The sequence below is a fragment of the Phascolarctos cinereus genome, unplaced genomic scaffold (genome assembly GCF_003287225.1).
Source record: "Phascolarctos cinereus isolate Bilbo 61053 unplaced genomic scaffold, phaCin_HiC Scaffold_726;HRSCAF=1367, whole genome shotgun sequence".
Lineage (NCBI taxonomy): Eukaryota > Metazoa > Chordata > Mammalia > Diprotodontia > Phascolarctidae > Phascolarctos > Phascolarctos cinereus.
The window spans coordinates 71,846,919-71,919,007 of record NW_027556098.1 but is presented as its reverse complement, the minus strand read 5'-3'; the positions used below and the strand labels follow the sequence as shown (position 1 = coordinate 71,919,007).

Sequence of the window (72,089 nt, the reverse complement as noted above, 5' to 3'; positions counted from 1 at the left end):
CTCAGTGCTTCTCCTGTGTGTGAGGTTGAAGACACCTTGTCCTGGTCAGTGAACCATTAAAAGGAGGCACAATCAAAAGTAATTGCCAAAATTTGACTTCTCTCTGTGTGTGAGAGAGCATGGTCTCCAGAGACCAAACTGAGTAAAGCAATATGTAAAGACAGTCAGTGGCATTTAGCTAAATTGTACCAAAGATATTCTTGATCAGAAGAGATAAATTATCAGATGAATTATTCAATTATTCAAAAGGTTAGTAACTACAGCTTTCCCAGGAAAAAAAATACTGGGACCACTGACTCTCACAGTTGTCTGTCAGTGTGTGTGTATCTAAAATGGTGTTTGTATGTGGTGTGTCTGTGCCATTTTATTAAGCTTGCTTTTAGGATATTGTGTACATGAAACTTAGAAGAAAAAAATACCTCTCTGCAGCTTGTGATCTAATTTTTCTATAGTTCTTTAAGCTTCAGAACAAGTCTTTCTTTACATGCCCCAAACTCTGAAGAAGCTTTGTTGGGAGTGCAAGGGTAAAGCTGTTTTACAGCCAAGAAAAGGTCATTTTTCTGATTAGAGGGTATCATCAGGTTTTATTGCAGTTCCATAACTAGCCATTGTCGACAGGCAAATGTAGCTAATTTGTATGTTCTCTATTCCCACCTAACAGTAAGTCAAACAAATATTTGCTCTTATATCAAGCAAGCAATAGTTTACTTTATATAATAATAATATTTCTTTAAGCACAAAGGGAAATGTTTCCCTGATCTCGTTCAGTAATAATGATAAGTACCATCAGTCAAATGCTCATCGCCAGCAACTGTGTATTCCAACTAGCATGAGAGGGTGCTCTGGGAGATAGCCAACCTCTCCATGGCTCTCAGGGAGTAGATTCTTCTTTTCCTAAATCCACCTCAATTTTTGTGTGTGTAGATGTATTCTTCTGAGTTATTTATAGTTTAGTCCTCACAGATTAGAAAACCTCTCATATACATCTATACATCCATCTGTGTGTGTGTGTGTGTGTGTGTGTGTATGTGTGTAAACAGAGACAGGGGGAGTGAGACAAAGTCCAATTATGATATTATAAAATGAATAAACTTAAATTAATTTATCACTTAATACTCAGTGTTGTCTGGGACCCCATAGCTCCTTCCCAGACCAATAAATCTTTCAAAGTCCCATTTAACTTGCAGGTAAGGAAAAAACTCACATACAAAATGAAATATTTCCTGCTTTCAGAGAGCTTACAAGCTTCTGGGGTAGGTGGGGGGAGGATACAATATACATATAAAGATATAAATACAAAATGCAATCATCAATAAATATTTGATGCCCATGATCCAGAATTCTGATAATCGTCTCTCACACCATAACTTCTAATCTTCCTATCATTCTCTCTACCTTTGTTAACCTATTCTTTGTTCTGTTGTGACCTTCAGTCAGTCACCCCCCTCTTGTCCCTTTTCCCAGTTCAACATGCCTACTCTGGACTAATTTTCTTCTTTGAAATCTTGACTCTGTACTTAACCAGCCCTTGCAATCAGGGTACCATAGAATCTCAAGTATATGAACAAGGCATAGGAATTAGGCAAAAGTCATCCTGGCCCAGTGGTCTAGACACGTTGAAGGACCAGTTGTGGCTCTGGACCAGTATTTTGGGCCTGATTATTAGGACCAGATGATGGCCTAGCTATAGGAGTAACCTGGAGGCTTTCTAAATATATAGCCCTTGATCTTTGGTCTTGAATGTAAAGAAATTTAGGCCACATCTAATTCATCATCCTCTGTGGTGGTCATGTACTAGTGAAGCTATTCCCTAGACAAGTAGTAAGAATGTAATGTCTTCAAAATTTTAGCTTTGACCCAGTGGTCCACTTCTGATGTTGTACCTCTGTAACTGTAGACCAGTAGTATGGATAAGATAATGAGGCAAATATGTTTCTTTCCTATTAGTATCCTGACAGGGAAACTGTAGTCTTGGCCTATCCCTGTCCTTTGTTGAAGGCACAACCGGATGCCTGAGATCCGTTAATGGCGTAGTTATGGGCTAAGGGTTGGTTTTGAGTCCTATGTTTCCTGGCATCTAGCCCACTCTTCTTTTTGCCAGGTTACTCTGTCTTCCCAAGATTTCACATTCTTGTGAACATTCTTGAATGATATATCTATGGGATTTAGCAGATGTGTAGACCTCTCAACAGGATCAAGTTGAAGGAAATATAGTCCACTGGGGTCCCTAGACAGGTTTGTAACCACCAAAGAATGTGACAGTTGGTAGCTGGGTTCTGTGACTGTTGGAGTCTAGAGAAATGCATAGATTCTCTTTGGAGACAGACAACCAGAAGAAAAGTGAGCTCTCATTCTCTATTATTACATTTCCAAGTCTGCTAAAATTAAAAAGAAGAAAAAGAAGAGAACCAAAGGGCCAGTTTTTTGTGTTATACCTTCCAGGAATTCACTTGAGGAAAGGTTACTAATTACAAATTTTAAAGGTGGCTATAGGGAAAGACAAGGAAGGGGAAGAAATACAGATTAACATCCTTGACTAGAAACAAAGTACATTAGGCTCTAGTAAAGGATTTTACTTTTGTTCTGGATTCAAAATCTCATGTATCTCCCTTCATAGAAATGCAATACCTGCTCCTCAAGAGAATTTCCTCTTCTTTTGGAGTGTGTTTTAAACACTCCTAATGGTTCTGACTAGATTCAGGAGTTTACAATATTTAGCCTTTCTAATTCTAGGACATACATACAGCTTCAGATCAGGCCCATACGCACAACACCCAGCACCCACCCCTCATCTTTGTCACCCAACTACCACTGAACCCAGATTGTATCTCCTATACCAGGAACTCTTTCTCTGATTGTGATTTTTCCCCACGTCTACGCAATTAAGTGGCTACTATTTTCACTACATTGTGTTATCTTTTTTTTTTTTAACTTTCAGTGGACAAGGGGGGATGTGTGGCAGAAATTATCATCCCATGTTGAGGGCTTCCTTTTTTCCTTCCTTTAAAAAAAATTCCTTCATCAAATCATCTACCTTTAAGTGAGCGACTTTGTTGGCTCTGAATTGTTTACACCAGTGGGATTTTCTCTTCCATTCTATCAAGTGAATGAACCCCATCCTATTTATATACCTGAGCTAGAAATACTGAAATATATTCTGTTGAAATGTGATCCATGATGCGAAATGCTTGCATGAGGAGTTTATTATCTGAAATTTGTGATTTGACAGAGATAACAAACTATTAATAGTGATTCTTCAGATTCCCTCCCCCAATGCCACCCTTTCTGATATAATCAACAGTTCATCTTTTTACAAATATATATATATATATATATATATATATATATATATATATAAAAAGATAATTATAAGTTGTTGAGTTGTTTGTCTTTTGTTTTCAAAGAGGACCAATGACATCACAGGGTGATATCTTGCGTGTGAATTGGATTTAAGTGAGGCAGAGTTGCACAGTTAACAATCTCACTCTCTCTTCCAGTCATCAAAGTCCAGTGGCAAGACAAAAGTCAGGATGACTAGTCGTTGTCTTGGGATGCGGTAGATGACCTTGGCATCTTGGATGTCTGACCAAGCTTTAAGTGCTTCATAGCACCTGCTTCAGCCACCTTCATGGCCATTGGAACAAATTGTTCCTATCCACCCATTCTGGTAGGGGAAGTCTTTGCATGTTTGGGATAGATATCCCCCTTATTCACCAATGGGTTTGTGACCCATCAGTTCCTCTCAACCTGGTTTAGCCCATCTGCTGAGATGGTTTACCAGGGTGTGAGCATTGCACATGCTCCAGTTTTTTGGAGTCACAGGTGAGAGTTGAGTGCCAGATGGACATCAAAGGTAGATGAGCAGCCCTGTGAAACTACCATGAGGAAATTGCCATTAGGAATACAAAGCTAACAAAGTTATTGTAGCCCCTTAACCTATAGGAGATAAGAATTTGAAGTCAGCGTACTCTACTTCAATTCCATTTCTTTCTCTTTCAACCCTTTTGCTCATTGGGAAGTCATCCTTGCCTTCAATTCCCCTCTTTTCTTAAATGAGTGGAGTGGATTAGCAGGTGCTAATGTACCTTCCAGGTCAGGATCTTCTGAATCAGTCTAGAAAGAGAAAATACACGGACATAAATTACTATCATGTGTCATTATGTGACATGGGCCATGTGAGGTAAAAGAGTTACAAGGAATTTTTAGGAGGCACCTGTACCACACTGCACTGGTTTTAAGTGCCAAAATAAAGATTCTTGGCAGTATCTGGTACAGAAAGAATTGAAGTTCTTTGTGTTACAGAGTGGAAATTATCATTATCATTATTTAATTATCATTAAATCTTCTGAAGATTTAGATAATGGCCACTTGTAGGACAGACTAAATAAGAAGATCCTAGCATAGGAAAGTGAAATCCTTTAAGTGGGAAGTAATATCTAGCCTAGGGTTTGGGTAGTGAGAGGAAGGGTTAATTAAGGAATTGGCATTAACAGAAATGGCTAATTACCAATATTATAGGAGGACAGGGATGGGGTAAGGAGATCAGGATGATATTCTGACCTTTCCAACCTTAGAGAATGATGACAGCACTACAATAAATGGAGAAATCATGAGGCTGATTGTTTTGGGAGAAAAAATATGTTCAATGTCTATTTTGTTTGTGAGCTATCAGCAGGATGTCTTGGTGGAATGTCCTCCAGGCAGCTAGAAATGCAGGCCTGGACTCCTGTAGAGGAAACTAGAATAGAGCTGGAAATTTATAAATCTTTTTTTTTTTGGAGGGATAGGGGATGCAGGAGTGATAGTTGAAGTCCTGAAAATAGAATTGTGAATTGTTTTTGAGAGGTCAACTAGGAAGCTTTGGTACGGAATTCCTCATCTCCGTCAGAAGCCTCCTATTCTAGCCTTCCAATAAAAAAGAGAAAGGTAGACTTCTAGTTAAGATGGTGATGTGATCGGACCTACAGAAATCCAGTCCTTCATTAATTCTCCATCAAAATTCTAAAAATTCACTAGAAAACACAATGATAAAGAAAATTCATGAGAAATGATAAGAAAAACAAAAACTCTTCTATCCAGTGTAGAATTACACAAGAAGACTGCCAGAAGCTTATTAATGATCTAAGTGGAGACAAGTTAAGAGATGCAGAATGCACAGCCTAGAGCCACAAGTAGGAGTCAGAATTAGATCACTGTCCTCTCTGTGTAGTTACCAGGTAGCATATCACAAGAGGAGAAGAGGCAAACCAGTGTACAGGTAGTGCAAAGCCCACATTAAAGAACACTATAGGTTGAAAGAATCCTTACAGGTAAAACCAAAAGGGAGTAGCTTCACATCAAGTTCAAATAGAATTTCACACACACACACACACACACAAATGGTCATAAGGACTATGAAAGTATGCAGAAGAAATAAAGCAAGAATTAAAAAGAAAGAAATTAAAGGAGGGAGGAAGGACAGAAGAAAAAATAGAAAAAAAGAAAGGAAGGAAGGAAGGAAAAATTTGGAAAGAAAGTAAATAGCGCAGAAGATTTAGTTCACAAAAATAAAAGAAATCCTGAAATATAAAGTGGAGCAGTCAAACTCAATAATCACAAGAAACATCAAGAAATATAAAAGTCAGAGATTGGAAAAGATAGAAGAAAATGTTAGGTCTATCCTATTTTTTTTACAAAGTGCCCTGAAAGAAAGGTTAAGGAGTGATAAGCTAAGAATCATCAGCCTCCCTAAATACCTTGATCCCCTCACCTCTACCAAAAATAATCTGGATGCCATATTTCATGAACTCATAAATGAAAACTCATCAGATTATTAGAACCAGAAGCAAAATAAAAATAGAAAGAATTTACCAGTCACTTCCTGAAAGAAAATGCCCAGTAATGTTAGAGTTTATATCCAGAAATTTTAGGTCAAAGAAAAATTACTGCAAGTAGCCAGAAGGATAAAATTCAAGCAGCAAGGAACCAAAATCAGGGAATCCACAAGCCTATGGTGCAACTTCTGTATAAAAGAAAATTTTAGAATATGATATTCTAAAGGCAAAAGATAAAGTGTTGCAATCAAGCAGAATTTGCTCAAAATATCTGAAAATGACCTAAAAAGGGAAAAAAGAGACTTTGACAAGGGAACCTTTCAACGTCGTTAAAGAGCAGAGATGCAACATGGCAGACAAGAGAAACCTTGAAAGCTAAATACATTTGAGCATTGAGAAGGGGATAAATGATGATAACATTATTCCATGCTAATTGAGAAGAAGAGATACATGTCTCTTGAGACTCCCACTGGGTTCTAGGGTCACAGGGGGAGTAAAGAATGACAAATTGTTGGTAATAAGAAAGGAAAGGAAAGGGGAGGTAAGAGATACACTAGTGGTGAAGTAGGAAAAGGAGGAAGAATTTGTTATTTCTCATCATTGGAATGTCCAGAAGAATATACAAATATGGAATATGTGAAAACTAAGGAAGGGCAGCTCATGAACTTTATTCTTATCTAAACTGGGCAGAAGTAGGTTGAAAATACATGCACAAACAGCTTGGCAGGAAATATATTAAAATAAATAGGCAGGGGGTTAAGCAATAGAAAAAGCAGAGTAAAGGAAGAGGGTAAAATTAGAAACAAAATAGTCACAATTAAAAAATAATTCCAGAGTGTAGATCATAAAAGAGGTTGAGAAGCAGAGAAAGAAAATGTAAGAACCAGTTACCAGAATCTGGGCTAGGTGAAGAGTGGGATGGAATCAGACCATTTCAATTACAGATTACTAATACTGATCACACATCTTTTCACTCATCATTTTCTTCATCATAAAAAACGATTTGTGAAAGTTGAGGGAGAGAAAAGTATAAGAGGATAAAATGGAAGAGAAAATACAATTATAGCTATGAATGTGAATGGGATGAGCTCACTCATCTAAGAAGATTACCAGAATGGATTGGAAAGCAGAATTCAACAATATATTGTTTACAAGAAACACACCTGAAACATAAAAATGTCCACAGAGTGAAAATGAGAGGTTTGCAGAATTTATTGCTGTTCAAGCAAGTTCACAAAAACAAGACTGACAATAACAACAGAGAAGTTAACAGTAAAAATTGACATTGTTAAAAAAAAAGTGGAGAAACAACGTTATGCTTAAAATCACAACATGTAATGCCTTTTAAAAGAAAAATGAATTTAATTGTAGAGGGAAATGAGCAATAAAACTATAATAGTTGGAGATCCCTCCAGATCTAGAACACTTTAATAAATAAACAACAACAAAAAAAGAATTTAAAGACACAGTTAGAATTTTAAGAAGGTCAGATATGGTGGCTGTCTGGTGGTTACTAAATGGGAATCAAAGGAGTAACATCTTTCACCTACATATGCACTTTTACAAAAATTAACCATTTGGTAGAGCATAAAAAAATTATAAACATGTTTAGAATAGCAGAAGCATTAAACACATCCTTGTTTACTATAGCACAAAAATTACTATCAATAAAAGGACTTTGAGGAAAGTATTTGAACATAAGTGGAGACTTAAGTACTTAAATCCTAAGAAATCAATGGGTCAAAGAACAAATCATAGAAACAGTAGATAATATCTTTAGAGAAGATAACAATGAGACAACTTACCAAAATTTTGGTTATGTAGTTAAAGCTGCCCTTAGGGAAAATTAATATTTATGAACACTTTCAACAATAAAAGATAAAACCAATGTGAATCAAATACATAATTTAAAAAGACCTAGAAAAACCTCCAAATTTGAAAATCAAGAGAATAAATTATAATGGAAAACAAAAAAAAATTGATAAATAAAATCAGTGGTTTTGGAGGAGCCAATAAAATTTAAAAACATTAGCTAATTTTTTTTGAAGAAAAATAAATTTCTAAAATCAAAATTGCAAAAAACAACTCAAAACATATGAAAAGGAAGCAAGGAAAATTACTAAAAACCATCTTCTCCAACATAAGGCAAAAAAACTGAAAACTTAAGTGAAATGTATGAATATGTATAAAAATATAAAACACCCAAGTTACCAAAACCGAACATCAGAAAAAAAAAAAGTTTGAACAGGTCACAAATGAACTTTCAAAGAATAAAACCCTAGGAACACATGCATTTACAGGTGAATTCTTTTTAAAAATTTTTTGAAGAATAATTAATTCTATTTTACTTAAATTGTTCATAAGAATAGAGAAAGGTAGAATTCTACTCAATTCTTTCTATGAGAAATATAGTCCCAATTCCTAAACCTTGGAGAGATGTAAGAGAAAGAAAACTATAAGCCAATACCTTTAATGAATATTGATACAAATTGAGGGAAAATGACAGGTATCAAACCCATCAGTGAGTGAGGGGGATATCTATTCACATATGTGAAGATTTCCCCCAGTGGAATGAACAGATGAGAGCAATGTGTTCCAAGGGCCATGAAAGCAGCTGAAACAGGTGCTTTGGAATACTTAGAACTTGGTCAGACAGGGAAGATACCAAGGTAATCCACTGCATCCTCGGCCATTGCCAGTCTTCCTGACTTTTGTCTTACCACTGGACCTCAGTGATAGTAAGGATGACAATTTGTGCATCTGCCTCACTTAAATTCAATTCATGTACAAGTCAATACATCACTCCTTGACATCACTGGTCCTCTTCAAAAATGAAGGATGAATGACAACATTGATACAAATGTGTTGAATAAGATAACAGTAAAGAGGCTACAGCAATATATTAAAAAGATAACACATTGCATACATAAGATTGGATTTACATGAGAAATGTAGATTGGTCCAATATCAGGAAAACTGTAAACATAATAGGCCACATGCTATTAAAATCAATAAAATAGCATAATTACATTGAGATGCTGAAAAGGCTTTTGATGAAATGACACTGTCAGTACCAATATCCCACAAAGTTGTCATTTTAGGAGATGGACCTAGGTGAGCTGAACTTAAGATTCCAGGCTTGAAGAGAAAAATTTATTATAGACATAGATTATAAACATGGGTGCCCCAGTTTCCAAGTATTACTGCTCAATTATATATCATACAACCAGTGAGAGAACACATTCTTTTATAAATCATAATTAATTTACCTTTCGTATATAATACTATAAAACTCTTATATCAATGAATATAATAATTGTGAATTCTTAACCAGAATGTGATTTGTTAATATACAATTAAGAGTTTATCTGTCATAAACATTTCAATATTCATATCCTTAGATGAAGAGAACTCTCTTCTGGTTTCTAAGTACAAAATTCTACAGGGAAAGTCATCCTGAAGAGAGAGAGTAAACTCCCAAAGATGAAATTTTGAAGTAGTGGGAAAATTCCAATGAGAAAAAAAGGGAGAAATAAGCACAAGGAACTTATGAACTAACTTAGTTTTTTTTTTAAGACATGAACAGAAGCCAGAAACAAAGACAGATACTGAGGATAAACACCAAATGATGATATAAAAATGTGATCAGGAGGGCTAAAACTGAAAACGAACTGAAGTTGTTGAGAAAAGCCATAGATAACGAAAATGTGTGGGGATTTGTTATAAGCAATATAGAGAAAAAGAGTATCAATAAGAGATCAGACAGCTGCCCTGTGTGGATGAGACAATAATAACAGATGATAGTGAAAAGCCAGTGCTGCTTCACTCTGCTTTTATTTTCTTTCACAAGGAGAATTATCCATGATCTAGAAAGGAAAGAACGAAAACAGCTAATGAAGAATTAAAACCTATGATTAGTAGGGAGACAGTAAGCAAGCACCAATAGATGCCCTTGAGCTCAAATCACTATCAGGAAAAGAAGGACTATATCCCAGGGTGCTGCAACACCTAGTGGGTGAGACTGCTGAGCTGCTATTAGTGATCTCGGAAAGATTATAGAGAAAAAGATAGGAATCTTGAACGTGGAAGAAATGTTCTAATTTTCAAAGCAGGAAAGAAAATCTAATCTGTGTTGGAACACTTAAGCTTGACATTAAATCCTGGCAAAAATCTGGAACATACTATAAATGGAATAATAAGCAATGACCACAAAGAGGCAGCAGAGTTTCATGAAGAACAAGCTATTCAAATCAAGCCTCATTTTCTTTTTTAATAGCTTTATGAGGCTAGTAGTCATGCAATAGATATATTTTACCTAGATTTTAACGAACACTAGACAAATTCTCTCTTGCTAATCTTGTGGACATGATGAAGATAGGTGAACCAGACAGAAGTATAGTTTAGATGCTTTAGTGATATAATGTCCAGAACTAGGAAAATAATAGCTAGCATTTATATAGCTTTTTAAGGTTTGCAAAGCATTTTACATGTTTTAACTCATTTTGATCCTCACAGCAACCCCTTGAGGTAAATGCTGTTTTCTCTCCATTTTATAGATGAGGAAACTGGGGTACAGAAAGCTTAAGTGACTTTCTCAGGATCACACAGCTAATAGGTGTCTGAGGTAGGATTTGAACTTGAGTATCCTAACTCCCAACTCCCATGCTCAAACCACTGCACTGGATGTAGGATGAGAGTCTTTCTGTGCTCTGCTGTGGAGTCCATCAGTTCTGGACTCTGTACTTTAAGAAGGAGATGAGACAACATTCTGAGGAGGACCACAAGAATTGTGAGAGATCTCTAGCTTGTGCTATCCTGGGATCATTAGAAGGAACTGGGAACAGATGTTTAGTTCTGGGACAGGATAATTGTCATCAAATACTTGAAGGAAATGCAATTGGATGGAAAAAGGATTAGTTTTGTTCTTTGCCCCAGAGGGACAGTGAGTGGAAGTTGCAAAGAGACAATCTTAGACTTTAAGTAAGGAAAAACTTTCTAGTAGTTACAGCTATCCAAAATTGAAAAATTCTGCCTTGGGAGGTAACAATTCTTCACTAGAAGTCAAAAAAGGGTTGTATAACAACTACTTCTTGAGGGTCTTGTTGAAAGATTTTCACTAAAGTGTGGATAGGTTATACAACTTTAGAGGTTCTTTCTGAAACTGAAATTCTGTGATTCTCTGTGATAGACGTATACTAAATCAAAATTAGGCATTCCATTTATGTGTATCTTGCTGTTCTATCTTATAACATAGATTGATAATACTGCTTATGGTTATTATGTTGAGCTGTTTTGAATTCTGTTTGGGGGGAAAAACATAAGGCAGAAAATTCTACTCCCTCTGTTAATGAAGCACATATATGGAAATTCTCATCGATCAGATCATGAGAACATAACCAAAACGTTGCTGCCTTGATTTAAGAATATCCTAATCACAAATAGGTTCCTTAGGAAGAAATAAGATGCCCTGTACAAAGTGCAATCTAAATTTGTGATTGAGAGCACCATGGTATATGATGGTATCAGAGCAAGGATTCTCAGTGCTCTACACTCTACTTCTTTCTGTCTCTGTCTCTGTCCCTTTACAGGTACCTCTAACTTAAGACAGGATGGACAACTTTTCCCTTTAAAAAAACAAGCTCTGAATTTCAATTTCTGTCCTAGGATCTATTCTCTGACTTATTATCCCTTTTGTTCCCCATCAGAGATGTGCTAGTCAAGTGAGTGCACAACTATATTTAATTTGACTTTGCAAAGGCCTTTATGGCATGGCATACTTGGAAGAACTGATTTGCATCAGTCCATTCAATTTACTCTGTTTGTCAAACCACATTAGAGAGTTTTATCAAAATATCCCCAGAGACCGTTTCTCTTAATACCTCTTCAATCTACCATGGCCATCTCTGCCATCAGTCCTGAATCACACTACATTTCTATAGCTTCTCTTCCATTTATGGTCATGATGCCTCCGTCCCATTTAGGCCCCAGATTCACCTGCAGGTTTTCGGGTTAAATCTATGTTGTTGTTATAATGTGAAGACTGGCTTATTGTTAGATCCTAGCTGACAGAAGTAACTTCATGTTTGACCACGGATTGACCTGTTTATGTGTTGGGAAATTTGTATGTACCCAATAAGTGATTTGGTCAGCTATATTTAGGGCTAATGATGTAAGTTATCAAACTTCATCTAATCCATGTATGCAAAGTTAGAAAACTTTCCTAAGCCCAATGACCTTTAGATTAATAAGGGGGCTTGGGATCCAGATCACTGGCTGATTGACCTAAAGGACCCCTTCCCACTCAGTTCCTGTGAATCTGCCTAACAATAATCAGTAAAAAGGTCAGAGACTCAGATGACATATGTTCTCCATTGGAGTACACATCCTACCATATACCTCAGTCACTATCTGTGTTTTCATGGGCTGTTGTTCAGTCATTACGTAGAAAGAATGATAAACATAAAAGTACAGGAACAAAGAAGTGTTTTATATACAGGCACATATAGTGTATAGATATGTATGTGTATATTCTTGTTATTCAGTTGTTTTCAGTCATGTCTGACTCTTTGTGACCCCATTTGAGATTTTCTTGGCCAAGATACCAGAGTGCTTAGCTATTTCCATCTCCAGTTTATTTTACAGGTGAGGAAACTAAGGTAAGTGACAAACAGAGTTAAGTGACTTACCTAGGTCACAAAGCTAGTAAGCATCTGAGGCCAGATTTGAACTCAGAAAGAGGATTCCACTTCAGGCACCACACTCTATCCACTACTGTTCCAGGGCTAAGGAGCTGCACACTTGCATGTTGATGAGTAATAAATTGACTCATGATCCTTTGAGTGTTTATGTTCTTTCATGACATCTTCCTCCATGCTCTCACAAAAAATCTCCACCTTCACTTTGGAGGATTTTTCCTCTCAGTCCTAAGGGAAACATTGTTTTCTCCTGTTATTTCTGTCCTTTATTGCTTGTGACTCAGGATTCGTAGCCTCTTAATGCTTCTTGCATTTTCTGTTTTGCCTTCTGTCAATCAACAGGAATTTTAAAGCACTTTCTACGTGAGGATACAAAGACAAAACTGAAAGTCATGAGCCTCAAGAATCTTATTTTTCTACCAGAAGAAGCAGCAGTACACATATAAGTAAATGGAAAATATAAGCTAAGCAAAATGCAAAAGAGGCACTGGCGGCTATCTTTGGTCTGTCTAATCTAGGTAGCTGTGTCCCCTTCCCCAGCTGGATTACAAACTCCAAAAACGCCAGCAGCTGGTGTGGTGTAAGACAGAGCAGTGAAAGAAAAAGGGGAAGGGGAACTGGAGAAAGAAAAGTTGGGCTAGGTGAGTCTGACACTAATGCTCATAAGACTAGTTTATTTCAGGTGTTACATGATTATATACTATAGAAAACAGCTTTGTACCTTGAGAAATGATGTACAAGTGCTAATTAATAACATAAACAATCTAAGCAGCTAAAGATCCTCATTTTCTCATGAGAAAGTAGTTTTAATACCAAAATTCATATCTCTTGTTTCCCTGCCCAGTTCTTAGCATCGTCTACCCGAGTCAGCCACCTGGCCTCAAGGCTAAGCATGAGTAAGAACTTAGAATTAACAAACCATAACAAACAGAGTGAGGGCAAGAGTGATGGGAGCATTTATTCCGAGGCAAGCCTCTATACGTACTGACCTCTAAAGTCTATAAGGACTTAGAGATTTTCCATAAGGACTCGGCCCCCTACACAAAAACCCAAAATTTATTCTTTTTTTATTTTTATTTTTTTCTCTTTTTTTTTAGTTGTCAGCATTCACTTTTATAAGATTTTGAGTTCCAAATTTTTCCCCTTCCCTTCCTTCCTTCCTCCCCAAGATAGCATGCAATCTGATATAGGCTATACATGTATAATCATATTAAATGTATCTCCACATTAGTCATGTTGTAAAAGAAGAATCAGAACAAAAGGGAAAAACCACGAGAAAGAAAAGACAAGAAAAAAAAGGGAGAGAGAGAAAATAGTATGCTTCGATCTGCATTCAGACTCCATAGTTCTTTCTCTGGATGTGAATAGCATTTTCAAACATGAGTCTTTTGGAATTGTCTTAGAATCCCTTAAGGACGTTTGTTCTGTTCAGTTTGGATTTAGTCAAAGGGCCGCACTTGAGGACCTAGATGGCCACATGTGGCTTTAAGGCCATAGGTTCCTCACCCCTGGCAGATCATTATATTGCTGAGAAGAGCTGTGTATCAAATTGGCCATCACATCATGTTGCTGTTACTGTGTACAATGTTCTCCTGGTTTGGCTTATTTCACTCAGCATCAGTTCATGTAAGTCTTTCTAGGTTTTTCTGAAATCTGCCTGCTCATCATTTCTTATACAACAATAGTATTCTATGACATTCATATACTACAACTTGTTCAGGCAATCCCCGATTGACGTGTATCCCCTCAATTTCCAGTTCTTTGCCACTACAAAAAGAGCTGCTATAAATATTTTTGTACATGTGGGTACTTTTCCCTTTTTTATGATCTCTTTGGTATGCAGACCTGGTCGTGTTATTGCTAGATCAAAGGGCATGCACAGTTTTATAGCCCTTTGGGCATAGTTCAAATTGCTCTCCAGAATGGTTTGATCAGGTCACAATTCCACCAAAAATGCATTGGTGGTCCAATTTGCCCACATCTTCGCCAACATTTATCATTGTCCTTTTCTGTCATATTGGCCAATCTGATGGGTGAAAGGTGGTACCTTAGAGTTGTTTTAATTTGCATTTCTCTAATCAATAGTGATTTAGAGCATTTTTTCATTTGACTATAGATAGCTTTTTTTTTTCATCTGAAAACTGCCTATTCATATCCTTTGACCATTTATCAATCAGGGAATGACTGGTATTCTTATAAATTTAACTCAGTTCTCTATATACTTGAGAAATTAGGCTTTTATCAGAGACACTGGCTATAAAAATTGTTTCCTACCTCTCTGATTCCCTTCTAATCTTGGTTGCATTGGCTTTAATTTAATGTAATCAAATTTATTTGATTTTTAAAATGTAATTTAATCAAATAATAATTTTTAATTTAGTGTAATTGAAATTATCCATTTTGAATTTCATAATGTTCTGTGTCTCTTGTTTGGTCATAATCCTTCCCTTCTACATAGATCTGACAAGTAAACTATTCCTTGCTCTTCTACTATGCTTATGGTATCCCTAAGTCTAAATCATGTACCCATTTTGACCTTATCTTGGTATAGGGGTAAGATATTGGTCTATGCCTAGTTTCTGCCATACTATTTTCTAGTTTTACTAGTAGTTTTTGTCAAATAGTGAGTTCTTATCCCACAAGCTGGAGTCCTTAGGATTATCTAGCAATAGATTACTATAGTCATTGACTACTATGTTTTTTGCACCTACCCTATTCCACTGATCCACCACTCTATTTCTTAACCAGTACCAAGAAGTTTTGATGATTGCTGCTTTATAATACAGTTTAAGATCTGGTTTGGCTAGGCCACCTTCCCTTGCATTTTTTTTTCATTAATCCCCTTGATATTCTTGGCATTTTGTTCTCCCAGATGAATTTTGTTATTATTGTTTTCTAGCTCTACAAAATATTTTTTTTGTAGTTTGATTGGGGTGGCATTGAATAGGTAAATTAATGTAGGTAGAATTGTCATTTTTATTATATTAGCTCAGCCTACCCATGAGCAATTGATATTTTTCCAATTATTTGGATCTGCCTTTATTTGTATGAAAAGTATTTTGTAATTGTGTTCACATAGTGCCTGAGTTTGTCTTGGCAATATTTTATATTTTCCACAGTAACTTTAAATGGAATTTCTCTTTTTATCTCTTGCTGCTGGGCTTTGTTAGTAATATATAGAAATGCCAATGATTTACGTGGATTTATTTTATAGTCTGCAACTTTGCTAAAGTCGTTAAATATTTCAAGTAGTTTTTTAGTTGTCTCTCTAATATTCTCTAAGTATACCATCATATTATCTGCAAAGAGCTATAGATTTGTTCCTTTGTTGTCTACTCTAATCCCTTAATTTCTTTTCCTTCTCTTATAGCTAAAGCTAACATTTCTAACACCATATTGAATAACATTGGTGATAATGGACATCTTTGTTTCACCCCTGATATTATTGGAAATGCTTCTAGCTTATCCCCATTATATATAATGCTTGCTGATGGTTTTAGATAGATGCTACTTATCATTTTAAGGAAAACCCCATTTATTCCTATGCTCTCTAGTGTTTTTAATAGGAATGGGTGTTGTATTTTGTTAAAAGCTTTTTCTGAATCTATTGAGATAATCATATGATTTCTGTCAATTTTGTTATAGATGTGGTCAATTACGCTGTTTTCCTAATATTGAACCAGCCCTGCATTCCAAGTAGAAAGCCCACCTAATCATAGTGTATTATCTTTGTGATAAGTTGCTATAATCTATTTGCTAATATTTTATTTAAAACAAAATTTATTCTCTTAATAACAGGTTAAACCAATAAGCAGAGTTCAGCCTGTAGTGGAGAAGGCTTTGAGTGCAATAGCTGCCTTTGAGTTTCTGAAGTCCCCTTCATACGTCCAGAGTTAAGAGTAATAATAAGTTACAAATGCAGAAATTAACTAATTTTAGAGGAGATTAAAGCTGCTCAGAATGGAGTGGGGTCTATAAAATATTGTACCTCGCTTGTCAATGAACGTCATCATCATCATCATCATCAGCATCACACCCCCACCACCATCACCATTATCATAATATTCATATAGCATTTTAATGTTTGCAAAGAAATTCAGGTATGTTATCTCATTTGAGCCTCAAAACAATCCTGTGAGGTTCTAATGTCCCCATTATGTAAATTGTAATATGTAATATTACTATTATAATATCCCCATTTTATAGGGGAACTGAAGCTGAGGTGAAATGACTTGCCCAGGATCACATAGCTAGGATCTACCTAAGGCACAATTTGAACTCAGATGTCCTTGACTTTAAGTCAAATACTCTCTAAACTGTGCTACCTAGCAAAAGGTGTACAACCACTAATCTGAGTTGCTGCAGAGGGCATTTCTGTTCAGGTATATATGGGACAAGATGACCTCTGAGTTGGCTTCCAGCTTCAAGGTCCTATAATTTTGGTAAGTCTCTAAAACAGTGATCTGAAGACAAGAATCAATAACTATTTGCTAAATTAAATACTGGTAGGAACAAGAAAATTAGTGGAGCCTTGATGGTGGAGAAAAGGCAAGGACTCCCCTGCGCTCTCCCCAAAACTCCTCTGAACACCTTTAACTTATGCCCTAAAGCAAATCTAGAGTGGCAGAACTCACAAAAGCACAAGGTAAGACAATCTTCCAGCCCATGATAACTTAGAAAGTCACCAGGAAAGATCTGTTATACCCAGATGAGAGTGGAGTGCAGTCCAGTATAGGTCATGCCAGTGTAGACTGGACCTCCCTCCCACATAAATCAGGAACAGACCTTGGGAGTGACTGAATAAGCAGCAGCAGAGGCTGCTTCCAATGCTTTCAGCCCACAGAGGGTGAGAGGGTTGAACAACAGGTCAGAAGGAGATCACAGGGCTCTCTTTGCTGGCCACAGTCAGGATAACACAAGATTTGGTGGCTTCCACATTAAAGAAGCAAAGGGCTTGGAACATGATATTCCTGTGGGCAAAAGAGCTAGGATTGCAACCAAGAATCACCTACTCAGAAAACAGTACAATCCTTCAGGGGGAAAATGGGTATTCAGTGAAATAGAGGACTTTTGTGTATTCCTGATGAAAAACCAGAGCTGAGTAGAAAATTTGACCTTCAAATACAAGACTTAAGAGAAGCATAAAAAGGTGAACAGGAAAGGGAAATCAGAAGGGACTTGATATAGTAAAACTATTTACGTTCCTACGTGGAACTTGTAGGAACTTGTCCTACTTGTAACTTAGAAGAACTTTCTCATTATCAGGGCAGTTAGAAGCCGTTTATAAAGACAGAGGACACAGGTGTGAATTGAATATGATGGGATGATAACTAAAAAAATAAAATTAAGGGAGAAAGAGGAATGCACTGGGAGAAAGGAAAAGGGAGAGGTAGAATGGGATAAATTAATCTCACGTGAAAGAGTCAAGAAAACATTTTTACAGCAGAGGGAAAGGTTGGGGAGGTTGGGGGGAGTTGTGAGTGTATCTTACTTTGATCAGAATTGGTTCAAAGAGGGAATAACATACTCAATTGGGTATAGAAATCTATCTTACCCTACAGGAAAGTAGGAGGGGAAGGGAATAAAAGAATGGGAGATGGAGTTAAAGAAGGGAGGACAGATTGGAGGAGGAAGTAGAAGTAAAACACTTTTGAAGAGAGACAGGGTGAAAGGAGAGAGAATAGAATAAGTAGGGGGGAAATAAGATGAAGGGAAATACAGTAATCATAACTGTGAAAAAAAAATTGAAGCAAGTTTCTTTGATAAAGGCTTCATTTCCCAAATACATAGAGAACTGAGTCAAAATTATAAAAGAGCCATTCCCCAATTGATAACTGGTCAAAGGATATGAACAGTCTTTCAGATGAAGTAATTAAAGCTATTTATAGCCATATTAAAAAAAACGTTCTAAATGACTATTTATTGGATAAATGCAAATTAAAACAATTCTGAGGTACTAATTCACACCTATCAGATTGGCTAATAGGATAGAAAAGAAAAATGACAAATGTTGGAGGGAATGTGGGAAAATTGAGACACTAATGCATTGTTGGTGGAGTTGTGAACTGATTCAACATTATGTAGAGCAATTTGGAATTATTCCCAAAGAGTTATAAAACTGTGACCCAGCAATTGATCCAACAATACCATTACTAGGTCACTATCCCAAAAGGGATAAAAAAAAGGAAAAGGACCCATATGTACAAAGATATTTTTGCATCTCTTTTCTGGTGGCAAATAATTGGAAACTAAGGGGATGTCCATCACTTGGAGGATGGCTGAATAAGTTGTGGTATATGATTGTGATGGAGTACTATTGTGCTATAAGAACTGATGAGCAGGATGCTCTCAGAAAAACTTGGAAAGACATACATGCACTGATACAAAGTGAAAAGAATAGAACCAGGAGTACATTGTACATAGTAACAGCAATATTGTAAGATGATAAACTATGAATGACTTAACTATTCTCGGCAATACAATGATCCAAGACAACTCTGAAGGACTTATGATGAAAAATGCTATTGATCCCCAGAAAAAAGAACTGATGTGGTATGAATACAGATTGAAGCATACTTTTTAATTTTATTTTTCTTGTTTTTTGGGGGGCAGGGGGTCTATGTTTTACAACATGACTAATACGGAAATATGTTTTGTGTGACTATGTATGTATAACCTGTATCAAATTGCTTGCCTTCTCAATGAGGCAGGGGGAGAGAGGGAGAGAATTTCCAACTCAAAATTTTAAAATGAATGTCAAAATGTTTTTATATGCAATTGGGGAAAATAAAATACTAAATAAATTTTTAAAAGAATAAGAAAATTATACTAAACCAACTTAAAACATTCATGAATAAAGGCACGATCATATTCAGGCCTGCCTAAAATTACTGTCTTTTTGAAAGTAAATCAAAGATGTAAGTTGTGAGGTAAAGATATTTTCCTCTACTTTAGGAGTCAGAAACTGCTCACTTGATTAGGACTAAGGTCCATTCCCCTTAAGAGAGAAAGCATATAGGGCTCTCATCTTGGCAACTTACAAATCATTAGCTCTATGCCTGAGGGAAGTCTTGACTGTATAAGATGGAAGGCATCTCCCATTTTGAAATAATTATCCAATGGGAAAGTAGTGTTATTACTGCAGTAACATCTGGACTTACGCTGGTTTCACTCTCTGCTTCTCACAGTTCATCCTGACCATAGTGCATGGCTATGGTCAAGTGATTGTCTAATTAAACAGACAAAAAAACCAAACCCAACCTTTCAGCCACTCTTCTTGCCTACCAAATGTCAAACCTCAAGGTCAACCACAACTTGACTTCGACCTGGCTTTTCACCCTTAACCCACACTAGTCCCTTTTCCATATTCTATGCTATGGCTAACACAGATTATTCCTCTATATTGACTCACTCTGTGCCTTCCTACCTATGTATTTACTCCTATTGTTCCTTTAACCTAGAATGCCCTACTATCCATCTGCTCCTGTTGAAATCTTGAAGAAAATGCTTATCACAGTATCTGGCACATAGCAGGTGTTTAATAAAAGATTGTTTCCTTCCCTTTTCACCCTACTTATTTTTCAAGACTTAATCAAAATATACTTTGTTTTTGAAGCCTTCTCTGAGCCTGATGAAAGTGACCCATTTTTCCTTTGACCTAACACTGTGTGCATTCTCTGACACTTAACACATTTTATACATTGTGTTATACTTATTTGACTCTGCATCCCATTTTTTCTATTAGATTATAAAATTCTTGTGAGTAGGGAGAGTCCCTCATTTTGTATCTTTCTCATAACCCACCAAATTGCCTATACTATAGTCAGAATTCTCAGAGTAATTCACTTTTATTCCTCCTATTTTATGGATGTAATTCTTGTTAATTTAATTTTAAAAGCCTTTGTTGAGTGCCTAATGTGAATTTTCTTTCACACTAACCAAATGACAAATAGAATTGTTATATGTTTTCGTACTCTTAAGTATTAATCCTGCTTTCTTTGATGAGGCAGCTGGTTTGCAATGGACAGAGGGCAGGGCTTGGAGTCAGGAAGATCTGAGCTCGATTCTGGCCTCAGACACTAGCTGAATACCCTAGCCAAGTCACTTAACCTCAAATGTAAAAGGGGATAATAACAGGACCTCCCTCACTTTGTTGTTGTGAAGATCAAATGAAACAATATTTAAAAAGTACTTAGCACAGTTCCTGGTATGTAGTTGGCACTATATAAATGGTTGTTATTCCTTTCTCCCTTTGATAGGAGTGTGGGTACATCTAGGAACTTGAGTTGTTACACTGTTTCTTCCAACCTCATGAAATTCTTTCTGAAGGGACTGAAATCCTACTATTAGAAATTTCCTCTTTTAAGAGTCCCTAATACAGTGTAAATGCTCCCTGGGAAGGGATAATACCGTAAGTTCTCATCAAGTACCACGGGGAGATCAGAGTAACTCTGAATGTGAGATCCAACTAGAGGTGCTCCAAACTCTGTAAATTTATTTGAAACTCATTATTGCTAAACTAAAGGAGGTCATGGGTCCACCCCCTTCATTTTATAGATAAGCAAACTGAGGCTCCAGGAGGTTAAGTTGACATAACAGGTCCTACAAATAGTAAGCATCAAAAAGCAGGATTTGAATCTAGGTTCTCTCTCAGTATTCTTTTCAAAAAATATTTATTTTATTTTTTCCACTTAACACTATTTTATTTTTTCCAATGACATGTAAAGATAGTTTCCCACATTTACTCTTACAAGATTTAGAGTTCCAAATTCTTTTCTCTCTCCCTCCCTCCTTCTCCCGCCCCCCCCAATTTGGCAAGCAATCTGATATAGGCTATACATGTACAATCATATTAAAGATATTTCTGTGTCATGTTGTGAAAGAGGAATCAGAACAAAAGGGGAAAACCACAGGAAAGAAAAAAAAACAAAAAAGAGAAAATAGTATGCTTCAATCTGCATTCAAACTCCATAGTTCTTTCTTTGGATGTTCCATCATAAGTCTTTTGGAATTGTCTTAGATCATTGTACTGCTGAGAAGAGATAAGTTTGTCAAAGTTGGTGATCACACAGTGTTGCTGTTACTGTGTACAACAGTCTCTTGGTTCTGCTCACTTCATTCAGCATTAGTTCATGTAAGTCTTTGCAAGGTTTTCTGAAATTCATCTGCTCGTCATTTCTTAGAGCACAATATCATTACATTCATATACCATAACTTGTTCAGCCAATCCCCAATTGATGGGCATTCCCTCCATGTCCAATTTTTTGCTGCTAAAAAAGAGCTTCTACAAATGTTTTTGTACATGTAGGTCCTTTTCCCTTTTTTTGTGATCTCTTTGGAATACAGACTTAGCAGTGGTATCGTTGGCTCAAATGATATGCACAGTTTTATAGCCCTTTGGGCATAATTCCAAACTGCTCTCCAGAATGGTTGGATCCATTCACAACTTCACCAACAATGCATTAGTGTTCCAATTTTCCTACATCTTCTCCAACAGTTATCATTATCCTTTTTTCGTCATATTGACCAATCTGATAGGTATAATGTGGTACCTCACAGTTGTTTTAATTTGCATTTCTCTAATCAATTGTGACTTAGAGCATTTCTTTTTATGAGTACAGATAGCTTTAATTTCTTCATCTGAAAACTGCCTGTTCATATCCTTTGTCAGTGCTTTTTCCACTGTAACATGCAGTAATGTGCCTCAAGCTCTTCTTTGAGGTAGGGAGATCTGGAACCTCTTTGTATTTTGAAGAAGTCGTCTTTTCTCTCAGAAGCTCAAATTTTTGTTTTTACATTCCCTTCTAGGTATGGCCACACTCAAGCCCCAGAGCCATCTCAGAGAAGCTGTGGATCAAATGGAACTCCCAAACAATGACCTACCCAGCAATGAACCTATACAAGAAATGTTCAATCTTTTGTTTTCTGTAGACTGCAAAGTTCCAGTTTCTACACAAAGTACTTATCAGTTCCTCAATTGTTAGTGCTTCCAGGCTCCTGAAATTACTCTGCACTTACTAGGTGTGTAATTTGTATTTACTTATCAGTGAACATGTTGCTACCGAAAACATAAGCTCCTCTAAGGCAGACTTTTCCCCCCTGTCTTCCCTGAACCTAGCACAGTGCCTGATAGTAGACATTGAATCATTGGTTGCTGAATGGAATGGAAAATAAGGGTAGGTGATTTTTTTAAATGGCATCCTCTCTTATTTCCAGTTTAGGTCCAAGGTTTTGATTAGGTCAGCTGCACTTGGGCAGGTAAGCCTGTTTTCACCAAATAAGAAAAGCAGTGACAGAGATAGACATAAGTGGGAAAAATAAAGTTTAGCTTCAGAGAAAAGTAGGAAAACCTAAGAGGGGCATGGTGGCAAAGGAAAGGGGAAAAACAGATTAAATTCTAGAAATTTCCCCATCAGTATAAATGTTTTGTTTTGTTTTGCAAGTGAGTTCTGTTGAGAAGATGCAAAGATTCTATTACTTCTCGTATGTAGATCTCCTCTAAAATTACTGGGGATAGTTGGGGTCTACCCAGTTTGACTTAGAACCCCATCTCTCTTCCCCCCCCCTTTGCTTTTGAGGCATATAAAAGAAAATGAAGAAAAATAATTATTATTACACTCAAAACAAAACTACCCCCCCTTTCCCCACCAATAGCCCATCCATGCCACTTATCAAGCCTGGGATTCACTATTTATTATTATGCTGGAATGGCTGAAAAAAGAACATATTCTTATACAATCAATTCTCCTCCAACATCCCAAACAAACTAAGTATCTATCAAAAATACATTGTAATCTCATATGCCTTTCCTTTCTTGAAACTTCAGATCTACCTCAAGGCTGATTCACAACACACTAGGATTAGGATCCTACTTGGTCTTTGGGTATTACTGGAGCAGTCTGTCTTAAAGCCAAACTGTATGTGATGAAGTTGAATCATCTCCTATTTGAAAAGTAAATAGGTAAGTAAACAAACAGATAAATAGTTAAATGAATGAATGAATAGATAGATCAATCAATAAATGAAGGGGGGGAAACAAGCACCAAAATACTGGCAGTTCAACAGAAGTAAATATAGATCAATTCTACCCCTACCCCTAATGGAACAAGAGTCAAACTAACTATCTGTCAGAAGAACAAAAGTCATGCTCAATGCCTTAAAACACAACAAGCAAGCTAGGAAAGGAGGCCCAGAAGATAGCACATTATGATACCGCTTCCTTAACTTGGAATTTCTACCACTGTCCTCCCTGATCCTTGATGTCTGGGCCTGCACCTGCAGCTCTGCTTGGTTGGAATTCCACCGAGCATGATGCCTCCCCCAGGAGAAGCTGATCACCTGAAGTCGCCTCATTATCCTGCTAATTCAGCTTTGGATAAGTAACATCTTCCCAACCCCCTCAGCCTCCTCTACCTTCAGATTGGAGGGGTGGAGGGTAGACTCCTCCCACGGCTTTCCTTTATAGACAGTGAGGTCCTGGACTTTCCAGCTTTCTGCTTTCCATCTGCAGTTTTGCTTGATTTGAACTCCATAGAACTATTGCCCCCTCCACCTCTACAATGGGTACCCCCTGGTGGCAACCCCTTCCAGTGTCCTGTTGTCTTTCCTCCATTTGATTATAAGCTCTGTGAGGGCAGGGACTGTGTTGTTGTTGTTATGTATTCCCAGCACTTAGCACAGTACTTAATTTACTGTATGTAAAATACTATTTAATGTATTGGATTGGATTAGATTGTTCTTTGACTCCCTGCTTTTCCTCAACTACCACATCCCTATTTAAGACTATCTTTAACTCTTCTCTACTGCAGTAGATATGGTGCTTGGTGCTAGGGTTGAGAGGGCAGTGGCTAGGACCATCGGGCAACCTCAACAAGGAAAGAAACATTTTCTGTAATAGTTTCTCTAGGAACCTGACAGTTGCATGAATATTCCTTCTTTTTTCAATCATTTTTATTTTGTTTTTAATTCCATATTCTTGCCCTCCCCACCTTCCTTTCCCTTGACCATCAAAAAGGCATAAAACATTTTAAAAAACCATTAAAAACATACATAGTCAAGCAAAATGAATCCCTGCATTAATCATATCTAAAAAGAAAGAAGAGAGTATGCTTCAGTCTGAACTCTTGAATCTATCTGTCTGGAGGTGGATAGCATGTTTCATCATTAGGTCTTTGGGAATTGTGCTTGGTCATTGTGTGGATAAGAGTTTGGAAGTCTTTCAAAGTTTTTTGTTTTTACAACATTGTTGCTATTATATAAATTGTTCTCCTGGATCTGCTCACCTCACTTTTCATTAATTCATGTAAGTTTTGCCAGGATTTTCTGAAATTATCCCCTTCATTATTTCTTACAGCACGATAGTATTCCATTGCATTCATATATCTATATCTGTATGTGTATGTGTGTGTATGTATATATGTATATATAATGTATGCATACATATATGTATCATGTATATATATATATATATATATACACATATATATCTTCCCAATTCCCTAATTGATGAGCTTCACCTTAGTTTCTAATTGCTTGACCCCATGAAAAAAGCTGCTATATGTATTCTCATATATATGAGTAATTTTCCTCTTTCTTTGATTTTTTGGAGTATAGTCTTAGGCTTTTTTGCTCAGTGATCTAGGATAGGTAGAGCTATGGCCTAGAAGTTTTGGGATTTGGTAAAGTTTTGATGTGGTGTTCAAGATCAGGAGTCCCATGATCAGAATTGGAGAATTATAGAAGTGGAGATGTGGTCCAGGGGTAAGACCCTTGTAGATCCTTTTGGTAAAAGATGGGCAGAGGTGCAGATTGAATATCAGAGATGCACTCAGCTTATCTCCTGGCATGCAGTTTTTGTTTGTGACTCAGTAAAGGTATGGTATAGAAGCTTTTGGTCAATGGTAGGAAGACAGTGGAGTGTGAATTAATATTTATAGACAAGGGAAGCATTTATTCTACTGGTCAGACCTCATGTATCTATGGCCTAGGGTGCAGAGTCCAGAGCAATCATTATCTTGGGATATATTTCAAGTAAAAGTGAAGACTAGTGGTCAGGACCTATACAACCTTGGGCTGGTGCTGTGATGCCAATTTTGGTTTGTCCTGATGTTTAAGGCCCTAGGGCTCTTTGTCCTGATGGAGCTTAAGGTCTGCTGTTGAGGCCTACTGATGAAGACCCGCTGGAACAGGACTAGTGTTTTTGAGGCTTGATGATTAAGGCTTGTTGTAGCTTCATCTACATGATTGGTGCCTGGTGTGCTTATAAGAAGATGATTAGGGTAAGGTGGTGTCTCTGGTCATTTTTGATCTTGCCAAGGGATTGAGGGAGTCTTAGTCTTATGGTGCTCATATGTTGAGGACATAAAGATCACTTTGTCCCAGTGATCCATGCATGGAGAAAATCAATTTTATCTTTTGACCTGAGGGCCAAAGTCTGTTTAGTTGCATGCCTCTTGCCTTGGCCTGGCATTTAGGAAATAGATTTCTCCCAGGAATGGCTATAACTCTAGGTCTGGGGTAGGGTAGACATGTACTTTTGGCTCTGATGCTATGTTTGGGTCATGAAAAATAAACTCTGGAAAGGTTTATCAGGACATCATAAACCGTGAAATTTTTGTCCTTGGGAAAGAATAAGAATGTGACTCCTTCTGAGCTTTGTCCTTGGACCAGAGGTTTTTCAAACTGTGGCCCTAGAATGCAAGTTGGGTAATGTGATGGTGCAAATTCCTAAAGTTGATGTATCCTAACCAGGCAATTGCTGTGCTGAGCCAGTGATCAAGAATCAGCAAAGCTTTGACTGGTGACTGGATATTTATTGGCTCAGCTGTGGTTCTGGTCTGATAGTCAAGTCACATGAAAGTTATTGCTCTTATTTATTATTATGTGGTCCTATAGTTCAGGTGTTAAACATGTGGTCTATAAGCCACATACAATTAACAGAATATATTCCTTAGTGCAGCCCCAAACAGATTAAATGTAATTGGGGAGTATTTAACAAAATAAAAATACAATAGAACATAATGTTAATATGTGTTTTTCTAAATCCTTATGTTTTATGTGGCTGCAGGAATCCTTAAGTACAACTTTGTGGCCCCTGGCTGTATTTGAATTTGACATCACTGCTGTAATTCACATATTGAGGAACCTCAGCCTTAAAGTCAGGACAAAATAAGGGTAAGACTGATGCATCTTTTAGTGTTTGAAGTGGAGGGATATTTTTCCATGCCCAAGATATTCAAATAGGCCATGGACATTGTGCAGTATAGCAACTGATGCCAGGTGTAGAGAGGATACAGCTCCAGGTCTGTAGTAAAGAAGCAATGATTTGGGGGTTCTGGTCTGGCAGTTGAAGCAGGTATCTATTCAGTCCTGGACCAGTGTTTTTGTTCCCACAATGACTCAATCTACTTTAAATCTACTTTAGTAGACACGACATCAGCACCAAATTGGCTTGGTAACTAGGAAGCAGCTAGGTGGCGCAGTGGATAGAGCCCTGGATTCAGGAGGACCTGAGTTCAAATCCAGTCTCAGACACATAACACTTACTAGCTGTGTGACCCTGGGCAAGTCACTTAACCCCATTGCCTAGCCAAAAAACAAAAAACAAAAAACAACCAACCAACCAAATAAACAACACAAATTGGCTTGGTAACAATGGAGCAAAGTTCCATTTTCTATCACCAGCTCTGCTTGACTTCAACTGCATGCAACACCATGTCCACGTGCCAGATACTTTTTGGTGGCTGTGCCCACCCCCTTTTCCTACTTTAGATTGCAAGCTCAATTGTCAATGACAACAAGTTCTTTTTCCTTATTTGTATGGACAGGCCTTAGCACAGTGCGTGGCACATAGTAAGCACTTCATGATTGCTGAAAATTAAATTGAACTATTCCAAGGCTACAGATGAAGAAGAGATCATGTGAGTGAGGGTGAGGAAATACTTTAACTACAGGATGGTTGGGAAGGACCCTTGTAGTGAAAGAGGTTGAGAGATAAAGGAATGGCAAGAATCTAATAGGAATAATTCCTTGCATTCATCTTAACATTTCAAGTATTCGAAGTTCTTTCACGTAATCTGTACCAGTGGATCCACACGTGAACTCCTAGAGCATGAGGGAGATACTGTGCTCACTTGACAGATGAGGAAATATATCACATTTACATAATAGCTTTATTTTGCATTTTCTATAACATTTTCTGGACAGCTGTCTGTAAAGTGACAGACTCTGCAAGTATCATTAATTACAGATAAGGAAATTGAGGTTCAGAGTGGACTTACCAAAGACCATGTGGCTAGTAAGTGGCAAGGCAGGACTGGAACTCAGATCATATGATCCCTAGACCAGTACCCTTCTTAGAGATAGCTAGGTGGCACAATGGATAAGACTGCTGGGCTTGGAGTCAGGAAGACCTGAGTTCAAATGTGACCTGAGACACTTAGCTAGCTGTGTGACTCTGGGAAAGTCATTTAACTTCTGTCTCAACTGTAAAATGAGGATTATAAAATCACCTACTTTCCACAATTATTGTGAGGAATGAGATATTTGTAAAGTGCTTAGCACACTGCCTGGCACACAAAAAGTTCTTAATGCTTGTTTCCTCTTTTCCCTTCCCTTCCCTTTGCTCTGTTTTTCTTTCTTTCTCTTCTTTCTCCTTCCTTCCTTCCTTCCTTCCTTCCTTCCTTCCTTCCTTCCTTCCTTCCTTCCTTCCTTCCTTCCTTCCTTCCTTCCTTCCTTCCTTCCTTCCTTCCTTCTTTCCTTCTTTCCTTCCTTCCTTCTCACTATAACATATTGGTTCTGAGGATCATAAAGTTGAACTTGGAGTACACACACACATACACACACACACTCATGCACACTCACATACACACACACATAAAGTTTCTTACACAGCTATAAGTTGAAAGTTCATTTGAGATAGCTGAAAAACAAAGATTTTTGCCTTTTGGAAATATCCTATGTCTTCTTCCATTTGTGTACTTAATTTATTTTTTTTTTATTTTTGAGCTGTTGACAAAAATACGTAAAGAACTATTTCCAGAGATTTCCCTCCACCAAGTCTACCAAAAGCTGTAAGTCAAATGACTATACAACTAGCTATATTCTTCCTCAAATACTTAAAAAATATCCTACTTCCTCTTACCCTCATTTTGTGCCTCAACCTGTATGTGAAGAATTTTCCTGTTCTTTGTTTCATGGACCAGATTCAGTTACCAAGTGATGTGCCATTAGGTAATAAGTTTCTCTGTACTTTAGGAAGCCTAGCCCTCAGAAAACATATCCAGTCTTTGGATAGGATTGTATTTAAAGCATTGACAACATGGCATAACCTTTGAGAACTTGAGTCACCTCAATGCCACAATGGAACATCTGGGTAGCATCACTCAGAGAGCCTCGCAGAACATGCACAAACAGCAAATAGGGAACTATGAAGAAGATCCAGTCAGGGATAGCATCAAAGAAATGTATGATCAAAAAAAAAGGATAATGGGTGAGGATAACCTTTGGATGGTGAGTGTGATATCAAGAGAAATAAGGCAAGACCCCCAGTGCATGAGATTTTGAAAACAAAACTGCTGGGGCAAGCAGTATAGACTGCTTTCTTAAATCAACTTTTAAATTCAAGTAATTAAGACCAGGGCAGCTAGGTGGCGCCATAGTGCATAGAGTGCTTGGCCTGGAATCCGGAAGACTCATCTTCCAAAATTCAAATCTGACCTTAAAGCACTTATAAGCTGTGTGACCCTGGGTAAGTCACTTAACCCTGTTTGCCACAGTTTCTTCATCTGTAAGATGAGCTGGAGAAGGAAATGGCAAACCAGTCCAGTATCTTTTTGAAGAAAACCCCAGATGGGGTCATGAAGAGTCAGACAGGACTGAAATGACTGAACAACAACAAATTAACCAAATGGTCTAACGGAACTAGAAGAGATCGTGTCAGTTACAGCCAATACACAGGATTTAGGAGTTCCACATCTGTCTTAGTGTTCTTGTATCAAATAAATTAACCATTTTTCTGTCAAATCATTTTTATCTGACAATGAGTAATCTTTCTTTTGTCATTTGGGTTGACTGAAACAACTAGCATTCTATATACAGGAGAAGGGGCTAATGTTTGGATGAATGCTGAAACAGTTCTATTGACCAGTTCTTCCCTCTCTCATCACAGGTTGTAAATTCTGAGGATGCAGAAATCCCCCGGACATCATTGTGTGGGTTTCTTCCATCCAGCCCCAAGGACACGTTGCACGTGAACCTGCCAGCGGTGACCCAGAATGTGCTCAAGGTCTCAATCTCTTGCAAGGGAGCAACAACTAAAGATGGGCCTTTCAGGAGAAGACAAGAAGGCAAAATATGGATTTGTTCATTTCTCTTTTGACATAGAGAATGACCAAATTAGCATGTTCTTCATTGAAATGACGTATTGTACACTCCTCAAGTAAGAGATTTAAAAAACATTTTCTTATTCAATTATCTGGGAGTTCTATATTTTTGTAAATAATCACCTATATTTTGTAACTAACAGGGAATATTTTCATTCTAAAAATCATTTTGGTATTTCACTCAACGGAAGAAATGAAAGCTAGTAATAGCCATATCCAAAAAATTGCACCAAATCACTAATTTTAAAAATGTAAATTAAAGCAACTCTGAGGTCCTACCTCCTATCCTCCAGACTGACAGAGATGATCAGAAAGTAAAATGATAATTATTAGAGGGAATTCAGGAAAAGCACACTAATAAATGGTTGGTGGAACTATGGGTTGGTCCCACGTTTCTGGAAGGCAATTTGAAAACATGCCCCAAATGCCACTAAACTGTACACATCCTTGGCCTAGCAGAACCACTACTAGGTGGTTAGGAGAATAAAGAGAGAGACAATGGACTAGGGGTACAACACCTGGATGGAAGGGGCCCGCCATTCATACCACCATCATCAATACCAATAGTGGATAAATCGCCATTGCTGAAGCAAGCAAGCATCCTAGATGAAACAGCACAGCACTCTGAGGGACAGACAGGATGCAGCCATGTTCTGGGCAAGTCAAACCACCTTGGTCACCACTTCCCCCCATACATTAGTAGAGATAACTCAGCAACTCAGCTCAAGAACTTTAGGAGTTAACCCTTTCCCCCGATGACTAGCCTTACAGCCATCTCTGAGGGGAACAATTCCTGCAGAGAAGGTATTTGATAAGTAAACTGAGTCAGGACAAAAACATTTCTATATATATTGTTCAGTCATTCATGTTTTTCTTCCTATCAGGAGACACTCAGTCATAATTTAGACTGCTAGTACTCAGGGGCCCCCAATGATGCCGGCTAGAGGTGTTGATGTTCCTGAGCCACATTCTTTGCAATTACAACCAAGAAGGGGTAATAGAGTCCTAAACTCCTTCACATTTTGAAGAAGTTCCTTTTCTGACTTTAGGACTAAAACCAACTAATGTTGATATGGTCTGTGCTCAGTGGATGTGTGGCTGGTGGTCAGAGCTCAGGACAATCTCAGACAGACACTGAGCACCTACTTATTCCAGTGGTTGGGGCCAAGTTCTTGTGGTCAGACCTAGGTATAGCTTTGGCTTGGCCTTTTCGTTCTAGTGTCAGTGAGGCCTGATGGCAAAAGGCCAATTGGAATAAGACACATGGAGTTATGACCTTATGGTTTAGTCCTCTGGGTTGAGCTGTAGGCCCATGGTTGGTACCTGGTGCGGTTATAGTTTGGTGCTCAAGGTGTGATGATGGTGTAGATACGGCCTTAGTATTGTAATCAGACCCTGGAGGAGCCACAGACACAGGATCTGGACATTTGAAGGTCGGGTAGAAGTGACCATGGTCTAGGGACCTATGTGTGGTAATGATCAGGTATTGTTCTTGACCATGGACCACATCAGCTAACTGTTTTGACTCTTGTCCTGACCTAGCCTATGAGGCCATGGTTGTGGCCTTATCACTGTGTTTTCAGCATGGTTAGTATGAGGGTACAGGCATGATCCTTTGATCTGAAAGGGGTAATGACATGTTTTTTTTTCCTGATAAAGTGGGGTATATGTTCGGCTCTGGACCAGTGGTCTTCTTCCTGTGATGATAAAATCCAAAGATTGGAACATGGTAAACTTGACTGGACCTTTGGGTGAAGGTCTTTGGCAGGGGACTGGACCTCAACTGTTAATGAAAAGACCATGTGAGTGAGGATAAAGAACCACACAAGTATAGCACATATGGGAAAGAGAACTGTGGAACATATGGAAGAGTACAATAGAGGTGTGACAATTACAGTATCTTGTATTTGTGCAATAATTTAAAGTTATCAAAGTACTTTCATAAGCATTACCTCATATGATCCATAACACGAGCCCATGAGGTAGTCATGACAGGTATTATTGTGTCAATTTGACAGGTGAGAAAACTTAGACATAGAGAAGTTAAAACAACTTGAGTCATAGATAATCAATAATGAAGTCAAGGATTTAGAACTAATATTCACAGAGGTCAACTTGTCTAAGGTCATAGTGCAGAGAAGGATTAAAACCCACATCTTTCAACTTCTAGAGCACTGAGCTTTCTGATTTTGAGGACCACTTAACAGGTTCAGGATCAGATGGATGAAAGTTGCAAAAAGAGTACACTGTTTTATAAGGAAAATGAATTATGGCATTCATAAAGAGAGTAGTGGACAAGAGTAGGGAATGATGTAATGGGGGCCCCATTTAAGATGTTTGAAAACTAGAGTCCTCATCTTTTGGAAAAAGTCTCTATTTTCTCCCCATTCACCTCTTGAAAGGTTTTCCTTGAGAAGATAATATATTAACAAATTTCAGAGTTATTATTGTCCCATAAGTGATAGTTAAATAACCAAATGTACTTAAAAGTTTTGCCTAGCCTGAGCTATTTCCCTTTAGATTCATTCTACATTGTCAATGTGAATCTCAATATATTAATGTAGTATAATATCCCTTCAGTTTTGACAATCTTCTTGAAAGTAGAAAAAATAGGGAAGCTAGTCATGGGCCTCTGATGTGCCTGTAAGTGACAAACTCATTTACATTGAGAACTGTTATGATAGAGAAAAGAATAATGCTACCTACCCTACCTGCAGGATTTTAGGAAGAAATGAAGCCTTAAGCTAAATAAATGAAGCTCCACAGGAGAAATTTAAAATATGCTGTGAATTCAGGTGGTACTTTCTTAGGCCCAAGAGAGTCTTTTCTCATTCCACCATCATAAATTACTCAAAACTAATTCTATATCCTTTTATTTAATTTTGCAAAATCACAACTTAAGATAACCCAAACCCCAGCTACATCTTTTTATTCTTAGTTTAAGTACAATGAAATTAGCTTTGTGGAGAATTGTGTGGCACTACCTAGGACAATTGGAAACTAAATAGATTGTCATACAACCAAGCTTGAGAAGTACTAGTTAGACTCTTCGACTCTTCAAAATCTGCCTTCTTCTCCTAATGAGTACTCAGAAAAGTTTCACTTGATATTAAATACTGTGAAGCCATGATGGTGAAGTGAAATCAAACATTTTTGCAAAGTTTTCCCAACAAACTTCTCCACCAGAAAAAAAAAAACTTAAAAAAATCAAAATTCTGTGTGGTAAAAACTAACAAAAGACACACTGGGTCATTTTTGCAGCCCAGGGCAGATTAGGAAGACTGAAAAAAGAGGTTTGCAGATACTAGAGTGAGAACTGGCTAGAACTGTAGCATGGAGGAAGTGGTACTCACTGTGAGCTGTGGGGGTGGCAACAGAAGGAGAAGTCAAGCTCCTGGGGATGGTAAAGGGATTTATCACCTGTTCAGGAAGAGATCCAAAGGGATCCCTTTACTAGGAATGTGCCATGTTCTAGCTCTGTCACCCCTTATCCAAATCTAATTGCAGCTCCAGGGAGGAGAAGAATGGATGTAGTCACGAGGAAATGGGTACCTGTGTAAGGACCTGTGTAAGGACCAGAGTGCAAAACAGAAAAACAGTAACCAGACCTCTCCCCCAATCATACCAGTTTGGAAGCACTGAAAACTTACAGGTACCCACTGAGCTGTGAGAACAGCACAAGCTCATATAAAAAACAAAAACATAAAATCAGGCCAGACATTCCCTACACCCTAAGAGGTGATCAGAGCCCACTCTAAGATAAAGACCAAAGCCAAGATATAGGCTGGAAAAATAATAAACAATAAAAGAACCTGACCATAAAAAGTGACTATGGTGACAGGGAAGCACAAAACACAGACACAGAAGAAGAAGACGATGACTTAAAAACATCTACAAGCAAAGCCTCAAAGAAATACAAAGATTGGATACAAGCCCAACAAAATCATAGAAACGCGAAAAAGAATTTTTTAAGAGCAATTTTTTTTTAAATATAAAAGAGCATGATAGGAAAAATTAGGAAAAGAAATGAGGGATTTAAGAAAATAATGAAATAAGAAGTGACAGCATAATTTTTTTTAAAAAGGCACAAATATACTGAAGTACATAACTCCTTAAAAATCTGAATTGGCCAAATGACAAAAGAGATACAAAAATTCATCAAAGAAAATATCTCCTTAAAAATTAGAATTGGGAAAGTGGAAGCTAATGGCTCCACGAAACATCAAGGAAACAAAGTCAAAAGACTGAATTGAAGAAAATATGAAATAATTCATAAGTTATATAAGTTACATGAGAAAAAAAGAGGAGAGATAATTTAAGAATTAATGGACTACCTGAAAGCTATCACTAAAAAAGAGCCTACACTTCATCCTTCAAGAAATCATAAAGGAAAACAGCTCAGATACCTCAGAATCAGATGACTAAGTAGATATTGAAGGACTCCACCAATCACATTCTGAAGAAATCCCAAAATGAAAATTTTCAAAAATATAAGCAAATTCCAAAGCTCCCAGGTTAAGGACAAAATATTGAAAGCATCCAGAATGAAGGAATTCAAATGTTGTGGAGTCACCGTTAGGATTACACAAGGTTTAGCGGCTACCACTATAAAGGAAAATACTTGGAATATGATATTCTGGAAGGTAAAGGATCTAGGCTTACAACAAAGATTAATCTACCTAGAAAAACTGAGGATAATTCTACATGGGAAAACTAGACATTTAATGAAATAGAAAAAAAATTTCAAGTATCCCTAATGAAAAGAGCAGAACTGAATAAATAATTTGATATAAAAACATAAGATTCAAGGGAAAAATTTAAAAAAAAACCCAATAGAAAAACATTAGCAGTAAATCATAAGGGATATAATTAGGGCAATAACTAGGGCAAAAATAATTAGGGCCTAGATAGAAGGCAAAGGTTTGAGTCTATTAGTTTGGAGTGATCTTGAAAGTAGAATAGAAGGGTGAGAAAGAAGGATGCACTGTAAGAAGGGGAAGGATGAATGGAAAAAATATTTCACATGAAAGAGGTGCATTAGGAAGAGTCTTTTTTTTTTAAGGATTTCTTAGACATCCCTTAACCTAAAATAAAGCCATTTTTGCATATCAAAAATAGTATTGGGGAAAAATGGTCTAAACTAATCAATCAAACAACAAGGATTTATTAAGTAGCTACTCTGCATCTGGTACTCTTTAGTGCATGGGGCTCTGGGACTTATGCTGACTTTTCATGAGCTTCAGGGTTTCCCTGCCTACTTTCTTTGGAGGGTAGGCTACCTTTCTGACTTGTACTTGGGGATAGGGAGTCCATGTTTGGCCTCACCTGGGTGTGGGGTTTAGCTGATGACCTGATCCAACTGTGGGCCCTTGCAGCTGGATTGCTATGGAAACATGGTCTCTCTGCTGGCAGGCCCTGGAGAGTGCCTTTACTACTGCAATGGGGTCAAGGCCTCTTACTGCTGGCTTGTGCTGGGAGTGGGGTCGCTATTGTGGGGTCTCCTGGTTTTCAGGAGGGTGGGACCTCTATGAGGGATTGCCCCTGGAGCCTTGCTGCAGGCCCCCCTGCTGTGAGGCTGCTGCTGCTGCTCTTGGACCTCCCTCCCCTCCCATCCCAGTGAGACAGACTTTTCCTGTCAGGCTGCTAAGCTGCTCCTGGGTTCCTACATCAATTCTGAGGCAGTTTTCTAGTTGTTTGGAGGGAAATTTGGGAGGGCTTCAGAGGGTTTGTTCTTCACTCTGCCATCTTGGCACTGGAAAAGAAAGTATTATGCAACTTAAAGGCAGGTTTCAGGTATGTGCTGGTTAACAGAGGCTCTCCAGAAAAAAATGCACACATATCAAGCTTAATATACATTACTATCATTTTCTCTGTCATTTTAAGCCCAGACACTCAAAAAAAAAATCAAGCCCTAATTTGTAGTGTTTGTTAATTTCTTTTCTGTTTTTCTTTCTTTGTTTTTTTTTTTGTTTTTTTTTTTTTTGGTTAGGCAATTGAGGTTAAATGTCTTGCCCAGGGTCGAACTCAGGTCCTTCTGACTCTGGGACAAGGCTCTATCCACTGCTCCACCTAGCTGCCCCTGTTAATTTCTGAGGCATAAATATTTGCATTGAAAATTTAACAAACTCTTACTGGTTGGATCTAGCTTCAGCACACTCTCAGACATCTCATTATTTTTCCAAAATAACCATTTTGGTAAGAATGTTCTTTTGAGAGGTCAGGGGTATTTGTTGTGAAGTGGTGGTTGTGTTAAAGCAAAATATATCAATAATTTTAAAGTAAAAATAAATTTTACAAAAGACAAATGCAAATACCATAACCTCCTCTTAGGCAAGAAAGGGAGGAGAGGAGTAGGAGAAGGAGGAGAGAGGAGGGAAAAGGGAGGTGAGAAGAGGAGAGGGAGGAGGGGAAGAAGGGAAGGGACAGAAGGAGCTGAGTTGCCCAACTGAGACTGGCCAGCTGGGTCCCCAGTGCAGCAGCTCGGACTACTCACAGGTTGTTGTTTGTCCTTCCTTCTCAAAGAGGATGAGGACACCAGGAAGATGATACCAGGATTTGCAAGTGAATTGTATTTAAGTGAGGGAGGAGGGCTGTGCAAGGTCACCAGCCTCACTTTCTCATCTGGAGGCATCTTTAATAAGAATTATAAACTTCTGGACCACTATTTCTTTAAACCGATTATCTATATCAGAGTTCTCATCTTGTGCCACATTTCTAGAAAGGACAATACCTTTCTTTGCATTTAGAAAGTTTTAGAACTGACCAGAAATGAATAGTTACACTTTGGTTTTCCTTTGAAATTCCTGGGACACATTAATAATATGTTGCATCATTTATTTAGTTACAGAAAGCTTAAAGGGTCTTTTATGCGTGGAAGTTGCACAACTAATTTCTGAAACTTGTCATTTCATCTTTTGCTTTTTTCAGTTCATTTAATAAGAAACAGAATATACTTAAGAAAATATTTCAAACCTCAAAGCATTTTAAAACTATAAAATTGAATAGGACGTTATAGTCCTGTTCTTACTGGTAGTAAGAGTGAGGAGGAAGGAACTGTTATTAATTATTGTATATGCAGAGTGTTTTTTTTATATAGGTAGACTGGATTTTAGACAACTATTGTCTTGAGTTTAGAAACTTAAGAAATGAGTCAGCAACCCAAACTAATAGGGAAATTGGTGTAGAAAGCCAAAGAAAGTTGGAAATGTTCAGTGTTTCTTGGGATTGTCTGATATACCAGCTCTACAAGGAGCTAGAAGCAGGTCTCTGGTCAGAGGAGCACTAGGAGCAGCAGGTTTTAAAGATCATAGACTTAGAAGTGGAAATGATGTAAGAGGAGAACACCTAGTCCATCCAACTCATTTTACAGGTGGGGAACCTGGGACCCAGAGGGGATTAGGTGACTTTCCCAAGATCGCACAGAGGCAATAATAAGAGGCAGAGCTGGATTTGAACTCAAATTTTCCAGCTTCAAATCATCTTTCCATTACACTAAGTGTATTCTGGCAGAAACTATCCTCAGAAAAGCATGGGAAGGCCAGGTTTGGAATTTAGAAAGATGCTCTAAGTCAAAAGGAGAGGCTAAATATCACCTTTAAGGTAACCAGCTCTTATTTCTAGGTAGTAAGTTTGTTTGGGTAAAAAAAGAAAAGAAAACTAGAAGCAAGGAAAGAGTTGAGGGTGAGGGAGAACTTCCTGGGGTCAGAACCATTAAGACATATGGGAAGAAATTCCAGAAGAGACAGCAATGTAAAAGGTTCTAGCCAAAAAGGCTTCCTCTAGAAGAGGTTCTGAACCTCAGGACTGTGAACTTTAAAATATGCTTATATTCCATTTGTTTCAATCAGCCAAAATCTGCCTTCTATTCTCTTTCCACCCCAAACCTTCTACACTGAGAACCCAAGAAAAACAAAATCCATTACAAGCATACGTAGTCAATCAAAACAACTTTCTACATTGGCCATATTGAAAAAAAAAATCTCTCATTCTGCCTTCTGAGTCCTTCTCCTCTCTATCAGGAGTGGCAAGTATGTTTCATTATTAGTTCTCTGGAATTGTGATTACTTACTGTGGTTCCTCAGTACTTGAATCCTTTCTGGATGCTTGCAATATTTTTATTTTGAAATGGGAACCCTCTATTTTGGCTATAATGTTCCTGGGAGTTTTCTTTTGGGGGTTTATTTCTGGTGATGGCTGGTGAATTCTGCATATTTCCACCTTGCCCTCTGGTTCTAATTGATGTGGGCCATTTTCTTTTATGATTTCTTGAAATAGGGTGTGTAGATCCCTTTTATTTCTTCATGGACTTCAAAGACTCCAGTCTTATTTTTTTTTTCTCCTCAATCTGTTTCCAGGTATTATTTTTGCTATGAGATAGCTTTTCCATTTTCTCTGTCTCTTGACTTGGTTTTAATATTTCTTATTGTTTCATGGGGTCACTACCTTATATTTGGTCCATTCCAGTTTTCAGAGAGTTTGTTGCTTGGGCAAGGTTTTATACTGCTAGTGTCAAGCTATTAATTCCCTTTCTCATTCTTTCTGCCATAGCTTTCAGTTCTTTCCCTATTTTTCCTGAAGTTTTCTCTATAAAAATATTTTAAAAAACTTTTTTGAACTCTTTCTTCATCTCTTTCAGACATTCTAATTGACTTTGTACCTAACCTAAGTCTTTTTTTGAGGTTTTACTCATCTTACTTCTACCTTCTCTCTGTTATTTATTTCCTATTTATCCTATATAGAGCCTGCTTTATATATATTTGTTTGCATGTTGTTTCCCCATGAGGCTGTAAGCTTCTTGAGAGCAGGGACAGTCTTTTGTTTTTATTTATATTACCAGTGAATAGTAGGTGCCCAATAAATGTTGACTGATTGGTAGCTGCCAAACTTGCTTGATCCTAACTGTAGCTCTGTGTTATTTAAACTGTTTCTTTTAAGCTGCTTGCTGTATTTTCTCTTTGACCTAGAAGGTCTGGATTTTGGCTACAATATTCCTGGAGTTTTCATTTAAGGATTTCTTTCAGGAGGTAATTGGTAAATTCTTTCAATTTCTATTTTGCTGTTTAGTTCTAAGATATCTTGGTAGTTTTACTTTATGATTTGAAATAGGATGTCTAGGCTCTGTTTTTGATCATGGCTTTCAGGTAGTCCAATAATTTTTAAATTCTCTCTTTTTGATCTACTTTTTCCAGGTCAATTGTTTTTCCTGTGAGATATTTCACACTTCTATTTTTTCCACACTTTTAACTTTGTTTTATTGTTTCTTGATATCTCATGTAGTCATTAGCTTCCACTCGACCAATTTTTATTACTAAGAAGTTATTTTCTTCAGTATTTTTCTGTGCCTCTTTTACCATGCTGTTAATACTCTTTTCATTATTTTCTTATATTACTCTCATTTCTTTTCCTGATTTTTCTTCTACTGCTCTTGATTTTTAAAATCTTTTTTGGGAGGTTCTTTTTTATCTTTTTCTTTACTATCCTAAGGATTATTTTTGTGTTTCTCTCCAATCTCCAATTTTCTTTGAAGCTTTGTTTGAAGATGTTTCTAGGCCATTGTCTTCTAAGTTTGTGTCTTGAGCTTCCCTGTAACCATAGTAGTTTCTTATGGTCATGTTCCTTTTTGATGTTGTTTGCTCATTTTCCTAACCTATTTCTTGACTTTGTACTTTATGATAGAGATGAGCTCTGCTCACCTCTGGGAGTGTAGGGAATGTCTGAGTGAACTTCTTTTTATGATGAGCTTCTGATGCTTTCACAACTCAGTGGGGTCTGTTTTTGGTGCTCATAAAGTAGTGTGACCTGGGGAGATCTGTGTTTGGGTTTCTTTCCCCCTTTTTAAATCAAATTAGTCAATGGTTTATCTATTTTATTGGTTAACTTTCACTTGACTAATTTTAATTTTTAAGGAGATTATTTTTTAATTTGGTGAGGTTTTGTACCTACTTTGCAACATGATTAATTCTCTTTTCGTATCTTTCTTATATAGCTCTTTTTTTAAAAATACTTTTTCATGCCTCCTTTAACTCATTTCTTAAGTCTCCTTCTTGCTTGGCTTGTGTCCTCTCTGCATTTTTTCGAGGCTTTGCTTGTCAATATTTTCAAGTTGTCTCTTGCATTTGAATCAAGATTCCTTGTCACTGTAGTAGCTCTTTATAGTTAAGATCTTTTTTCATTTGCTCATTCTTTCAGCTTACTTCTTGACTATGGAATTCCTATCAGTGTTGGGCTCTGTTCACTTCTCATGTGAAGGGAAGTCTGGCCTGAGCCTCCTTCCTTTAATTCCCTCTTGTGCTTTCACAGCCCAGTCTGAGGACCTGCAAGTTTTCAGTGCTTCCTAAGTGGTGTGGTCTGAGGAGAGGTCGTCTATTCAATGCCCTTCATATCTGAGCTCTGCAAATTAGGTCTGTTGACTTGTGATTCATTGAGTATCACGAGACTGCTGATGGACTCACTCCCTGATAGGCCAATGGGAGGTTTGTAGGTTCAGAGCAATTGATCTGCTGGCTCTCCTTTGGTCTTACTCTCTTGGTGCTGGTTTTACCACTGCAGACTTATATGCTGGGCTAAAAGGTAAAAGAATTACTACTCTGTTCCTGGGCTCGGTGACACACGAGGAAGTTCCTCAGTTTTGTTCCTTGCTTAGTACTCAGCTGGGCACAGTGCTCCCTTAACACTGTTCCTCTCCATCCTGGATCTGGGACTGGCTGATGGGCAACGGTGCTTCTGGATGACTTCTGTTCTTGGACCCAGTGCTAATTCAGGGGTCCTCTGGGATCTTTTCTTGCCCTGGGGCTCCCATCCTTGTGCTCTATCTTGGCTGCCTTTCTGTTCCTGGGCTGTAGAATGCTCTTAGTACCTGCCTCCACTGCAGCTGTGCTGGCTTTCCAGGCCAGCCCTCACTCCAGTGCCGCAGAATTCTCTCTACCTTCCTAAGCTTCCTTAAATTGGAAAAAATAACTCACTGTGAATTTTTTCCTGGCTTTTCCAATCCAAATTCTGTGTAATACTTCTTCTAGGTTGTTTTGGAGATGGTATGCTGGGTAAACTTGGCAAAAAAATGCTACCATCTTGACTCCACCCCCACAGCACTGACTTTGCATTCTCACAACGGAGAATTGACTTTTGTGATTGCTTAGTATAAGAACAATGGAAGGCTTCACTGAGACAGATTCACAGCAGGATAGGAGCACAGGTGTATTGTCATTACATAAGTGAAATTATTGTAAGTTCCTAAATGGTCCACATAGATTGTAACTCAACAACCACTTCCTATTTGAGGAAAAATCTAGGAAAATCCATTTATCTTGGCAAGCCCCAGCAGAAACCACATCTTGGTCATGAAGCCTTACTATGAATGGACTTTTTGTCACCAGGCAAACCTTGTCTCAGAGTTACTGTTGTCTCTCTCTGCTGTTGTTGCACCTCACTTCTTGATTCTTTGTCTTTACATATCAAGGCTTAGTTTGGCTGCCTTGGGTCTCCTTGGTCCAAGAGCAAGTTTTCCTCTTCCAGTGGAATAAAGAAGGCTTTTTGCCTTTAGCTTCTGTGAGTTCTTTGGTAATTTATTTTATTTTTCAGAGTTGATGTTGGTGTAAAGCTTTTTTTTTTTTCCATAACCTCTAAGGTTCTTTGGTAATTTATTTTTCAGTGTTGACAATTGGTGCAGAACCTCTGTGAGCTCTTTGGTATTTTCAGGGTTAACAGAATTAAATCGAGTGACTGATCAGAGAGGGATTGCAGGGATCTCTTTGCTGGTGCTGAGGCAGGATTCTCTTGCTTTGACTGTGCTTGGATCTGGGTCACAGTTCTGGGTGGTGGTCCTGGGGTGAGGAGAAGTGCTGGCGTGGTGGAGCTTGTAGTGGTGGTGCATAGAAAATCCTCCTCACAGTTCCAAGGCAGAAAAGAGTGCTTGTGGTCACTCATAGACCAGAGCACAGGCCAGGAAAGGAGTAAACATTTCACCCTTGATCGTACCACCTTGGAATAACTGAAAACTTACAGGTCCCTAAAAGTATCTCTGAAAACAGCTGCACAAAAGCCTTGAAGCTTGAGACAGTACACCCTCCACCCTGGAAGCAGAGCCCTACCTTAACAAAGAATTCAAAAGTCAAGTACTTGGCTGGGAAATTGAGCAAACAGCAGAAAAATACTCAGACTATAGAATCTTATTTTGGTGATAAAGAAGATCAAAACATACAACCAGAAGACACAAAGTCAAAGCTCCTACATCCAAAGCCTCCAAGAAAAATATAAATTGGTCCCAGGCTTTAGAAGAGCTCAAAAAGGATTTTGAGAAGCAAGTAAGAGAAGTAGAGGAAAAACTGGGAAGCCCCCAGTTTTGCCATGAACATGCTCAATGAGCCTTGGGCTGCTGTGAGCTCTGCCATCCCCTTGGCAACCAGTGAGGAGCCCAAGAAGCCTGTAAGGTTGGACTGGCCAGGGCAAAGAGGAAGTGCATCAGCCAGCTGGGCTGGGGGTGTGATGCAATGGAAGTGATACAAGAAAATCATGAAAAACAAGTTAACAACTTGCTAAAGGAGACCCCAAAAATACTGAAGAAAATAACACCTTAAAAAATAGCCTAACCCAAATGGCAAAAGAGGTCCAAAAAGCCAATGGGGAGAAAAATACCTTAAAAAGCAGAATTGGCCAAATGCAAAAGAAAGTCCAAAAGCTCACTGAAGAAAATACTTCCTTCAAAATTAGAATGGAGCAATTGGAAGCTAGTGACTTTATGAGAAATCAAGACATTGTAAAACAAAACTAAAAGGATGAAAAAATAGAAGATAATATGAAATATCTCATTGGAAAAACAATTGACCTGGAAAATAGATCCAGGAGAGATAATTTAAAAAATTATTGGACTATCTGAAAGCCATGATCAAAAAAAGAGCCTAGACTTCATTTTCAAGAAATTATCAAGGAAAACTGCCCTGATATTCTAGAACCAGAAGGTAAAATAGAAATGGAAAGAATCCACCTATCACCTCCTGAAAGAGATCCCCAAAGGAAAACTCCTAGGAATATTGTAGCCAAATTCCAGTGTTCTCAGGCAAGCAGCCAGAAAGAAATAATTCAAGTATTGTGGAAACACAATCAGGATAACACAGGATTTAGCAGCTTCTACATTAATGGACTAGAGGGCTTGGAATATGATATTCCGGAGGGCAAAGGAGATGTGATTCAGCCAAGAATCACCTACCCAGCACCACTGAGTATAATCCTTCAGGAGAAAAAAATGGATATTCAGTGAAATAGAGGACTTTCAAGCATTCTTGATGAAAGATCAGAGCTTAATAGATAATTTGACTTTCCAATATAAGACTCAAGAGAAACATGAAGAGGTAAATGGGAAAGAGAAATCATAAGAGACTTATTAAGATTGAACTGTTTATATTCCTACATGGAAAGATGATATTTGTAACTCATGAGACCTTTGTCAGTATTAGGGTAGTTGGAGGGAAAAAATTATATGAGTAGATAGATTGATAGATAGAGGGCACAGGGTGAGTTGAAGATGAATGGGTGATGTCTGGAGAATAAAATTAAGGGGTGAGAGAGGATTATACTGGGAGAAGGAGAAATGGAGAGGTAGAATGGGGGAAATTATCTCACATAAAACAGAGAAGAAAAGGCTTTTACAGTGGAGGGGAAATGGCGGAAGGTGAGAGGGAATGAGTGAATCTTATTCTCATTGGAATTGGCTTAAGGAGGGAATAACATACACTCAGTTGGGTATGGAAAGCTATCTTACCCTACAGGAAAATAGGGGGGAAGGGGATAAGAGAATGAGGGGATGATAGAGGGGAGGGAAGACTGGGGAAGAGGGTAATCAGAAGCAAACACTTCTGAGGAGGGACAGAGTCAAAAGACAGAATAAAATAAATGGGGGGAAGCAGGATAGATGAAGGGAAATATAGTTAGTTTTCCACAACATGACTACTATGGAAGTGTTTTTGCATGCCTACACAAATATAACCTGTATTGAATTGTTTACCTTCTCAATGAGGGTAGGTGGGGAGGGAGGAAGGGAGAAAATTTGGAACCCAAAGTTTTAGAAACAAATGTTAAAAAATTGTTTTCACATGACACTGGGAAATAAGAAATACAGGCAATTGGGTATAGAAATTTATCCTGCTCTACAGGAAAATTGAAGGGGAAGGGAATAAGAGGAGGGGGGGATAGAAGGGCAGGCAGATTAGGGGAAGGAGTATTCGGAATGCATGCTGTCTTGGAGTTGGGGGAGGAATGAGATGGGGTGAAAATTTGGAACTCAAAATCTTGTGGGAGTGAACATTGAAAACTAAAAATAAATAAATTAATGAATCTTAAAACTTTTTTTTAAATGGAGGCCACTAAATGATACATAAGGATCGCTGAGGGCCTCATGTTGACCTAAAGAACCATTTATTAATATTATTTATAGTTTATTTAGTGTGTTATTTCTCAATTATGTTTTAATCTGGTCTCACATGCATATTCTTGCCCTGTGTTTGACACCTCTGGACTAAACCATAAGGCGCTTGAGGGCAGGGACTGGTTGTTTATCACAAGGGCCTAGACTGATGCCTACCACATAGCAGACCAGCAACAGAGGTCTGTTGATTAGATAGGTGGAATTAGATGGGTGCTTTCTGCTAGGGAAACTTATTCTGACTGAGATTAGATGAGACCCAACTGAAAGACAATGAAGTCTGCATATCAACTGTGTAAAGGTGGTAAAATTGAAATATTAGGTAAGCCCTGGGGCTGAGATATCTACCAACCATTATTGGAGCATTTTGGATACTGGCTGACTGATATAAACTCTAGAGAAAATGAAGAGAGTTGACCTCAACTCAGGATAAAAGCTTGATTACTCCCTCAAGAGGCTACCCCCTCAACAGCCAGTAAAAGCTGCTGATTGCGTCACAGAACACTTATGATGTTATTTGTATCACCAGGGTAGCAGTGGGGGCAGGGTGGTAACTAAGGGGCAGGGACTGGGAGAGATCATTCCTGAAAAGGAATTAAGGAGGTAGGATGTGTGGTGTTGTTGGGATGATGGCAGTTTGATAAACTGTGGAATGTCATGTTATAGAGTGGTTTTGCTGTACATTGTTATGTTGTGGAGTGGTTTGCTTTGGAATTGGTGTCTTGTGGGTTACCGGCTTAATGTTATGAGGATTTTTGTTATGGAGTGGTGTACTGTAGAATGGTCACTTTGATCATCCATAAGACAGTCTTTCAGATCCTGTATATGCTACTTTTCTCATAAGCCATTTCTTCCTCATGATATATAAATTTGTCTTAAATTCTTAGAGAACTCATTGACATTTTGAGGCAGAGGCATAAGATCATAAGATTCTAGAGGGGATCTCGGAGATCCTAGGAGTTAACCCACCATATTTTACAAATGATAAAACTAGGGTCCACAGAGGATTAGTGAATGGTTTAAGATCCAATAAACTTGAATAGTTTGTTGAGAACTCACTAGGCAAAAGGTGCTGTGTGCTAGAGATACAGTTAATTTATCTGTTGTTCACACTTTTGTGTTGAAGCCTTCAATGTATACTAGTAATCTATTTGCAGGTAGGTGGTACAATGGATGGAGTATTGTACAGTTTCCTCATTTATAAAATGAAGATAATAATGATGCCTACCTCCTGTAGTGGTTGTGAGCTTCAAATAAGATAATTGTAAAGCACTTTGAAAATCTTAAATCATCATACAAATGAGAGCTATTATCATTATTATTATTATCATTATTACTTTTTATATGCTTATCTTTGTGTTTGACTTTCTACATGGAAAACAATTCATTCAATGCTATTGATATGAAAAGGGTGAATGAGGGGGGTATTCTCTCTATATAATATATTTTTATTAATTGATTTTTGTTCATCCCTCAACATCCGTATGATATCCAACACTGAGATATCCAGACTTCTGTTACCTAATCCTGGGATGATCTCTCAAAAAAAAAATTCATCCAGTAAAAGCTGCTGATTGCATCATAGAACACTCATGATGTTATTCTGTATCGCCATGGCAGCAAAGGTGGGGGGGGGGCGTGGAACTAAAGGGCAGAGCCTGGGAGAGAACATTCCTGAAAGGGAAAACAAGGAGGGAGGTAGGACATGTGGTGTTGTCTGGATGGTGGCAGTTTTCAGAAGGTCTAAAAGTAGGTCAGAGGAGAGAAAGTGGAGGCACTTGAGTGTTTGCCTTGTTGTTTGTCCTTTGTTTTTGAAGAGAACCAGTGATATCATAAGAGGAATGTCCTGACTTGCACGTGAACTGGATTCAAGTGAGGCAGAGCTACACAGTTGTCAGCCTTAGTCTCTGTTCCAGAGCCATCAAAGTCCAGAGGCAAGACAAAAGTCAAGACAAGTGGGATGCAATGAGTGACTTTGGCCTTTCTAAATGAAGGTCATTTCCCAGGCCTCAAGTTTGTCTGAGGCAAAGGCTTTCTGAAGGAGGTTTGACAAAAAGCAGCTTAGAGATTTGGAGCAAAAAGTAGCGAAAATCTTGCTTAGCTCAAGAAAAAGTTGTTTTTGTTCATTTTTATGTATGGAGAAGATATGAGTGTGATTGCATAGGCAGGGGAGGGCAAGACCAAGTGAGTAGGGAGAGACTTGAGATTATAGAGAGAGTGGGAATCATCCTGAGGACAATCTCCAGGAGAATATGATGGGGAATGGGATCAAGGGGGCAGGTGGAGGTGTTTGACTTGGCAAGGAGAAAGAATGGCTCGTCTTCATGCAAGATAGGAGTCAAGAATTAAATAGGTGTGGAAGACATCTGAGTGATAGAAGAAAAGGAGGAGAAAAAAATCTTATTTTTTTAGTGGAGACTGATGTGAGGGCCTTAGCTAAGAGGTGAAGGGGAGACAGTGTCTAGGGAGGCTTAAGGGGAGGATGAAAAAAGGTTAGATAGCTGTTGTGGTGAGTATGACAGTGAATCAAATAAGGATGTGTAAAAAGTATCACCTTTTCTGTATCAAGGGCCTAGTTGAGGTTATGAAACATAAATTGGAAGTTGACCCAGTTAGCCTGTTTTTGTGCTTCTTGCAATATGAATGGTTGGAAAGGAGGTAGATGCTGGAAGTCGTCTAAGGTTGGTGTTTGGCAAGAGGTTGTCTGGGATAGAACAAGAGGGCAGGGGATTCAAGAGTAGGGGATATCCTATAGAGTTGAACTGGCTTAATAAAGCATTAAGATGAAGGGGAAAGTACAAGGAATATTTGTACATGGTAGCCAGGGATGTAGTGTCAAAAGGAGGGGGAAGTTAAGAATCATTGGTCAGGGCAGCTAGGTGGCACAGTAGATAGAGCACTGGTCCTGAAGTTAGGAGGACCTGAGTTCAAATCCGGTCTCAGACCAAACACTTACTAGCTGTGTGACCCTGGGCAAGTTACTTAACCCCAATTGCCTTAAAAAATTAAATAAAAAATTTTTTAAATTTAAAAAAAAAGAATCATTGGTCTAGTGAGAATCCAAGGGAATCAGATAATGCTAACTATTAAGAAATGAATGCAGGGAAACTATCAGTGGATGGCTCATGGTTCTAGTTGGAAAGCTAGAAATTGGTCTGGCTAATTTTCTTCTTACTGTTGCTTAGATACTTTTCTCTTCATTATTATTATTTTGTGTTTATAGGTGAAAAGGAACTCCAGTGGGGTTTTTTTGTTTGTTTCCTCTTTGAAAAGAGTCTGAGAAAGAAAACAAGTTGGATGGTGGGTTTGGCCTTGACCTCATGGGCAGGATTTAAAATCATTCTGAATGGGGCTAATTTTGCAAGCATGATAAGCCACTACACAAATAAGTGGGTTCAGGAAAAGTGCTCTTAAAAATGAAGAAAAATTACCTCCAAAAATATTGCCATGACCAAACTAGCATTGAAATGAAATGAGACTTGTAACGAAGATTTTACAATCTCAACTATTAGATTTCAAACTAGTCTGCAATACAGGGCATCATTCCATTACCTTATTCTTGATCATTTAGAAGGCCTTCAATAATTTGTACAGTAAGCCTGTTGTAAACATACATACAACTATTTTCAAGTCAAATCAAATCAGTAAGCATTTATTAAGCTAAATTCTCCTAGGTCCTGTGCTAATACATGCAGAGGGATATAAAGAAAGGGAGAAACAGTTCTTGATTTTGAGAAGCTAATAATCTTATTAGGCAGACAACAAACTTGTGGATCATATACAAAAAAGATCTATACAAGAGAAACATGAAATAATCTGAGAAGGGGGATAGTCCTTCATTTTAATTAAAAATGAATGATAGGGACATCCAGTGCCAAGATAACAGAATGAGGAAGGAACCCTCTGAAGCCCTCCCAAATTCCCCTCCAAAAAACTAGAAAACCATCTCGGAATTAGTCTAGGAGCAGTGAACCAGCTTATCAATGTAGGAAAGGTTTGTCTCACTGGGGCGGGAGGAGAATAGGGTCCAAGAGCAGCAGCAGCACCCAGCCAGCTTGACAGGTAAGGGGGTCCTCTCCTAGCCTGGGGCAATCTACCAGAGAGTTCCTGCTGTCCTCTCCTGCAAACCACCAGACCCCTAGACAAATGAGCAGTCTGTGGTGCAGCAAGGCCCCACCCCAGCGACCCCACCCCCAGCACAAGCAAATTATATTACAATAAATGACCATAGTAATCTATTATATGATAAACCCAAAGATCCCAGCTTTCGGAACAAAAACTCATTATTTGACAAAAACTGATGGGAAAACTGGAAAACAGCATGGCAGAAACTAGGTATAGACCAACATGTCACATCGTATACCAAGATAAGGTCAAAATGGGTACATACACATAAAAGGTGATACCATAAACAAATTAAGAGAGCAGAGAAGAGTTTATTTTTATCTATGGCTAAAGGAAGAAGTTAGGACCAAAGAAGATATAGAGAGCATTAGAAAATTTAAAATAGATAATTCTGATTTTATAAAATTTAAAAAGTTTTTGCAGAAACCAAACCAATGCAGCCAAAACCATAAATAAGGAAAGCAGAAAAGTAGGGGAAAATTTAAAACAAGTATCTCTGATAAAGGCCAAATTTCTCAACTTTGTAGTGAATTGAGTTAAATTTATAAGAATAAAAGTCATTCCCCAATTGGTAAACAGCCAAAGGATATGAACAGGCAGATTTCAGATGAAGAAATTAAACCTATTCATATGAAAAAAATGCTTTAAATCATTATTGATCAGAGAAATGCAAATTAAAACACCTTTGAGGTATCACCTCACACCTGTCAGATTGGCTAATATGACCGAAAAAGGAAATAATGTTGGAGAAGATATGGGAAAACTGGGACACTAATGCACTGCTGTTGGAGTTGTGAACTGATCCAACCATTCTGGAGAGCAATTTGGAACTATGCCCAAAGAGCTATAAAACAGTTGCATACCCCTCAATCCAGCAATACCACTGCTAGGTCCATATCCCAAAGACATCCAGAAAAAGGGAAAAGGATCTATTTGTATAAAAATATTTATAGCAGCTCTTTTTGTGGTAGTTAAGTTTTGGAAATCAAAGGGTACCCATCCATTGGAGAATAGCTAAACAAGCTGTGGTATATGATTGTAATAGCTTATTACTGATGATTTCAGAAAAACCTAGAAACACTTACTTGAACTGATGCATAGTGAAGTGAATAGAACCAGAAGAGTGTTGTACACAGTAATAACAATATTGTTTGCTAAAGAGCTGTGAATGACTTAGCTATTCTCAGCAATACACTGATTCAAGACAATCCCAAAGGACAAATGATGAAGCACACTATCCACCTCCAGAGAAAGAACTGATATTGAATATAGACTGACACAAGCTATTTTCCATTTTCTTTTATTTTTAGATTTTATTTTTATCTTCTTTTACAAAATGAATAATATAGAAATATTTTACATAATTGCACAGGTATAACTTATATCTGCTTACAATCTCAGAGAGAAATGGTAGGGGAAGGAGAGGGGTGATAGAATTTGGAACTAAAATTTTAAATTAAAATGTTTAAAAATTTTTTTAAAAAATGAATGATAGCCATGAGACCCTGGGAACTATCTTTAGCAATAATTGAAATTGGACTATACTATAAGCCAATTCCTGATTCTTGCTTCCTAGATATAGGAATGCAGGAATATACATTCAAAGTATTATTATAAACAGTCCTAACATAGGTCCAAAAGTACTTTTGAAGAATGGAAAGAAATAAGAAATGCCAATAGATTGCCAAATTGTCAAAGACTTGAACTTGTAAGGATTTGCTCTACAGCTAAAATTAAATTATTTATGGTACAGTTTTGAATTTCAAAGTGGAAATTTCCCTGAGATGAAGCTCTGTCATATAGATTTGAAAAGCAAAAAACAAAAATAAAAGCAGTAAGCAGAAACAATGAAAAACCTTACCTTCAGTATATTGATTTCATCACAAGAAAGGAAAACTTGGTCATTCTGTTTCTAAGTCTGAGGCTGATTGCTTATTTACCCCAACTCATCTAGCCTCTATGCTCCTAGAACTTTCCCTTCTTCCTGGACTATAACAATTTCTTTAGCTGCTTACCCTGAACGTTTCAAGTATTTGGTAGAGATTGTCCTCTTTTCTTCAGTTTGTATTATAACATTAATCTGCGTATTGCCATCCAAAATCCCCAGAAGTCAAGATATTAACTGGAAGTCTATTTCTGAATTGTTTGTCTCCTGACCCAGGGCCAGAGTTCTTGATGGGACATTGTCAGACACCTCAAAGGAATAATTTACCCCAGCTTCTGAACATAGTATTTGTTATTTATGAATAATGTTAGAAAAAGTTGAAACAACACACCAATATTTGATTGGAGGGGATCTATATGTTGATTACTCATGTGTCTTTATCTGCCAAAGTCCTTTCCTTTTCCAGTGTCATTTCCTTATGCCTTATGGTAGCATGAAGATGGACTTCATTTTGATCCATCTACCCAACTGGAAAATCTTTGAGTATGGGCCTAGAGATGAATACAATGTCTGTTATTCTTGGAAACCCTCCTTAAAATGTCCAGGGAAGAACAGGATCCCCAAAAAGGCCAAAAAGTGATGAATTTATTTCAGCCACACTGATCTTCTAAAACTATTTATTAATTTGTAGAGAGGTGGTGATCTGAATGTATGTAAGGCGTAGCAAGGATAACAGTGATGAGTCAATGAAGTGTCTAAGTCCTATCCTTTGATTTTCTAATTTTGTGCATGTATTGGTCTGTTGGGTCATAAAAATCTTAAATTGCAGTTTTAATTACATTTCAGTTCTGTTTTTTAAAGTATCCATATATTCAACCAGATTGTTACAATAGATGATACCAATCTAGTTGGATTAGGTGGTGAAGAAATCTTCTCTACTTAAAACAAAAATCATTTTCTGTTTTGAAATTTCCATAGCAATGTGTTCACATGGGAAAACTGTGGAGGAAGAAAGCTTAATTAAAAAAAAATTTCCTTTTCCACCTACTTTTGCTAGATGTGAATGATCCTCCTTTTCTATTCAGTAGATCACAGGATTTTTAGGATCCATTTGTACCTTCCTTTCTGAACGCCCCATCACATGTCAAAAAAAAAAAAAACCAAACCTGACTTCTCCATTTTGGTTTCTTTTTAGCTCATGAATTTGTATTATATTGGCAAATGTTTAGCTCATGAATTTATATTTTCTTGGCAAATCATTGCTGCTTGAAACTAAAGAGATTTTGGAAGACTGAAAGCTTATGTACATTTGCTTATTCAGCTTGTTTGCATAACTACGTCAGTCTAAATGCCTAAATTAGATGTGGATATTTTGAACCTAGAATTGAAATTGGACAAGAACCACCTGAGGTCAAGACATAACTCATCGTACTCCTCAAGTTGTCAGAGGAAAGGAAAAAATATTTGATGGCTTCAGTCATGGATCAGGTATTATATGAATTAAATCAAAAAGATGCAAAAATTCATAATTCTTACTTTTTTTCATCACAAGATGTTACAAATGAATTTGTTCCTTTAAAAAAAAAGTCTTCTTTCCTAGTCTGAACAATCTTAAACATTAGTGACTATCTTAATTTATCACATGAAGTTTTTTTAAAATTATTCTCTCTTTATTCAGTTTTATTTTGATGCCTTTGGGTTTGCATCCTAGTCTTTCCTGATATGCACTCTCACCATCATTATTGAACTATCATTTGTAATACAGAATGAGTTAAGTAAAGCTGAACAACATAGCAACTGAATCTGATCCCTGTGCTACTTTCTGCACCTGTAGCCCCATCTTGTTCTCTTCCAAGAGGAACAAAGTGTGTTTCACCATCTTTTCTCCCAGACTAGGATTTTTCATTACAATTACTCAGAATATGTTGTTCAGTCATTTTCAGTCATGTCTGACTCATCACCCCTTTTAAAGTTTTCTTGGCAAATTTATTGGAGTGGACTGCCATTTCCCTCTCCAGCTCATTTTACAGATGAGGAAACTGAGGCAAAAACAGGGTTAAGTGACTTGCCTAGGGTCACAGGGCTAGTAAGTATGTGAAGGCTGGATGTGAACCCAGGTCTTCCTGACTCCAGGCTAGGCACTATCCCCTACTGTGTCACCTAACTGCCCTATCACAGTATGGCAGCCTTTTATTGCTACTTTCTTTTACCTTAGGGTACCTTTAATTTAGTTTTAAATAGTCTCCTACTGCTTCTTACTTTACATTAGTTAATGTGGGCTTTCTCACGCTTCTTGGAATTCATTTGTTCAGGCTATTCTAAATCAATGGACACCCACTTTGTATCCAGACAAGAAAGTATGGATAGGTAAATAACACTATATAGATAGATATCTATATCTATCTGCTTTATCTGATTTGGATAAAAGGTGGATGTCCATATTTTTGTGTGTGTATGCGTGTGTGTGTGTGTGTGTGTGTGTCCTTGATTCCTGTCTTTGATGTCTTTGCGGTTTCTCTTCTTATTCTAGTTGAATTGATTTTGTTCATGCAAAATCTTTCTTAATCAAAGGTAGTCTAAGATTTCAACTTTTTCTGTTATGATCACCTCTATCCTTATCCCATATTTTTGGTTATCAGTGTGCCCCCTAAAGATAGCTCTAAAAGTCTTCTCCATTTTTCCCTAATTTTGAATGCTGTATGCTAGAGATGAGTGCTATGTCTATTATCCTTGGAACCCCCTTAAAAAGTCCAGGGAAGAAAAGGATTCCCAAAGACACTAAAGAGTGATGAATATATTTCAGTCACACTGACCCTCTAAAACTACTTATTAATTTGTAGGGAGGTGGTGAGCTGAATGTGTGTAAGGTATAGCAATTATACCAATATCTTCTTGATATTAAAGCTATATATATTCAACTTGAACTCATTGTGATAAATTGCATACATTTTCCTGTTCAAACCCTCACTTCTGTCAAATTGATTTCTACTTTTCCTTGAAGTTCTTCTAGAATACAGAATTCTTCCTCTCTCATTTTTGTTCTTGGGTTTATTAAACCCTGGACTGCTGAGTTTGGTTACTTCTGAGACTTCCTTATGCAGTCTGTTCCATTAATCTACCTTTCAAAAAAATTTTTTTGGAAACCATTGTAGTGCTAATTTATGATGGTGCAATTTGAGACCTCTTAATGCTAGACCCCTTTTATCCATTCTGTTTCCATTATATCCATTGAGATTCTTGACTTGTTCCTCAATAATCTCTTATTATTTCTTTAATGTCTTCTATTCTTCACCCTATCCCTAATGTTAACACCGCCCCTCCCCCCCCACAAGACCTCTCTCTACACTATAAGGCCCTGAAGATCATGGAGCTTTTTATTTTTATCCCTCAGGTACCACACTCAGGGCTTACATTTAATAGATACTTAAAAAACTCTGGTTGAATTAGTTGCATTGAATTATATACTTAGGCAGATGCATAAGTAGGCTCTTCCTTCTTATTATTGTAAATCTGTGCTATTGAACCCTGTGTGCTCTTTACAAAGTTTACTGACATTTTGAAATGTCCATCTTTTGTCTCATAGACAGTAGTGACATTGTCTTTGGAAGCCAGATCAAAGTACATATTTCATCTTTACAGGTTGAGTCTTGGAAAGGGGTATGAAAGAATTGACTACTGCCTTCTTAACAAATCATTCCTGTCAGATTACATAATCACTAATCTTCAGCACATTACTGGAGTAGATTCTGTTTCTTGATTTTAAGCATGGTCTTATCTTTATTCCCTTTGGGGACTATATTGTAATTATGCTTTCTAAACATTTTCTCCATTTAAAGGAAAAAGTCGGAGATATCGAAATCACCAATGAACAAATAATAAATGAAAATGTTGAAATACTATTAAGGCTCTGGACTAACAGGTACACTCATAAGTTTCTACTGGGAATGCCTGTAGTTTTTGTATGACAACAATCTGGTAGAAGATAGTGAAAATTTAAAAATAAAAATAATATACTTTTACCCCTGTAATGCACTTCCTGGGAACATTTCCAAATGAGAAAGTATTATTTTTTTTAAATAGCTATATATATGTTCGGTGGTATTTATGGCATAGTATTATTTTGTTATTGACCCTGGGTGAGTCATTTAACCTCTTTTTGCCTCAGTTTTCTCATCTATATAATAGGGATGATAATAGTACCTATTTTCCCAGCATTGTGGTGAGGATCAAATAAGATAATTGTAAAGCACTTAGCACAATTTCTGGCACCTGGTAACAACTATATAAAAATTGCTGTTGCCGTTGTTGATATTATGGAAATAGTGTTGCAAATGGGGAAGGGATGAATCATTTCTGGCTTAAGAATCCAGTGAAACACTACCATGGATTAAAATCAGTATTAGAAATAGGGGAAAAAAATCTGGAAAAATGTGAACTATGATGAAAGCAAATAGAGCCAGAACCAAACTAAAAACATAACAACAACAATAACTCTACACGAGAGACTATGTTTTTCATAAAATAAAAGGGGGAGAGAGAAAGAGAGAGAGAGAGAGAGAGAGAGAGAGAGAGAGAGAGAGAGAGATATGAATAGAGAAAAAAGGAGAGATAGAAGAGAGTAACTTGATAAGTTGGAATAGATATTATGTATAGGCTAAAAACCAGGTACTCAAATGTCCATCATTTTAGAGTATTGTTTAACTGACTTTGCTAATAATATGTAAATTGATGTTCAAAATAAATAACATAAACATTTCAAAATATGATGCCTATTTCTTAGATTACTAAGAGTGGTGAGCCAAATTTTTAACATTTCTAGATTTCTTCAATGGCCAATATATAATTTAGACTCCTCACATTTTGTGGTAATGGAATTATGATGCAGTTTCTGATTGCATCTTTTCAACACTTCTTCAATGTTTGTCTTAAATGTTGACATTTTTTTATTGGAGAATTCAGAGAGTTCATTGCACTCAATGATTTCAAGTAGAAGTACAGAACATTAACAAAGCAGGTACCATGTTCAAAGAACTCTAGTCACCCCAAGATAGATAATACTGTTAATTAAGACTGTTTAGTTTCCTGGAGTCACAACTTACTGCCATGTTGCAGTTGTTCAGTCGTTTCAGAAAGTCCTAGGCCTTTGTGACCCCATTTAGGGTTTTCTTGGCAATGATACTGGAGTGGTTTGCCATTTCCTTCTCCTTTTACAAATAAGGAAACTAAGGCAAACAGGATTAAATGGGGTCATATACCTAATAAATATCTGAGACTGGATTTGAACTCAGAAGATGAATCTTTCTGACTCCAGGCCCAGCACTCTATCTGCTGTGCCACCTAGCTGCTCTTTACTGCCATTAGTTATCCACACTTTGAGCTCAGCCTACCTACAGGAAACAATTAAATACAGTTCATCTGCACCTGTGATAATGAAATAGTGACAGGAATTTCCAAAATAGTCTAACAATGACAAGGGATGCTGGGGTCCAGAGGATTGGGATGATGCTGTGCTCTTTCCCTTTCTACTAAGGGGCACCTCTGTTTTGGACCTATACACATAATGACTAGCTTTAGTGCTGGGGAGCCCTGACCACCCCTAAAAGAAAGGTCAACCTTATCACAGCCTTTGACTCTGTTTGCCACCACCCTGTAGCTCTAGGGAAAATTACTTAACGTAAAAGTTGGGCTTATGTGAGGGATCTCTCCAAATAAGGAAGTAGAAAAGTATTCAACCTACTCTCTATAAAACAGGTACTTATTTTATCAAAAGATGTGCTTACTAAACAGAAGACATAAAAGCACAGCATCTCTAGACCTCTTAAATTCACAATGTCCCCTCTAAGCCCAGAAACAACAATCTCAGATTTGATGTTTGGTCATTTATGGAGGACAGGCAGTCAGAGGTCTAGGCTCAGGTTTCCTAGTTGAGCCCCCCAAAGCTCTTGTGGCCACATGGGAAAAGTTGCTAGGCTACTGGGGTGGGTGGAAGAAAGGACAGCCCATCCTCCCACTACCCAGGAGAGAATTACTTGCTACATGTCCTAGGGAATGGGGGGGGGGGGTAGAGAAAGAGAAAGAGGGAGAGAGAGAGAGAGAGCCAGAAGATGCCTCTTCTTTTTAAATGATGCAACATCCCACCCCTCTCCTCCTATCACAGGGGTGTGAAAAGGACCAAAGAACCACAGAGTTTTTGCTGTGACATACTAAGATACTAATTTTGGGGAGACTGAGTCACCTGTCATTCATAAAAGGCAGATAGATAGAGCAGCTCTTGAGCATGTTCCATCCTCATGACATTAACATTAGAATAGACAGACAGACAGACATAAATAGACAAGCCTTTTACAGTAAATTCATTAATCACATTTGTTCTAAGAGTAAGCTGAGTCCTTTTTTGAGACTATAATTTGAGAAAGAACACAATTTGATAGTACTGTCATTATTGCCATTAAAATGTTCCAAATGTGGGCAGTTAGGTAGTGCAGTGGATAGAGTATCAGCCCTGAAGTCAGGAGAACCTGAGTTTAAACCCGGCCTCAGACCAAGCACTTGACACTTACTAGCTGTGTGACCCTGGGCAAGTCACTTAACCCCAATTGCCTAAAAAGAAAAATGTTCCAAATGCTTAGAGAGTCATGTGGCATAAGGTTGAACTTGCACATCTTTATTTTAGCTTTAAGGTTCATGAAATCTTATTTGGATAAGTAAGGATATGAATTGGATTTGTGATTTCACTGGTATAGAGAATGCTCCTAGTTAATGAAACTCCCCCTACCAATGTAGGCTGGCACTTCTGCAACTTAATGTTTAAGAGTATCGCTTAGCATAATGAGAGGCTGTCAGACAGCCAGTATGTGCCAGATGCACAGAGGCCTGTCTCTCCAGGCACGTTATTACATATATATATATATACACACACACACAAATCAGTACATCTATATATACTTATAAATATATGTAAATATATACACATTGTATAACACATTTATATAAATATATATATACATGTTTTCACATATACATATATGTACTAGGCTGCCTCTGTAGATATATTTATATGTATATATGAATTTTATTTGCATATATTCATATATAGTTCATTCAGTTTTTAGGAAATAACAAGCATTTTCCCTAATGAATTATTTTGCAGACAGTACAAAGTTCTTTCATTAAGACTTTTAAGTGAATAAATTAAATGGTTTAGCTATTCATTTAAAAGTATTGATCTAGTTATACCCTATCAAAAAATAATTTAAAAAATTTTTCTTTTTGTCTGAACTTAACAAGAGTTAACATAAAGTGAACATGGCAACATATAGAGTAGAAAACAAGAGGCTTATGCATGGAATTGAGAATCTCTACTATTATATGGAGCTTGCGTTCCTTTTTTTTTAGCATATAATACATTCAAAATGTAACTTTCCAATCTGCCCTACTTGCATATGATTCATTCTGGTCTTCTGTTATCTTTTGTATAGTAATAAAAGCTTCTGTTTGTTTGTTTGTTTGTTTTGGTGATACTATACTTAACAACCTGTTTCTCTCACCCTCTCCTCTCATCTCCCTCCTTTTGCCCCCTCCCTTCTAAAAAGAAAATTTTTTTAAAGTATCATAACAAACACGGACAGTCCAGCAAAACAAATACCCACATTGGCACTATCCAAAAATGTATGTCTCATTCTGCATCTTGAGTCCATCACTTCCCCTTTCAGGAGAGAAGTAGCATGATTCATTATTCATCCCCTGGAATTGTGGTTGATCATTTTATAATTAGAATTCTCAAGTCTTTCACATTTGTTTTTCTTCATGACATCATGTGATAATTTCTTCACATTATTATGATAAATTCTTTCACTGGTTCTGCTTATTTCATTTTGCATCAGTTCATAGAAGTCTTCCCAGGTTTCTCTAGCATCATTCTTGTATAATTTCTTACTGTCCAATAATTTTCTATTTCTTTAATATACCATAATATACCAGCCATTCTCCAATAATGAATATCCTATTACTCCCCAGTTCTTTGTCCTGCAAAAAAGGTCTATAACTATTTTGATACCTATGGGTCCTATCCATTTTTTTTAAAAAAGGTTCTTTGGGATATGGCCCTAGAAATGGCATTATTCAACAAAGTGTATAGACAATTTAATGACCTTTGGGGCCTAGTACCAAACTATTTTCCTGAATGCCAGACCGAGTCACAGTTTCACCAACAATACTTTTATGTACTTGTTTTCACATACCACTCCAAAAGTTGTCATTTTCATTTGTAATTATCTTTGTCGATCTGATTGGTATAATGTAGAAGCTCAGAGTTGCTTAGATTTACATTTTTCTGCCTTTTTTTCTACCTTTGACTTTTTGGCTCTCATTCAATACTAGAGTTGGAAGATATATCAGGGTTCATTGAGTTTCAAGGCTTTTATTTAATCAGTGCAATAAATGGAAGGTCAGAAAAGCTAAGTTGACACAGCTAATTAATTGAAATTAGAACTGGATTCTAGAACTAGAACTAAAACTAGAATTTAAGTCTCTTGAATTCCAAGTCAGTTTTATTGCCAGTTGTATCAAACTCTTCTTTTTTCTTTTGTAGAGAACTGGAATTTAAACAGGAAGAGCTGAAATTGAAAAAATTGTCTCTAGAGGTAAATCAAAGATATAGAGAGGACCTCGAAGTTATCCGTATGAAGGTAAGGCAGTACCATTTCTGGATGCTTTTCCCTATTTATTCAAGAAAGATTTGTTGATTGTTGGTTGTTGTTCACAGTAATGAAAGTGGTGGGAAATGGGCAATGAGGATGACTGTTAAAGTTATGAATAAAAGTGGTGCCCACATTAATGCATGTGAGAGAAATGCTTCCTGTTTCATTTATACATTTTTCTTGAACTAGCCAATCATCTTCAATCTTACTGACAACACTGCTTGGCCTACCAAGGCTGCTTTTAGAAATCACAGAAGGTCAATTGACAACCCTTTCTCACCACTTGATGCCTAATTTTATTTGTCACTCTTTATGCAGTCCTCTATGGAAACCATGTGGGAAGCCTTGCCTTCTCCCTCATTTATTTGTCTCATCCATGAATCATCCAAAATTCCCAAGTGACACATCTACTTGATCCAAAGAACCATTATCAGCAGGGAGTCCCTATTTTCTTTGCTTCCCCTCTTCTTCTAATCTATTAACTACTTCTAAGTCTTGGATAAAATGGGATTCAGCAACTCTATTCTGCTTCATGAGATGGAGTTCTAGTAGATTTTACTATCCCCTCCATAAATGTGCCTCCTACATCTTTGAGAGCCTCAGCCTTACCATCATTTATCTGCTTTGCTTTTATACCCTGAAGTTCCTTGATATTGTCATCTTAACTACTTATGCAAAGTACCTCTGGCTCATACATTCCATTATAACATTGAAACCTTAGGACTTCTGAACCATTCCATCCTGTGTTTCAGTTGAACTTTCTTTTATATATTGTCTACTCCAATTTTAGTCTAGAAAGAGCTTCTGAAGACTAGGAAATTTCTAGTGTTTTTTTTCTCTTTGTATCTCCATTGCTTAGCACAGTGCTTTGCAGATAGCAACTGTTTAATATGTTCTTTGCATCATTCAGAGGCCCTCACTGAATTATTACCAATTTTATACTTATTATTCATTCCCTACCCAATTTGGTCTTCTGGTCCTGAAAGAAAGCAAAATCATCAGGTATAATTCATCCTGGAGAGTTTCTTATTCTAGGCAAGCTTTTTAAGTGTGATTTTCAAGGACATAGGATTAACTTGGATTGGTAGGTGTGGAGTAAAGGTATTTAAGGTAGAAGAAAAAGCATGGGCAGAGGCACAGAGAACAAGTTACATGCAATAGATGATGAAGTTGGTTTGGCAGATTGAAGGTGACTATGGGATGCAGCCTTTAAAATACATATTTTTCTATTAAAATATTCTATTTTTTCTCCTTTCTACCTTTGCCCCTAACCTGGAAATTGGGAGAGGGAGAGGGAAAATTAAAATTGTTGTAACAAAATTGCATAATCAAAAAAATCCCACATGATATATCCATGCCCAAAACATATTTCGTTTTACAGAGCAAGTCCATCACTTTTCTGGCAGGAAGTGTGTAGCATGGCACCAACATCACTCTTCTGGAATTGTATGGTTTGGTCATTGAGTTGATTGGGATTCTTTCAGAGTTGTTTATCTTTATAAAATTGTTGTTATATACATTGTTCTCCTAGTTCAGCTCATTTCACTCTGCATCAGTATGCAGGTCTTCCATGTTTGCTGAAAACTTTTTCTCCTTTTCATCATTTCTTAGGGCATAACTAATACTCCATGACCTTAATATAATACTATAATTTGTTCAGTGGGCATCCCTACATTTTCATTCTTTTTTATATCTCCAGAAGGTCTGATGTAAGTATTGCTTATATGCCATACAGATGAGTCCTTTAACTCTTCCTTTGACAGAATTAGAGAATAGATTTTGTTGTAGTATTACTGGGCAAAGGGTATACATTGTTAGGTTACTTTTTTTTTTTTTTGGTGAGGCAGTTGGGGTTAAGTGACTTGCGCAGGGTTACACAGCTAGTAAGTGTCAAGTGTCTGGTCTGAGACTGGATTTGAACTCAAGTCCTTCTGACCACAGGGCTGGTGCTCTATTCACTGTACCACCTACCTGCCCCTGTTAGGTTACTTTTAAGACATGATTTTGAATTTTTTTCCTGACTTGCTGTACCAAGGCACAGTTATACCAATAGTTGCATAATTAGTGTGTTTGCCAAAATGCTTCCAACAAGTGTCATTCTACTTTTTGTCATCTTTGCCAATCTCATGCATTAGATATAGAAGAACATGAGAGTTGCTTTTAATGTATTTCTCTAATTCTTAGTTATTTGACAGATTGTTTCATTTATTTGTTGATAGCAGCTAGGATTTCTTCCCTTAAGAACTTAAGAGTATGTATTAATGATTAAAGCATAAGAAGACTGGAAAAGTTTGGATAATTATGTGACATTCCAATTTTACAAAAGAGGAAAATGAGGCTTAAAGAAATTAAGTAAATTGCCAAGGCCATGTCACTCTAGGCAAAAAATCAGTGTTAGAAGCTATGTCTACTGAATTAAGCCATTGCTGCTTCATGATGCTGATAAATGATTTCAGTTATCTTGTCCATTCATTTGGAAGAGAAAGTGACTGGATGCTAAAAGGAGGGAGGGTGTTGACAGAGCTCAAGAAGCATGAAGATATAGGGACCCCAATTTGAACCATGTTTGTGCAAATAGTGAAAAAACTATTCCAACAAAAGTGGGAGAATAGGCTGAATATGGAGAACAGAGTATATAGATGAAATGTAAGAGAAATGAAACATAAATCGTGAATGTAAGGAACCAGGAAGATGATGGCATCATTGAAATTGATGAGGAAACATTAAAAGCTATTTGAGTCTTAGAAAGATGCATTTTTTTTATATGACTTGTCATTATGGAACCTATATTGTGATCTTGGCCTTCCTTCCTAAATCATACACTTTAGAATTGTGTGGTAGATTGAGATCTTCCTCATGGGGCCTGTAGTTTCTAGATAATTCTAAAAAACAAAACAAAGCCCAACACTATTACATTTTAGAAAATGTGGACACTTTCTTATGTCCAGGCTTAATGGTAATTCTCAAATGATTTCTCAAAGATTATTTAGAATGGTTCTGCCATGATCACATCAGTTTCATAGGATTAAATCCAACTTCCTGCTTACATATTGCCAAGATATCCTTGTTATTTAGTGAATAAAGTTGAGATCCAGTGCCTTCCATGTTCTAACACCAAAGAGGTTTCCATCTTTAATTCCTAGCGTACCACCACACGAATCTTGTAGTCCAGTCAAGCAGACTTAATTGTCATGCCTCAAATGCACCTCAATGCAATTCTACCATATCTTTACTTATGTAGTTTCTTCTACCTGGAATGTCTGCCTTACCTTCTCTGCTGTTCAAATCTTTATTTTTCCTTATCCCATTTAAGGATCTTGACTCTGAGGTCTCTTTGATGGTGGTGAGTCCCTGTCTAGAACTGCCATATCATAAGAAGCTCTGGCTACACTCTTCATTTCAAGTCTGGCTCACTCTTTGTTCTGCCCCACCTCCACACAGGCTGTCTTAGTCGAGGTGGTAATGGAATCCCTCAGCTCCCACTCTCTAGTTCTCCTTTATTCATTATGTTCCCCAATCATAATGTAAGTTCCTTGAGACTAGGGACCACTTTGTTGTCTAGTTTTTGTATTGCCATAGATTAGCAGAGGACCTGGCATATGATGCACTTATTAAATGTCTCATCTTCCTACTCCCTCTCCATATACACATACAAATATATGTGTATGTATATCTATGTGTATATATACACATGTATTATAGATATACACACATACTATATATGTGCACATATAGGCATGTGTGTGTGTGTCTGTATCCTCTGTCTAAGGCTAGGTTACTTCTTCATCAAGACTCCTCTAACATTCTTTTATATATGTACACATATAGACCTGTGTGTGTGTGTGTGTGTGTGTGTGTGTGTGTGTGTGTCCTTTATCTAAGGCCAGGTTACTTCTTTGTCAAGCCTCCTCTAACATTCTTCCAGCTGGAAGTGGTCTTGCCACTCTAATTTCCCATAGTATGGAGCCACACAGCTCTTATAGAACTTCCTTTGGTTTCGTTTGTGAATATCTCTTCCAGTCCATTCCACTGAATTATGAACCCTAGGAGGCAGAAACTGTCTTTTCTCCACAGAAAGAGAGGCTACATTGTGTAGTATTAGGACAGAAGACCTATATTCAAGTCCTTCTGTTGGCACATTCTGGATGTCTAACCTCACCAAGCCCATTTAGCATCTCAGGGCTCTGGGCAGCTCTCTGCAACCAAATAGCAGTGAAGGTGCCCGCCCTGCCTTGAAAAAGTAAGAGTAGGTTCTTCACCTGCAGCTCCATTTACCTTTGGATTCCAAGTCCCTATCCCTATCATCATCTTTTTTCCCTAACCATTTCTGTATTCCTATCTATCCCTATACTCATTCTTATCTCTATCTCAATGTCTATCCCTATCCCCCTCCCGATCCTGTTCCTATGCCCATCCCAACCCCATCCCATCTCTATCACCCTTATCCCTGACCTCATTTACATCCCAAGCCATAACCAGATTCCTATGCCCCACAGCAACTAGATGTGGAATTTGTGGATCAATATTGATTGAGTGAATAGATCTTAGATGGTTAACTAAAGAGCAGAGAGCCCAGAGATGAAGCTTTAGTAGGTACAAACCAGCTAGTTAGGAAACAGTTTTGAAAGTTGGAGAGGAAAAAGATGGAATAACATGAAAATGACATAATCCTTTTGGTTGAACAATTTTCAGACTGAGGACCTGCTTAATAAAACAAAACAATATTCAACCACATTTGAAGAGAATATGGAAACTAAGAAAGTGGAAAAAACAGCAAAAGAAAAATTATCGGCCCCAGATCATTCTCATTCAGTAAGTCAGCCTGATTCTTGAATCAAATGAAGAGTTCAGTCTGCTCTAATTTCCTCCTCAAGTTGAATGTACAAATTCTATCATGGAATTCTCCAGCTATCTTCCTGATGAATTTCACCATTACCAATGTCAGAGTTTGGTAGAAGGGGGAAGCATATCAAGATTCCTTTGGGAAAAGAGAGAGGAATCACTCTACTACACCATCTTCAGATTTGGCTCTTCCATTTACTAGCTCTGTGGAAGCTTAGACAAGTCACTTTACTACACAGTCTCCTTTTTAATCTCATATGTAAGGTAGAGATTAAAAAGGAGAACTACTGTGAGAAGTATACTCTTCCCTTTTGCACATAAATTCAACTGAGGAGAAATGCTCTGGAGACATATTGGACAAACTAATTAAAAAAGCACTCTAAATATATTGAAGAGGATGAGGACCACATACCAATTAATGGGGTTTCAAAAGGGGTTTTTGCTCTGTCAGAACAAAAGTCTCACAACAGAGAAGGGAGAGATGGAGCCTGTTTTGACTTTGGCAAGGAATTTGACAAGGGCATTTGGAGCAATGAATGGTAGATGCCAAGAATAGAAAAGATGATGAAAATAAGGGTGGAGTGGAGCAGGGAAGCTGTCACAAAAATCTGTTCTTTTAGTCACTGATATGGATTAAAGCAAAGTAACTTGCTTATCAGATTTGTAGTTGACTTATACTGAGAAAAGAGATACCTAACAAATCAGAGGATATTGGGATCCCAAAAGATCAGGCTAGTATAGTATTTCTGAATCTTATGAAAATGAAGTTGAATCAGTTTAAATGTAATATTAAATCCTTAGCTTCAAAAGCACAAATACAGGAAAGTTCACATTCTTTACTCATCTTGTAAATTCTTTTTTTTTTCTTTTTTCTTGTTTTCAAGATAAATTTTCTGTGTTTCTGTAACTTTATACTCTCATATAAATAAAATACAAAAGTTTAGCTTTTCCTTTCCCCTTTAAAATTTGGCTTTATTTATTTATCAGTGACCTCTAACCTGTGTGCTTAGAAGAATGTAAGCTATTACCTTGAAATAAGCTGAATTCATTTTAGCACTAAATTTTCTGAAGTCCAATATTATGGATGAATATCTTTTATTTGAATGTTTTTAAATTAATACATATGTCTATGTCTATCTATGTGTCTATCTAATCTAGTGTCTATCTATCATCTATAATTGTGGGCAAATAATTTGGAGAAAGCTTCTGTCTTAGCTATACATGATAGCCAATTTTTATAGCAGTCTCACTAGAAAACATTTTCTATCCTGGGTGCCATCAATTACCTGCACTTGTTTTGTATTGTGAATCTGAGAACTGGTAGAGTATCACTGTCTTTGTTAATAGTAAGTAATTTGGTTCAGCCTTACAGGGCTAGGGTCTGGAAGAGTGAATATTTGGTGAATGAGCAATAGCTAAAAAGCAGATGATGCATGTCAGTGGCTGGTGTTTCTTTGCCTGCTTATGATAAGCTAAGCACCATTATTATGATGATCAGTTGGGGTTAGGTGGATCAAAATTTTTTGCAGACTGAATCATTGCGTTTTGCTGCCGTTGCAGGTAGCTTATATTTCCTTAATCACATTACAGATGGTTAGTCCTAGAAGGAACCTCAGAGTTCATCTATTTCAGCCCACCCATTTTATAGGTGAGAAGAATGAGGCCTAGAGAAGACATTCAGCTAGTCAGCTACCCAGCTAAGACTTCAGGTCTGCTGGCCCTAAATCTGGTGCTCTAGGTTCTTCACCATACATGAGGTGTAGTTGTTGCTTAGCAGTAGGAGCCAATTAACAGCTACTAGTGTCTCTTGCTAATACTAGTAAGACAATTATATTGTTATACTCACTGAATTATTCATATTCTTAGATGCCAGGATCAAAAAAAGAACAGCAACAACAAGAACAAGAAGCAATAATAGTAGAAGCAGAAGCAGAAGCAGAAGCAGAAGAAGAAGAAGAAGAAGAAGAAAGAAGAAGAAGAAGAAGAAGAGAAAGAGATTAGTAGAGACAAATCTACAGTTACTAGGGCTCAAAAGATGCTATCCATGTTCTGGTAAGATATGTGCTTTTGTATACAGATAAAAAAAATTCTTAATGAACAAAAAAAATCATTTTTTTCTGATGGGTTATACCTGTTTGGTTACCATCTTGTTGCTTTTTTTTTTTTTTTTTGCTTTTTGGTGAGGCAATCAGGGTTAAGTGACTTGCCCTGGGTCACACAAGCTAGTAAGTGTCAAGTGTCTGAGGCTAGATGAGGACCTGAGTTCAAATCTAAGACTCCAAGACCAGAGCTCTATCCACTGTGCCACCTAGCTTCCCCCATTTTTCCTTTATGTTAGAGAACCTCATTATTCATAAAAGGACTCTCAGGTGTTCACAACCTCCTCAAATGGGTGCTAGCATAAAGGAGAGGGGTCAAACTCATGGCCTGTGGGTGTGACCCATGGGGAGGAATCCATTTCTATTTGAGTTTGCCAACACTGGCAAAGACGAAAGAGTACAGGACATAGACTCTGAGAATCTAGGTCAAATCATGACTCTACCGCTTCTTCTTGTGTGACTTTAGTCAAGTAATTTCAGATCAATGGATTTCATATTTCTCATCCATAAAAAGAAGGGGTCATATCAGTTGACATAGCCACTGTTACTTCCAAATATAACTCAATGATCCTACACTCCTTAGAAGGCAAATCATATATTAGTTGTGGTTGAGGTAGAGGAGAAAGGGATAGAGAGATGCTACTGTGCCATTTACATATATAGACACATATTTCCCTTAATTGGCTTTTATATCATTACTTTTACAGATAAGCCAGATTAGCTCCTGCCCCTTCCCTTGTACAAATGCTGAGATAATATGTGTGTATGTATGTGCATATGTGTATATATGTATATGAGTATATATGTATATAAGGTAGACATATTCTACAAAATACACGACTTCAGACTCCTTTGACATGTGGCTTTGTCTTTCTTTGAGAACTGAAATTCATGAATTTTTTTATAGTGTGTTTTAAGCAACTTTTTGCATTATAGTAGTATTTATTTTTATGTTTTATTAACTATTTTTCTCCCAAACTTTGGATGATTCTAGCAATATCAAAGGATTCTGTGGCCTGAACTTATTTCATTTTAAAAAACGTGAATGACCAAAGAAAGTATATAAGCTGGAAAACTATGGACAAAAGGTAAATTTCCATTATGTTAAACTTGACATGAAGATTTAACTGTGTATATTTTCCCATTTTAATTACTAAAGGATGAGTCTCCATTAGGTAGGCTCCAGTTCAATTTATTTTGGCCAATTAAAGTTATTGAGCACACTTTTGGAGGTAGATAGTTTCCCTCTCATCTTGTCTTGCTTAGCCTCTTGTAACAGGTTAAATTATTTTAGTATTAATGCATTCCCCTACAAATATATGTGAAGATATATTAAGCATTTTGCATATTTTAGAGCAATTTTCTTTCAAAAAGAATTCAAAGTATTTCTACTGCAAAAAATAAAATTTCTCTCTGTTACAAAGCTCTCAACAAATTTCTTGTTCTCATGTGCATGACTGACATGCAGATCATCCACAGAGATAAAGGTAAGAGAAGAGAGTAAGAGGATGGGAGATAATCTACACAGTAGCCTTGAAAAGCAAAATTAGGACACACAAATATGCTGTCAGATGAGGGGCTTTTGGAACAAATGCTCTCAAAGGCTCCTTTGAGTGTTGACCTGATCGACTATGGTTATATTAACAAAAGGCAATATAAGCTTTTAAATACAGTCTATCTTGACTTCTAGCTATTGGATAGTGCCAATCATCCCTTTGGTACTCCGGTGCAATTGATATCAGAGTGGACAGAAACACAAGTTGGTATGTGGTTATCAGGATTTGGAATGAAAACATATATGATGGAATTTGAATTAAAAAATATGAGAGGTGAATGCCTCCTAACACTCGACACTAACCAGCTAAAAGTAAGCTTTAACGTTGGCTTTTTATCAGACACCATTAGAGAATAACATTATAATAACCTATTTTTAGGAGAGCATGGGTGCAAAATGTATAGTACAAGTAATGTGATATCTATGTATGTTCTATTCTCCAACCTTATTTACTTACCCTTTCCTCCTAACATCATTTCCTCATATCCAAGGAAGTCCGTTTCCTCCTTTTTAAATGTAGTGCCAAGAAATGAGCTTTTTTTCTTTTTCTTTTTTTTTTGTGAGGCAATTGGAGTTAAGTGACTTGCCCAGGGTTACACAGCTAGTAAGTGTCATGTGTCTGAACCTGCATTTGAACTCAGGTCCTCCTGAGTCCAGGTCTGGTGCTCTATTCACTGCGCCACCTAGCTGCCCCTAAGAAATGCTTATTTTTGAGTGTTATTTGTTAAAGCTCTTATTTTTAGTGTACCTGCCATGTGGTCATTCTTTTTTAGACTCTGTATAAACAAATACTGGTAAGTAGACAAAGCAGTATTATATTTTGATAAGTTAGATCAAATTTCACTGAGATTTACAAACATTAATTATGGAAAATGTCGAAGTCCCATTTCATTTGTAGTAATAAAATGTTGCTTTTTTAAAAATAAGCTTTAAATAGCAATACCTAGTTAGATCCTATGTCATTGACTTTAGAAGAACTTGATCAGAGGAACATAACTGGTTACACAAAGGGAAACCAGAAAAACTCCACCTGGATTGTTCAGTTCTCACCTAAGATAATATTATTCTGAGAACTTTTTAAGTATAGCTCCCCTCACAGCATATTTCTAGAATTTCTCTAAGATATATTACGTGATTTGATAAGTCCATTTAAGCTGTAAATCTCTGATACTCTGACCCTCTAGTTTGAAGTCAAATGAATCTGATGTGCAGTATCTGTTAATTAAAATTGAAAAAAAAAACATTTTTAGACTATTCCAAAAGCGAAAGAGGCTCCTAGCCTCTAAAAAAAAAATAATAAATGCATGAGAAATTGTATTTCTACATGTAATTAGGATATAAGAAGCCCCAACTCTCTTTTCAGAATGTTGAGCTATGATGCTAGTTCCTTAATTTATTTTAGGGTTGTACAATGTAATATTTTACTTCATTCAGACCTAGAAATGTCTAAACATCTACCTGTCCTCACAACCTAAAAATTGGGCCTAGTTCAATACAAAAAATGGGATGTGGTGGAGATGGGGAGCAGCCTTGTTCCAGCAAAGACCATGTGGGGACTATGTGTATCTTACCATCAATGGAAAAAATTCTGGACTTGAAGGGCTTTCTTTAATGCTGAAAGGCCTGGCTTGAGCCAGAAAAGCAAAGCTGGATTGTTTCACTTTATTTTGATTCCCAAAGTTGTCCTGGGTTTTTTGCCTTATGTCCATTGTTTGTTAACCTAAAAACATTATGAAAGAAGTTCAAGAGGGAATGCACACCTTCTATAATTCCCCAAACCTCCCATCAAAAAATAAATTAGCTGTTTGGGATATTGTTTTGTTTTGTTTTTAACCATTAGGGCCAACAATTGTCTAGCCTCACAGAAGGAACAAAACTGATCTTTACATGTAGCTTGGCGATTCAGTCCCATTACTTTGCCACACTTTGTGTACAGCATTTTATCTCTTCATCCAAACTTTAAATTTTATGTTGTAAAGCAGCATCACATTTTCCTTCCTTTCTTCTCCCCTGTCTGCAGTTTCCATTTTAAACAGTAATTAACTTTTAAAGCAAGAGTTCTTAACTTGGGATCCTTGAACTTAGCTTTAAAAATATATATTGACTCCATTTCAGGATAGTTGAATTCCTTTATATAATACAACATATTTTAATTTATGAATTTAAAAACATTATTTGAATAAGTGGTCCATCTATAGGCTTCAGTAGATTGCCAAACGGGTTTATGACACAAAAAAGGTTGAGTCCCTCCTTTAAAGTTAGGTAACATTTTGTCTCTTTCTTGCCCTAGCTTCTAACCTAAAAAGTCAAGTTAGAGAAAATATTTCTTGAGAAATATGATTTGGTCTCTAATTTGGGAGTTTATTTTTTTTCCTGTTGCTATACCTGATTATTTCAGTGTAGATATAGAAACTCTCTCTGCACTTAGACTATATAATATAAGTTCATTCCCCTTCCTTTCTCCCCCACCTTTTTTAAACCACAGAACAATCTGTTTTCAGCCATAGATGCAAGATATATTCCTATGGAATATTTTCCTAAGGTTATAAAATCTGGGTTCCTCAGAAAGGATCCCAACGAAGTTTCATTTTCAGGTTCACCATGTAAAGAATTAGAAAATCTATTGATTTGAATCAATAAATGTAAAATTACACTTTCAATTTTCTTTCCAAAGTGCCTCGGTGTCTACAAGAGGAAACACCGCAAGAAAATACTTAAGCGTATTGAGAGACTTCAAATCCTAGAAGATGCAATAAAGAATTTTAACAACGAAATTTATAATAGAGAAGACAAATGGAAAATATGACAAACAGAAAAATAGAATCAGCAGTATAATATTTATTTTAATTTTAACCATTCCACTTTCACCCAAATATTGTTTTAGCAGAGGATAAGTCTACATAAGTCCAATACTTTTAATAATATAGATGAAATAATAATATGCAATATACTATGTTTCTAAATAAACTGATTATAACATACTCATGTGCTCTCCTTTTTATGGGCTTTAGATCTGAAATTTCATCAGTGTGTGTGAAAGGCATAGTGCAAAAAGCAAACCTGTCCTCCCCTAATCTAACAGAGATTTTCAGTCTTTTTCAATCATGTCTGAACTTTGTGACCGCTCTCTATAACGGCTTTGGAAAACTTGCCTTGAACATAAAGTTGTTACTTGCTTATAGTCATAGAGTATTTAATATATGTTAGATGCAGGACCTGAATCTTGGTCTTCTTCTCCTCAAGTCCAATTCTCTCTCCACGTTGCCATGTTAATTTTGCTTCAGAATCTATATGTGAGCAAAAGAAATAAATGCATACATTTATACACATTATAGATTTTCTATGATAAAAAGTATGTATATATTGTCCATGAGAACCTCCTCTTCTTCATCTCCTTCATTAACTACTTCTACTACCATAGCTTCTCTATAGTTTTTTGTGTCATAATTCAACCCTAACCCTAATTGCGCTCATGAGCTCTTAAATAGTTTTACTTTCATCAGCTTCTGTTAAAGAATTCAGTTAATTTTCCATCAAAGTATTTAATTAAACAACCTCATAAAATTCCTCCATAAACTCTCAGCTCATTCTCTCACAAATATATTTCAGTGGGAAAAGTGTACGTACTTATATATGGGTCATCTGTACATGGGGAACATATAGCACACACACACACACACACAGAGACACAGTTTATGCATCTAAGAAATCAAACCCTGATGCAAAGTTTTTTGTTGGTGTGTGTATTTGTTTTTTCGGTGAGGCAACTAGGGTTAAGTGGCTTGTGAGTGTGATGTGTCTGAGGCTGGATTTGAACTCAAGTCCTCCTGACTCCAGGGCCTGTGTTCTATCCACTGTGCCACCTGGCTGCCCCAGTTTTTGTCTCAAACCAGACCATCATTTCTTGAAGCACAACAGTATTCTATCATATTTATATTATATAACTTGTTCAGCCATTCCCCAGTTTCTGGGTACCCCTTCAGATTTCATTCTTTGCCACCTCACAAACAGCTTATAAATACATTTTTATATCATTAGAATTCATTTTGTTTATGACTATCATTCATTTTATCTAGCCTCCCTCTAATTTTCCCCTTCTCTCACGGTAAGGTCACCTATATCTCCACTAGAGTTTACAGGGGATATTACTCTTTAATAATACTGGCTTAAGTCACTGTTTAGGAATAGTAGCACAGGTCATTCTTTTATAATAGCAGCTCAAGCCATCAGATCAGTGTGTTTCCCCTATTGGTTTACCAAAAGTGTTTAGGAGCCAGGTTTTTTGTTTTTGTTTTGTTTTGTTTTGTTTTTAAACAGTGGAACATCAATTAGCTTTGGAAAGGGATATTTGCTTCAACAGTATAGCAAGAAGAGAAGTTATAAATGCTATGGGTAGACTATGGGCACAGGCAAGGGAGAGATCAGACTTAACATGGATTTGACCCACCGAATTCACTTTACAAATCCATCACTGATAATGGATGGATGTGTTGACATCTCTGCTGCTTTTAAGCAAATCCCAGCATGGACACCATCTTCTAGACTTCCTGTAAGCTGGATCTTCTGAACTTTTAAAACTCAC

The 72,089-nt window shown here is 37.2% G+C and overlaps 1 protein-coding gene and 1 long non-coding RNA gene across 2 annotated transcripts; both read left to right on the top strand.

The window, feature by feature from the left end:
• The first annotated feature begins 16,317 nt into the window (after positions 1–16,317).
• On the top strand, positions 16,318–23,462 carry LOC110203551 (uncharacterized). The gene is made up of 3 exons (XR_002322992.2): positions 16,318–16,608; positions 22,316–22,528; positions 23,334–23,462. It is a non-coding gene; the product is annotated as an uncharacterized LOC110203551 (long non-coding RNA).
• A 5,405-nt stretch (positions 23,463–28,867) lies between these two features.
• Positions 28,868–70,415, top strand: LOC110203546 (uncharacterized). Its single transcript, XM_078146132.1, has 10 exons — positions 28,868–29,017; positions 29,676–29,853; positions 53,896–53,969; positions 54,149–54,231; positions 58,903–58,999; positions 63,704–63,823; positions 65,720–65,905; positions 66,947–67,040; positions 67,643–67,819; positions 70,182–70,415. Exons 1-7 carry the CDS (start codon positions 28,868–28,870, stop codon positions 65,852–65,854), a joined length of 837 nt encoding a protein of 278 aa, XP_078002258.1. The 3' UTR covers positions 65,855–65,905; positions 66,947–67,040; positions 67,643–67,819; positions 70,182–70,415.
• Positions 70,416–72,089: the final 1,674 nt, after the last annotated feature.

Bases quoted from the DNA above. Each gene is read 5' to 3' on its own strand.
- LOC110203546 (XM_078146132.1), top strand. From the start codon at position 28,868: ATGGAACATCTGGGTAGCATCACTCAGAGAGCCTCGCAGAACATGCAC. The intron at 54,232-58,902 runs GTACACTCATAA...TTTCTTTTGTAG, and splicing joins TTAAGGCTCTGGACTAACAG to AGAACTGGAATTTAAACAGG. The intron at 63,824-65,719 runs GTAAGTCAGCCT...TCATATTCTTAG, and splicing joins CCCCAGATCATTCTCATTCA to ATGCCAGGATCAAAAAAAGA.